The sequence below is a fragment of the Chamaea fasciata genome, unplaced genomic scaffold (assembly GCF_029207755.1).
Source record: "Chamaea fasciata isolate MVZ Bird 193981 ecotype frontalis unplaced genomic scaffold, bChaFas1.0.hap1 SCAF_1, whole genome shotgun sequence".
NCBI classification, from domain to species: domain Eukaryota; kingdom Metazoa; phylum Chordata; class Aves; order Passeriformes; family Sylviidae; genus Chamaea; species Chamaea fasciata.
This window is the reverse complement of record NW_027094086.1, coordinates 132,473,466-132,545,554: the sequence shown is the minus strand read 5'-3', so window position 1 is coordinate 132,545,554 and position 72,089 is coordinate 132,473,466. Positions and strand designations below refer to the sequence as shown.

Here is a 72,089-nt window from a genome sequence, read left to right as displayed (position 1 = left end):
GAGGACATGGAAGGACATGGATCTGCTGAAGCAGGTCCAGAGTAGGGCCACAGAAATGATCAGAGGACTGGAGCAGGTCAGCTATGATGACACACTAAGAAAGTTGGGATTATTCATCCAGGAGAAGACTCTAGAGAGACCTTGGTCTTCCAGTATCTAAAGGAGGGCTTATAAAAAAGATGGAGAAAAACATTTTAGTAAGGCCCTTGCAATTGGACGTGAGCTAATGTCCAATTACGAAGGGGGTAGATGCAGACTACATACAAAGAATAAACTTTTCACAATAAAGGCAGAGAAATGCTGGAACATGATGACCAGAGAGGTGGCAGATGCCCTATCCCTGGAAATATCCAAGGTCAGGTTGGACAGAGCTCTGAGCAAAATGATTTAGTTGGAGATGTCCCTTCACATTGAAGGGGAGGTGGACTAGATGCCTCTTAACAATCACTTCCAACCCAAACTATTCTATGATTCTATGTACAACAAACAATGAAGCAATTGCAGAGCATGATCAAAGAAGAGGAATCCAAAGCTACATAGGATGGTTCTCTGAGAAACAATGAGATCGGGAGAGAGTGAGCTCTGGTTAGGTGTTTAATATCTGCTCAGAATGCACTCACCAGAGTGTGTATTTAATACCAATTTGCAACTGACTTTCTGTTTCCTACCTTTTGATGTAAAATCAGTGAGCACGTGGGATGGCTGAAGTAGTTGCATCAATGCTCAGTTATTGCCTGGAGTGCTTAAAAACATGCCTTTTTGGTGTTTTCTCAAGTGTATATATTATGGTAAGAGCAGCAATATTTCTTCAGTCTTCTGAGAGCATCACTAAGAACAAAGAAAAATGGGAAAGCACAGCACAATTAAGATCTTCACCCTTAAAGAAGAATAGCTATACTGTGAAGCACAGAAAGAAATCACAATGATTAAATATTTTTAATATGTACCTGTATTTGGCACTCTAGTTGTGAATCTTTAAGATTTGTATTGTTTATCTTTCCTGGTTTTAGTAAACAAACTAGAGCTGGAATGAGCTGAATGAAACCACTTTGTGCAAAATGGTTTGTGGAAGACCTGAACTGCATCTGAAATAGCAAATTACCTGCTGGTGCTATAGAGACAGATGGTATCCTAAAAATAACCTAAAAAAATTTAAAACTGCAGCCTGTATTATTTTCCTGACCTGGCTTACCAGTGGGAACCCACTACTGGACCCACTGGCATAGCAGTGGGGAAGGCACATGATAGAGCAAACAGCTTGAAGTGAACAGTGGAGACAAAGAAGCTGATAGTGCTACTGAAAGAACATACATTAAATATGTCACAGTAAAATAAATCTTGTGTAAGCTTTATGTCTTTTCAGGACTGCACATTAGTGTAACTGCTCTGAACACAGCACCATCTTTTCCTCATACTTCATTGGAGAGGACCCACAGGAATACGCTGTGCGTGTGCTTGGTGACCATCAGTTGTGGTCTAAGAAATAAAACCTTGCATGAAGTTACAAAGAATGGCCATAAATATCTGTCCTGGGTTGAAGTATATTCTATCACCATCTTCATGAACTGTTGAAACCAGGTGAGGCAGTGCTCCCTGCCTCCCCCACTCTGGATTATCTTCTGTTAATGGGTCCATCAGCACCTTTGCTACACAGCTCACAGATAACTCCCTCCTGGACTATCTCCTGTTAATGGGTCCATCAGGCCTTATCACATGATTCACCATCCCATTGTGAGAAGCTCCGCCCAGAGGGAGGAACCAAGCATTCCAGCCTGGATATAAGCGGAGACTCTGAACACCAGAGCAGTGGTTACTTACTGGACTCCCAGAGGACAAGAGCTACTGCTGGATGTTCAGACCCATTATTTCTACACGATCACTGCTTCAACAGAACCACTCTGCTTGGACTGCTACCACCGTAGGGTGTCAGGTTGGGTTCTGTGTCAGTGTTCTTGTACTACTGCATTTATTTATTTCTTTTAATTTTTTCCCTATAAAATTATAATTCTGAGTTACGATCTTTGATTTCAAACTAGTACAATATCTGAAAGATATAAAGAACAGTTTTCCAGGATGAACAAGAACAAAGCTGTTTAAAGTCTGAAAAAATATGGAACCAATACAAGAAATCTATTGGTGATCTTAAGGATTTGAAATAGACACAGAAAGGCAGTAATGGTTTTGAAGACATGGAGTTCCTTTAGAATGAGACCAGAGCACTGGAGAATAACAGTGATGAAACAAGACCTCCAATTTCTATTATTTGGGCATTCTCTTTCACTACCTGATCGCCTTCTATATTGTCTGTAGATAAAAGAGAGACGTAAAAAGAAAAAAAAATACAGAAGGCACCATGGCTTATGTTAAAATACAGAGAAATATTAATAAATGTAAGTCTTTTTGCTTCAAGCAAAAGTTTTCTCACTTTAGTGTTTTTTGGGTCTATCACATTTACTGTATTTTGCCTTATTTTTCCACAACATAGCAATTTTCTGGTAAACTCTCTGGGACAAGGCTTGTTTCCTACAGTTATTAACAAGATGCACAGAATACCAAAACTTTTGTCCCTTTTTAGGTTTCCAAGCAGTGACACTGAAAAATAAAAACCAAAAAGGAAATGTAAAAAGGGTATTATCTTGCACATTTTAGAGCCAGAGATGACATGTATGATACTTTTGTTGCTGCTCTTTCCTTTCAGTGAAGGCAAATATTTATCTTGAGAGGTCAACTAACACATACTAGCAGCAGGTATCCCACACACACTGAAGTGCTACACCAAGAACGTCTTCAAATCCCCTCTTCCAGGTTATTTACTGTCCTTGATCTTGACTGTCCTTTGAGAATGAGAGAAAATTTGGTCTTAGCTTTGATATGCAGTAGTGAAAGCTAATCAAACTCACCTGTACTTCCATTTTCAGCATTTGTGTTGCCTTTGATAAGGGAGCTGCATACTGAGAGTTTAACCCAAACCAAAGACACTTCCCTCAGTATCTCCAGCTATCCTGATACAGTAAAGTAACTCCATGTCAACTTGTTAATCTGGCATCCTGTAGAATTTACTCTCAGCATCCTAGTTGTATTTAGACCTGGATAGCCTAGCATTTTACAATAAACGTTTGATAGTAAAGAACAGCCAAATTCCTTTAGACCAGAGGGAAATTTTCCAACAGAAAAGAGGGGTTTTATCCCATTCTACCTTCTTTCTAAAAAGAAACACTGTATAGCACTGTTTTACTTCCACAGTGACATTCTTATGAATGGACAAAAAAAAAATTCTCCTAATAGATAAGCACTTCTTTTAGTGAATCAGTTCTATAAAGGTAAAGATGGTACAGCAACAACACATTGTCTTCAATCATATAACTCGGTTGAACACATTTCACATATATGAGATCCAGATATTTAATGTATAAAAATCAGGACAGCACTCTTAAAAAGGAAACATTACAGCCACATGATCTTATCAAGAAAAAAGCTTTCAATAAAACATATTTACATCTAACTGACCAATACCCAAAAGTATTCTCATGAACATTTTGCAGTCAAGCAAGCTAAAGCTACTTTTAAAAGAAACTGTCAATAGTTTCTAAAATAAAGCATAAAAATAACTATGGTGTCCCTTTGATCCTTGTGAGTATACTTCATTTGTCCTTGAAAAAAATATATCCAATGTACCTTTCAAAATGATTTATTATGTGTTATTGTTACAGTGTTCAATATTGTTCAATACTGAACTACTGTACTGATTACCACTCTCCCAGTCTGCTTTAGTTCTATCATGTGCTTTTATTTACCACCTGAGGCAAGAACATTTTAATTGGTTTAGGGAAGCTTGAACTCTCTTTTATCAATGACACATTTCATCAAAATAGAACAAAGCCAGGAGCTGTACGTACTCTCCCAGTGTAGCAAAACAATGGGTTTGTTTGAGGGCTTAAGTTTGGAAATGGATCTCTGCAGTGTAAATTATTTAATCACTTGAATAACAACATCAGAATATCTTGATTTTTTCTTCCATTTTTTTAGTAGTAAGAAAATTTATCAACAAATTGCACTAACTTTTCATATTTTAACTTTATTCTCGACAAAAACATTCTGCAAACTGACCCTAAATCTGTACTGTACATCTACCAAAGATCTAGACTATAGCATAACGTGGCTTATAGCATTGCAAGTGACAGAACTAAATACTGTACACATCAATTTTAAAAGTTTCTGTTAAAATAATCCTTACACAAAACAGAGAGAGAATCAGAGTCAGGTTTGAAGTAAGTTTCACTGTTGGCAGTAATTAGAAAAAAAAAGATCTAATTTTTCCAGATCAATACTGTCCCGTTAAGAAAGCATATGTGACCTAGTTAAGGAAAATACCATACGACCTGTACAAAACAAAAGTAAGCTTTCTATTTTATTAAAAGTGCTTAGCTGAAACAGACACAATCCCATTATCAGCACTGTATTTTTAAAAACTTTTTTTAAAACAAAAATATATGTATAATACAATATATTAGTTAAAATTAATTTAAAAGCAAGGAATAAATTTATTAGTCTGTTTCTATCAATATTTTCAACTGTGAACATAAATATTTTGCTTTGAAATATAGCAAGAATTATACTAAATAATTATTTTTTCATGAACAATGGAGCTAATAAACCCTTTTCTCCTAACAGGTTACAGACTACATCCTTCACAGAGGTTGCTGCCACAGCTCCTGCTTTTATCCCAGCTTTCTGTCTGGGCAAAAGGTGAAATAGCTGGCTGGTATCACACACATGGTGACTGACCAGCTGTTTCAGCACATGAACTTTCTCCACATGTACTGACTCATATCAGCTGTTTTGTCTTTTTCTCAATGACATAGATACTAGCTATCCAAACACCAATTTTCACAAAATTTCTCAAAATTCATTATGTCTAAAATCTCAGGTCCACCCTGTCCATATTATTTGAAATTAGTTTTAGGATTCAAAAGTTTTGAGGGACAGCTGGAAGGAAAAACGTACAGAGAGGCCAAAAGAATAATTATATATGCTTTGCTTCTTTAGGAGTTCAAGTTTTAAAAAGGCAATATAAATACACTATGATGAAGATACCTTTTGGCTTTCCACAGCAGTACCTTACTGCATGTCAGAGAGCCTTCAGTGTGACTGGAAAAGACTTCTGCTTCCCCCAGCATTTGTGGTGCTTGATTTCTGCCTGTTTGCTGCAGAGGGAACAGTCTGCAGACTTCAGGCACTACAGAGGATGTGCCGGGCCTCCATGGCACTTTGTTAAGATGCCCAATGGCCTCGCTTCTTTACAGGCTGGGATGAGGAATGCCTTATCAACCCTAAATCACATGAGACAGGTTGAGAAAAAAACAAAACAAAACAAAACATAATCTCCAGAACAAATCATGCATTTTAAAACATTTACAGAATATATTGACATAACAATTTGTATTGGGTTTGTGTGACAAGGTTTTGATAGTGTGGGAGTTACAGGGACAGCATTAACACCTCTGGGATAACAGAATTACAAGGGGGAAAGAACTGCTGCAAAACAACAGCAGCCAGAAGAGAGGAGTGAAAACATGTGGAACAACAACTCTGCAGACACGAAGGTCAGTGAGTGGCAGGAGGAAGTGCTCCAGGTGCTGGAGCAGAGATTCCCCTGCAGCCCATGCTGCAGACCACGGTGCGGCAGCTGAAGCAGAGATCCACCTGCAGCCCACACTGGACCTCACAGCAGAGCAAGTGGATGCCTGGAGGAGTCTGTCACCCTTTGGGAAGACCACACTGGAGCAGGCTCTGACAGGACCTGTGGCCCTGTGAATGCAGGAGCCCACAGTGGAGCAGGTTTGCTGGCAGGACTTGTGACCCCATGGGGGACCAACACAAGTGCAGCCTGTTCCTGAAGAACTGCACCCTGTGGAAGAGACCCACACTGGAGCAGATCTTCTGGGAACAACTCACAGTTTAATATAGATTTTTCCATTTCACAGCTACATAACTGCTTCTCTCACACCTAGTAAGGAACTTGGAAAAATGAGATTTAATGAGCATTGTATTTTACAGTAGACCTTATACTCTTTATCCATTTTTGCATTGCAAATGTACATGATACAAATACATCAGGAAGATAATGCAGTGTAGCTTATTGTTTTCTCCAGCTGGAAAACAGATATTGGCATTTATTAACCACTTTAGGGTGATTATGTTTTTTGGGTCACTGATATTTGAGCTTTTACTTTTAGGCCTACCATAACAATATGGCTTAGAGAAGTTTTTAAACATGCTAATTGGAGCTGAATGTATCAATTATTTTGATGAAGCTTCTCAGCTTTAAAAGCGAAATGAAACAGATCTCTTGCCCATTTTTCTACTGTTCATGATTCTGAAAAAGCATTTATATTCAAAACTTCGATAGATGAAGACAGCATTCAATACTGGGAATCCATACTGAGATACGGAGAATGGGATTTATATTTCAAAAGACCAAATAGACTTTCTATTACCTTCAGTGTTCCAGGTGAACGGCTGGAAGACCATCTGGCAAATCTCTGCCAGACTCCTAAGTTGACACAAGGTTGAAGGTCTGGCACCAGCATTTGGGCAAAGTTTCATACTAACAGAAATTTGGCCAGGTAGTAAAGATGACTTTTATGATTCACTTGGCAATCAACATCAAAATACTTCCAACATCATCCTGACCAAGATTTTTATATCATTTATTCTGAAAAAGGAAAGAGACTGTCATCTAGGGAACTACTACCAGTATTTGTGAGATTGCTACATAAACTGGATATATAGGACCTAATTTTAAATAGCTCCCCTTATTCTGTTTTGCTTGGTTCTGGAAAAATGCTTTATAACACAGCTTTGTTGACAAGTCATAGGTAAGCACCTATGGCAACCCTTCCAAATCATTTGTTGAAAATCCATCCAAATTTGGAGCTCCTCGGACTTAAGATTCTGACCACATAAGTTGGCATTACTGTATTTCTTTACCATGTACAGTTATACATAAGAGGATGCTCAGAATTATATATAAGAGGATGATATATTTGTCATGCTTACAAAAGCCTCACTGGCAAAAGTGTTAGTAAGGTGTTTATTGAAAATACTTTTAAAAATTATTTTCAGTTTTACATTGAAAAGGCTTCTAAAGCATACTGCAGGAGACACCTGACCTAATTTCCAACAAGTCAATAACAAATTTTTGCACTGAATCCTAATTCTGTTCAGTAATCTAATATATTAATTCTGACATACTAAAACTTAGGAGTCAAGAAGAGAAACCAAATACTGCAGACCATGCCTATTAAGAAGCTCAAAGAGGGCAAAAGACCCATCTCTAGCAGGATCTCTATCAGGCAAACAGCAAGGTTGCTACAACATTTGGTAACATGGGAAACATTTGGTACATTATTATTTCACAATCTTTACATACACAAACCCAGTTCAAGGGAGTGCACTGTAAAACTATGCTCTACATTTTCCTATAAGGCCTAGTTGATATTACATAAAACAAACTGTCTGGAAACTAAACTACCTCCTATGATTTACAATGTTCTTTCCATGTTATTTATTACACTGAATTAGTTTATATATAAACCATATATACTTAATATTAATCTCTGGATTGTTTTGAGTTGGCACATTATTCCTTAAATTCTATTCCCTTTCTTTCCTTTTGTTTATGGGCTGTAATAAATTCTTATTGTTTCTCTTTCTTCATTTTACAAGGTAAAAACTGTTCTTAATGCCTCATCTTATGGGTATAAAAATGGAAGTTGATGGAGTACACTGTTATGATTTATACAACTTCACCCTGAACTGCCTGTATATTTAATCCCATAGTGAGACTATAATGTCTGTATAACTACCATTTATTTCTGAATAAAATTGTTTGATACCCAAAATATATAACTTTGGTGGGGGAAGCATTACAAGAGAGAAAACCAAAAAAGGCTAGAAACAGATTCATTATCAACGCACAGTAGCCAAGCTATCTGAAGTCAGACTTCAGATCTGAGCATACATTGCACACTGTTTTGTCTTGGTGCTTTTCCTCTTCGGAGTATCAGCCTGAGAGAATAAAATGATCCTGTAACTAATTACTAGCTTGCAAACAAACATTTCTCTTTTAAACTTTCAAATACTGGACAGTCAGTGGGGAAAATCTCAAAGCCTGTCAATTTTCTAGCTAGTAACATAGTGTGAAAGCATCAAGATACATCAATTCAAGTAGGAAACTGCTAAGCTGTCAATCAAAGCACTTGGTATACAATTGATACTATCTCTGTATGTTGCTACAATAAAATGACTTCACCTCTCCATTGAAGATGAGACTTCAAAATTACTAATCAACTTCTCTCAGCAGAAGGAATACACATCATCATCATCATCATCATCATCATCATCATTAGCCTGGGAATCAGAAATTACAGGAAAAAAGAAAACACACCAAGAAAATCAAAAAGTCTAGGTTACAGCTGGATCAGCACTGGTGTAAACAAACAGTTACATGATGTGATTATCGGCAACATGAAAGTGAATGCAATTACTATGAAGTTCTTATGAGAGAAGTTATCAAGTGAAATATCAAGATGACATAGAGGAACTGAAATTCATATAATACTGTTCATACACTTCTAAGACTCTAGCAACATACTATACAAATGAAAATTCACAACTGATTTCTTCTTCTTTCATTTTAGTTGTTTCATTTTTATATTGTTTCCTGCAAAACAAAACTCCATTGACCTGTACCTGTCACTTCAAAAATATGAATGAAGAGAGAGAAATCTCTCTTACTGGCATCAGTCCATATGCATTCAATGACTACCTAAGACAGAATCAGGTCAGTTGGAAGGAACCACTGGAAAACACATCAACACCCTACTCATTGTAAGTCCATTCAGATCCAAATGCTGAAGGCAGTGGCTAATCGAGAGTGGCTAATCTCCTTGGGTGGAGGTTCCACAACCTGTACAGGCAATCTGTTGCAGCATTTGACCACTCAGGGCAAAGGTTTCCCCCTTGCACCGGGATGGGTTTCCAATGTTCCAGTGTTCTAAATTCTGGTCACAGGTTCTTGTCCTCCCACTGTCTTCCTCTGAGAAGAGTCTCGCACTGTCTTCTCAACACTCTCCTGTTGAGGGAGGCATATAGAGCATTAGCCTTCTCTACTTAGGACAGTAAAAACACATCTCTCCTTTTACATCAGGTGCTATAGCCCCCTAAACATCAAAATGGCTCTCTGATGCACCTGCTTCACTACGTCAATATCTCTTCTGTGTTGGGGAGCCCAAAACTAGACACAGCACTAGAGATGTGGTCCTACAGGTGCTAAACAGAGGGAAAGAACCACCATTTCTCTTCAGCTGCTGGCTACCTTCCTCCTAGCACAGCCCACAATGCAGCTGCCCTTCTCTGCCAGAAGTGCAGCTCACTGGTGACTGAGTGCAACTCACTACCCACAAGAATCTTGGGTCTTTTTCTACAAGGCTGCTTCCCAGCCAGCCAGCGCTGTCCTGTGCTGTTCCATGGGTTTATTCCATCCTGGCACTTTGTATTCTCCTTTGGTGATTTTGTGAGGTCCCTGACAGCCCACTTCTGGAGCCTGACAAAGTTCCTCTGAAGAGCAGCCCTGCACTCCAATATACTGAATGCCCTTCCCAATTCATGTATCTGAAAACCAGCAAAGGATGCACTTAATCCACTCATCCAAGCTGTTACTGAGAAGAAGCATGGTTGGCATCAATCCCTGAGGCAAGCAACTCATACCTCGCTGCCAGGTGAGCTTTGTACCAGTGATCACTATCTTAAGAGTGCAATGGTTGAGCTAATTTTCTACCCATCATACATTCAACTCACCAGTCTGGCTGTAGGAGCACTATGTACATTTTTAAAGGCCTGGCAATGCAACATCCATTACTCTTAATGGCTTAGCTGGTAGTCTCATCACAGAACAGAAGGCAGATGACCCCTGCAAACCACATCGCACAGAGGATATATAGGTAAAGAAAGTTTATCAGAGATTAGAGGTGGCCAGAGTACATAGGAAGTAGATACACGGCAACTGTTTCTGACTGGTGCAAAACAGAAAATAAAAATCTAGAAATCTGGGAAGCCAGAACCGGTTAGTTGCCCGCTGGCCTTGCATTCTTCTTCTGAAATTTCGTTGGGAAACTTCTCTTTCCCCAAAGCTTCTGCTCATTGTAAACATTATGCCCTCTAAAATTTAAAAAAAAGGAGTCAGGATTGTCATTTTCTCTGTCAGCTGTAGCAAGTTTTTATGCAAATACACTGGAAGCTCAGAAGTGCAAGATTTAGAGTATATGTCCTTCATACTCGTCGCCTGAAATGAGCAGATTTCTTCACTAAAATACACAAAGCTTGTTAAAAATTTCGCCATGCTAAGCCACACATTGATTTTTCTTTTCAATGTCATATGAAAAATGTTCCAAGCCCAAAACATTTCTCTGTTGTCATACATCATCATAGCACTGACTTACATTCACGTCTCCCAATCAGCTCCTGAGTTGTGCTTTCAGTTGCACTGCTACGGAGTGAAGCTATCATAAAAAGAGAGGAAAGCTGAACATAGGTGATGCTGCTGAAAAGATACTAATCCTGACTGCTTATGAAGATCTTTAAAGAAAAAAAAATTAGTGAGGCAATAGGAGAGGTGAATGGATTTTGAAACTCACCCATGTGCACTTCATGTAATGCTAAGTTTTGTAAAACATCATGCAAGGATGTGCCATATGTCAAACTGCAGAACAGGCTCTGACACTACCAGTTTCATACAATTTAATAACAAGCATTTAAACTTCAACCATTTCTAGTGACTCAAGTGACAAGATGCTTGAATATCAGACTGTCTCCTCTGTTTTCCACAGCCAGCCATCTTAAGATGAGAATTGCCATAATATTTTAAATTTATCTGCTGATAATTTTTCTTAAAGCAGTGCTAGCAGCAGCAGTCCCACTTTTGTGCTGAATGAGCAGTTTTCTTTTTAGCCTTAATTTTCAGGTTTCTAAGAGCATGTTATACCCAAAGCTACTTAGTATATTTCAAAGACGGAGGAGGGAAGCAAGAAGAGAAGAAAAACCACCTCGTAATTGGCTCAGGACTTTCTGAAATCGTTAGTTTCACAAAACCCAAAGAAAACTGAATTTGTACAAAACAAGGAAACTTGTTTACTTCCATCTAATGGCAAAATTTAAAAACAAAAAACTCGAAACATTTTTAATACTTGCAGTTATGGTCTGTAGGGACTATGAATCATTCCAAGTATTTTATTTCAGGAATAGAAGGTTTTAAGTAACAAACAAATGTAGTGTTGAGGAAATGCTCCTATTCATCTACACAGTTTTTAACTGAAAGAGTAATGTGGTATTATGCACATGTTCCTAATTAATCTAGACAGTTCTAGATCACAATCTTCTCTTGAAGCTTTGATGTCTATCAATTGCTTCTTAGAATGACAGGAGAGAGGCTATTAGATTTTACTAGTATTTATTCTTCTGGGTTTTTAAAAAATAAAAGAATTGGAAGAAAACAAAAATATCAGCATAATATTGTTTGGGGAGAAATTTAAAAGAAAAAAAAAAAAAACAACAACCCAAAGTTTAACACGGTTTATACATTCATGAATAAAAGTTATCAGTAAAAACGCCAACAGTATATAAAACAGAGACAAGTCATGGTTGTTGTGGGAAACTGTAAATTGAATCCTTTACTTTGTGTATTCCAAAGCAGATGTTCAGCTGTTATAAATCAGCAAAACTCCCTGACCCTTAATTTCTTAACCACACAAACATGCTGAGGATTTTTTTTTTTCACCAAATTTAGTTAAGCTACGTAGTGATACTCTAGCTATTCTAAGAGCTACAACGCCCTCTATCGGGCAAAGAATTTTCATTCAAATACAGAAAACCAGTTAATTTCCATGATCCAAAGCAACTATTTGTTACAGTCTTCCAAAGGTCGGGCCTGAGTCCATGATGCTAGTCCAAACACACATCTTCTGCTGGAAAACAGTCCTCTTAGAAGACTGGAACTTTCCTGTTTAATTTTGACTAAATAACGCTTATTTAATTCTTTTAACATTTCACTGCAATTAATATATTTCCATTAAGCTTTTTTGAAATAAAAAATTCAGTCCCTTGTCTTAAATAACTTCTTGGTTTGAGATGCAGTTCACATTACTAAATTTGATGAATATAAATACCTTTTATCTTTCCTTTTGTGCAGTGTCACTGCTAAGTAAACTCTGCAATTAACCAGAGAATAATGACTGCACAGCAAGTTATTAGCCCACTGCATAATTGGGCTTTAAGCTTGCCTGAGCCACTTCTAACTAATAATGCCAGAAATATAGTATTAGTATCACTGTGTTGGAACTTGACATCTTTAATTAAATTATACTACCAATAGTCTTAATAATTACAGACTTTTTTCCATGCCAACTACAATGTCTTTTTTTTTCTTTTTCTCCCAAAAAATTGAAATCCATAATCCAAAGCATTTGCTGCGAGCTACACACTGAGTGATCAAGTAAGGATAATGGATGTTTAAATTTACCTGTCTCTGTAAAATTTTATCTGAAAATAATAGAGAACCTCAGGAAGCTTTGGGAGGGAAAGGTGACTTTTGTCTTTAAACAACATGAAAATGCCATGGTAACTTGCAAAAAATGAATAAATGACTGTTTCTGAAATAGTCCATTTTCTTCTTCCATACACTTATGAATCCTAAATGAAATGCAACAGTGAGTAGAATGGTTAACTTCTGATGTAGACAGTACTAGGAGTACAAGGATATTCACTCATTGGTGTTTCTGCAAATGATGGAGTTTTAGCTCCAGCAGTTTTAAACAGCTTACCTAAAACTAATCTATTGTCTATAGCATTAGGACACCATATATATGTATGGTATATACACAAGAAATCACTCTTTTTTACCTTGCTATCAAAGAAAGTTGTGATTCTCCAGAAAATCCTTCCCATTTCACAAAGATGTCAATCCCAAGCATTCACATGCACCGGAAAATCACTGGCTTTAGTCTCAACAGATTTTGAGGGCAAATACCTACTATGAAATTGCCCTTTTGCTCTCTTCTATAATTTCAGTAGGAGCCAGTAAATTAAGAAATTTTTCCATCTAACACTAATTCATCATTTTAAAAGAGAAAATAAGAAACACAAGAGCTTTCTCTTTCTTAGACTTGAACTCTTTCTTCTCAGAGAATCTGGTCCTGATACACAGATCAAAATAAAAGTTTTACTCACTTCTCAAAACAAGGAGGCCTAAGGAGAGACAAAAGGGACCATGAAAGTGTCAGGGCTGTAGCATGTCCCTTGACACCTGAAGAATTAAAATTTTGGGTCCCAATTTTCCTCCCAGTCTTTCTCCTGGCAGAAAGCACCTTACTCTGCTCTAGACTGGAGGACCTTTTCCTTTGCCAGACAAAACCCCCTGACAGGCCACCCCAGTTCAGGATGGGTACACTGGGCAAATAAGCATGACCATGTTCTTGTCTCTTCCATATAGTGTCCCACTATCTGACCTCAGCACAAAACAGGGATCATCACCCCTCCCCACCACCACTTTGCTGTCACTGCTACTATAATTACCTTTACCTCTTCACTGAGAACTAGTTGGAAGAATCAGTGTCAGACACAGTCCAAAATTTGCCTCTGCTACAAGGAACAGAGTAATCAGCATTTTGTAAGCTGGTGACATTCATCATTTCTCGGACACAAAAGTGCACACGATGGAATTTTGAGCACGGCTTCTGATATTAAAATTTCTTCACAGAGATCAACCTGAGAGCAAAGAGTTATATAGTACTTCATGTTGTACTATAAACAAAGTTCAGATATATTCACACCAGTGGGAAGTAGGCATCCAACACCAACAGGCAGACAACTAAACATTTTTGTGATTTGGTTCAGAAGTATTTTCTAGCCTACCACAATGTTTCAACTTCTCAATAACTATTTTTTTTATACAGATCAGATTGATTGATTTTTGTTTTGTTGAGTTGAGAGGGCTGAAGGACAGGGTGAGGTAATTAAAAGATGGGAGTAAACAGAAAAGGGAACTGTAGAAAACTTTCATACTCATTTCTAATATAGTAATACAACGCCATTGCAATTCCCTTTGGATTTCTATGGAGTAAGTAGCCTGCCATTAATTAGTCTATTTGTTTTTCATACCAGTCAAGCCAGTTTTTTTACAGACAAGTGAGGCAAAACTATTTCAGTCTAGAAGAACTTTACTGGCAAAAATCTACAATGTCAGTAACTTGTACCGCTGTCTGTCAACAGCTCATAGCAGTAAACCCATAAATTCTCAATTAATCCAAAAAAATTCATGAAGAGATTTAATTCTTAAAAAATATATTATGTAAACTAAATGGGACTGCACACTTAGAGACCATGTGCTTATGTTCTTTACCTACTCCTTCTGTCTAATGGAGAACCATTCTAAGATGTAACATACTGCAAACAACAGAATCAAGCTAATCTAAGTGAGTTTGGATTAGAGATCCAACTTGATCTAGAGATTAGAAGGGAGAGAACAGTATCTGCTATGGTTTCCAAGAACCCCCAACACCAATCTGCAGAGAAAATTAGCTGCATTGTACAGCTAAAAAAAAAAAAGAAGTAGTGCAACTGAAGTCACCAAATCAACCACATGATGGCAGTCCAACATTAAAAAAAAAGGAAAACCCCTGCATTTCTGAGAAACTATTTGAAAAAAAAAATTTAAAATCTATGCATATTGTTCATAAGATAACCAAACAATGCTGCAGAGTAATTTTCAATCCGTCTCTGTTTGCACACCTCTAAATACTTTAAGGACTTAACGACCTAAAATGCACATAAATTTGCTGTTTATCTTCCATGAAGCCCTGCTTTCATAGCACAGTTTTTACATACCAGAGTCCACAGAAAAAGTATTTAAATAACAGTTTCGTAATTTTAGAAAATAATATTTTGATGTAGTAGTATGCAGATTTGCACTGTCTTTGTTCAGAGTTCTGACTTCACTTTAATTTATTTCTGAAATCCAGCACAGCTGTCAATGTGCCAATGTATAACTACCTACATAAATTCACACACAATACCTCCTGTCCAAATCTTTGTTAGGCATATGCAACATATAATTATCTTATGAACGCCCAAGACTTAAAAGAAACTGATGACATCCATAGTCTCATTTGCTTGGATTCAGTGTTGTTTGCTACAGCTGATATATAGTTTGATTTTTACCATTTGCATTAGTGAGGCTAATGATTTCAGTGATATTTCATGCTATTTCCAAAATAATTTCTCAATGCTTTTCCTAACCAGCACATGACAGATTGTTCCAGTTGGCACATATCCCCAGAATTGCTCCCTTGTTCCTAGACGAATTAATTTTTATTTGTCTATATTGAATTCTGTGTGCTTTATGCCAACCAAACCAAGATGGGTCAAGTCATGTAACATCTTGTGTGTCTCATTACTGCCTTTGCTTTTGCCAGGACTGTGAGTAACTCTGAAAACGTGTTTTCTCATATAAAATTATACGGATCAAATTAGCAATATCAGAGTTCACATCAGTTGCTAGTGAGAGCATTTTTACACAACACAAAGCATTAGCTGCAAACCAGTCACTGCTACACAAAAATACTGCTACTGCACGAAAATGTGACAATGTGTTGTTCCACCTCAGGTTAGAAATAAAGATTTAATTTTACATTGTGATGTTGCAGGAGAGATGAGTTGCTAGGTCACCTGCAGGTCTGCAATCACAGACTTGAAGGTAAGCATTCTTCCACTCTATGGTGACAGAGGAAATTTGTTGCACTTTAGAGCACATTAAACTGTGGAATCTCTTCTGGCTCACAGCTCTTCAGGTTGAGACTCAGCTTTTCCTTACATGTGGAAAAGTTTCAATGTGAATATCTGTCTGTACCTATGAAATCAGAGGACATACTCATTAACTTGCTTTCCACAATCACTGCAGAGTCATAGAATCATTTAGGCTGGAAAAGACCTTCAAGATCAAGTCCAACATTTGAACACCACATTGTCAATTAGACCATGGTACTGAGTGACATGTCCAGCTGTTTCTTGAACACCTCTAGTTGATGGTGACTCCACCACCTCCCTGGGCAGTTCACTCCAATGCTTGATGACCCTCTCCATAAAAAATTCTTCCTGATGTCGAACTTGAACCTACCCTGGTGCAGCTTGAGACTATGTCTTCCCATCCTGTCACTGCTTGCCTGGGAAAAGAGCCCACCCCTCACCTGGCTACACCCTCCTTTCAGGTCGCTGTAGGGACTGATATGGCCCTTCTTGAGCCTCCTCTTCCTCAGGCAAAACAACCCCAGCTCCCTCAGCCACTCTTCATGACTCACTCTCTAAACCCTTTGCCAGCTTCCTTGCCCTTTCTGTGGACACACACAACCTTTTTCTTGAAGTGATGATCCAGGACACCAGAGATGGAAGCGGAGAAGGAGCTTTTCCAGCCTTTTGTTGCTCCTGGGTGGTGCCATACAACTCCTCTGCCATACAGCAGTGCCCATCACCTCACTGCAGGTTCAGGATCCTTGTTTTACAGTGCCTTCTTCCCTCTCTCTACTGAATTGTTTTTCAGATTGCACCCTGAGCATCCATGATAATATAAATTCTCTTCCTTACAAAAAGCCCAGGAACTTGAAGAGCTGGCCTAAAACTTGCACTTCTTTCCTCTGACTTGTAAAGCCTTCCTTTTAGTGGATACAGACTGAAATTTGTTGAGCTGACTTAGACTTCCACCATGGCACCATTTTGATAATTACTTTTCTGAAATACTTCACATGCACATACAATACACTTGAAAAGAAATGTACTTTGGCATTTTTCTCCTGCTCATTGGATGTTTACAATTTCAAGTGTAGTATACCTTGTATTAAACTCAAAGTACTAAAATAAAATTTGCTTTTTACTGCATTATCAATTTGAAAGACACAAAACCTAGCAACATGATGGCCTTTGTTATAGTATGTACAGAACTTGATTTTCTTGTCATGATGCCTTTAACTCTAATTAAACTCCTTTCCATTGTTTGAAATGCTTTCTTTATGCTAAAAATCAAAAAGTGTCCATTATAATTGCATTATTTTTTTCTCTGAGTGCATTCTGTGAATCAATATTGAAGGAAATTGATAACTTGTCAGTAATTATTTGGAAAATGCTAAACTGTGCATAACTTGAAAACGTTTAAGGATCAGAAGTACAACCACCCCATCTTCTGATCAATTCGTGGTATGACATGTTCGAAAACTCAGAAACACGCTTGATATTGGCTATTTTCATATTGAATTCAGAATGATTGCACATGTAACAGCCTCAATATGTGCTCAATCTTTATAAAAGCACTAAGCGTATGATGGAAGACAAGGAACTACTGGAGAGGGTCTAGTGGTAGGCCACAGAAATGATTAATGGACTGGAACACCTCTTGTACAAGGAGGGACTGCTGGAACTGGGCCTATTCAGTCTGGAGAAGACTGAAAGGGAATTTCACCAATGCATATAAATACCTCAAAGGTGGGTGCCAAAAGGGTGCCGCCAGGCTCTCTTCAGTGGGGCCCAGCGACAAGATGAGGAGCGATGGCCATAAACTGAAACAACACAAAAAGTTCCACCTCAACACGAAGTAGAATTTTTTACATTGAGGGTGGCAAAGCACAGGCACAAGCTGTCCAGGGCAGTCATGAAGTCTTTCTCTGAAGACGTTCAAAACCCACCTGGACACTTTCATGTGTCACAGGCTTCAGGTGACTCTGCCTCAGAAAGGGCTCGGACAAGTTGATCTGGAGATTATCAAAGGGAAGGGACAGATGATATTATCAGAAAAATCTTTTCCACCGTTACGGTGGCCAGGCATTGGAACAAGTTGCCCAGGAAGGTGGTGGAGTCACCATGCCCGAAGTGTTGAAGAGGTGTCTGGATCTGGCGCTTAGTGATGAGGTTTAGGGCTTACAGTGGCAGTGCTGAGCGATGGTTGGACATGATGCTCGTAAAGGTCTCTTCTAACGCCGATAATTCTATGATTATATAATTCTAACTCCAGCGCTCCCTTCCAACGCTACCGATACAGTAATTGTTTAAGCAAGTGGGCACAACACCGCAGCTCCACTTCGGCTGCACGCCACAGGAAGAATTCCCAGTGCGAATACACAACAGCTTGATCTGGGGAACTTCGAGGCGGAAACGCTCCTCCCAACAGGAACAAACCCGCCCCGAATCTGTGACAGTAACGACCCTCCCTCACCCGCCCCGCCGCCGCCCGCGGGCCCGCGGAAGCACCAGGGCCTGCTGGGGAAGCGGAAGGGCCGCCCCGCCCCGCCCGGCCCCGCCCCCCCGCGCGGCCCCGCCCCCCTCTCCTGCGCAGGGGCCGCCGGAGCCGTCGGAGCCGCCGCGCCCGCCCGGCGCCGGGGCCGCCGCTGCCCCGCCATGTCCGAGGCGGGCCAGGAGCTCGTCCACCTGGTGTGGGGCAAGAAGGCCGGGCCCCGCGGGCTGGCCGACACCATCTTCTGCCGCTGGGCGCAAGGTACCTGCGTGCGCCGTGCCCCGCTCCTCGCCGGCCCTTCCCGCGCCGCTGTCCCGGCCCGCCCGGCGGGGCACAGCCGCGGCTGCCCCCGCCGCCCCCCGCGCTGCGGGCCGTGTACCTGAGGGGCGCTGTGCCCTGGGCACTGCCTGTGTGCCTGTGTCAGCAGCACCTCGGCGCTGGCCCACGCGGGAAAATGATGCGGCAGCTTCCATTGCTAAATAATTATTTTACGTTTTTGCAGCATGGTCGTCTTTAGCTACACATCTCCTCAGGAACTTAAAACTGTGTAGGAAAGGATCTGAATTTATTAAATAGAAAAGCAGCGTCTCATGTCGTGATTTTACATAGCTTGTGGAAATGAAATATGTTGTGCTTTGGCTTTGGTTTTTTTGTGAAGAATAGGTGAGACTTGGCAAAAGCGGGGCCAGGCTTGGGACAGAGATCCACAGATTTGTTTTTTAAACTGGTTATTTGGCCATGGAAGCAGGTGCATGCCAGAATTAGGACATGTCAAGAGATAAAAGCAGCAGTAACGCTGGAACCTGCGGTATTTGTAAGGTGTGTTTTCTGTATTTAAGTTATACAGCCAATGCATAGTTTCTTCTTGATGGAGGTTTGCTTGTGATCCTTAAAAGTGCAATTGCAATGCTTACCTATAAAAATTATATGCAAGGAATTAGTCTGTGTATCTGTCCTGGCTGAAAGAAGGTAATAATAACCTTCTCTATAACTTACTTTAGGCATTGAGGAATTCTAATAGTGATTCATGTTCATGATCAAACTACTGATTCCTGGAGAAAATAAGTGATAGTGGAATTTATAGATTTTTTTAAAAAAAATCATCCAGATCTCAGGTTAAAGTTGCTTGAAACAGAAGTTTCCCAGTGTTCTACGTTGATTGCCCTTTTGTTTGTTTGTTTTGGTTTGGTTTGTTTGTTTGTTTTTTTAACAAGGGTCATCTGCATAGTATCAGTAGATTTGGGAGCTGCGTAGCTGCTCCCCATTTCTGGACACAGTGCATTACCGGAGTCATGTCTTTTTCCCTAGGTTTATCTGTCTTCAGATAATTCAGGGATAAATATTTAAGGGAAAAAGCCAAATTCTTTCTAAGATCTAGAGTTTAAGTGGCACAGCAAAGCCATTGTTCTTCCTAACAAAATCGGTTATTGAAATATAATTGCTTTCTGTAATATCTCTTTAAGCTTTGGTAATGTTGCGGTTTCAGTACAAGATGTGTGAAAAGTCAGAAAAGAAGAATCGGTGTTAAAAAGCTTAATTATTCAGCTGGTAATGTTCGATTGCCACAGTTGAAGTTTTAAAAATAGTTTGTATGAAACATTTTAGCAGTTTCAGAATTTAATGAAATGTGTGTTATAATGTGCTGTAGTTGTGATCGAGTGAAGGTTTAATGGAAAAGGTCTCTGGAGTTCTTGGTGGCTTCTGCAATGGAGCTGCTGTTTCCAGTCTTTCTTTAGGGAAAGTCCTGTGACTAGAATGTGTAGTGCATCTGTTCCCTTCTCTATATGCTTCTCGGTGTAGTCAATTCTGTGTAGCAAAACCCCATGACATTAAGTTAGACTGTTCTTGTGCTGAGGGTCAAAACAGTCAATTTCAGTCACTTACCTTCAGTAGTTGCATAATACTTTCACCCAGCTTTCAGTTTCTATTTTGTTGAAAAAGTTCTGCAGCATTTACTTGCTGCAAAGGAGGCCCGTGAACACTGACTCATCAAGATTTAAAAGAAAAAAAAGCAAACAACTATATCAAGCTTTATTATTTCCAAAGACTTATAAGTTTAAAAGATAGACCCTGTTCCACTTAAAAATGCTGAAAGCATCAAACAACTAATTTGGTATTGGATTTTTTTGTGTTTGTTTTTATTTCTTTTGATTGTAGTTCTGTCTCTGACATTTATTTTGGATACTTGCTGAACATCATCTGTTCCTTTCTCAAACCCTTTGGAAGTTGGGAGGTATGGTTTTTCTTTGAAAAGAAAAGTAGGCAGTGGGGAGGTGTTGAGGAACTTAAGACTGATAGCTGTCAGTTTCTCAGTGAAGACAGCACATTCCAGGGATCCTGTTACGCTCTCATGAACCATCATACTCGTTTGAAGATGGGCTGATTTCCAAGCAGTTGAGAGAACTGACCCAGCTCTCATGGACCTGTTGTGGGAATTTGGTGGCAGTAATTCCCTCAGGTTTCTGCATTGGCTACTTTAAATATATTGGTTTTATTCCGGATTTAATAAAGTCATGGCTATAAAGTTGTGAGGGTTTTCGTGTGGAGTTCTTAACAGAATTTTCTTTCTTTATGTTTGCAGCAGAATTTGTAGTTTGAACTTTGTGGATTCCGTTTCCCAGAATCCTCAAAGCAGACACAGGAATGTAGTGCAGTTTCAGTCTGCTCTTCGGTGTTTCCTGTCAGATATGAGGACTTGGGAAGGAGCTGAGAAGATGACTGAACCCTAAGTGAATATATCTGTGTTAGGAGTATATTTCTTCATTGATCCAAGGGACAAATTTCGTGCATAAAACTGCTCTTCATGTCATGCCCAAGGCATGAGGCATCATGTCTGTCCAATATAAACATCTGGCAGACTTTTGCACTGCATCCTTTCAGAATAACAAAAGCTGTGTTCTCACTGGTCTTTGGAAAGAAAGAAAGAAATGGAATGGTCTTCTCCAACAAGCATTTAACTGCAAGAGCATAATGGGAAGTACAGTTTGTGTGTATATGGGTAACATAGAGTGTAAAAAGGTCCATTTTGTCTGGATTCTCTTCCAACTTCCAGTTGCCCAATTTAGTGGTAGCCTCCCAGGTAGTTTGTACACATTCCTCAGTCGCTTACAGGAGTTTCTGTCTCTATCCACAACCCATTCAGTGGAGTTTTGTTGTGATATTGCTGTAGTAAATGCTCCTTCTTTTATGTAGGCAGGAAAATGTTTTTTGTTTGTTGGGGGTTTTTCTCCCCACAGAAAATTTCTGAAGTTTCATGTTACTGTAAAGAAATGCTTGGAAAACCCAAAGCCACAAGCAAAATGTGTATGATTCTATTCCCAGTGCTAGAGAAAGAACAAAACATTAAGATGTGTTGTAAACCCCATGCTTAGGTAATGATGTGTTATTCTAGTGTTTCCATCAGGTATTTCTTGTATCCCAAAAGAGAAAAAGAAATGCACGTCCATAGTGGGAGGTGACTGAAGTCAGTTGGTTTGCTCAGCGTGGTGGAGGCTGAGGGGAGGCCTCATTGCAATCTTCAACATCCACATGAGGGGAATTGAAGCGGCAGGTACTGATCTCTTCGCTCTTGTGACCAGTGGCACGACTTGAGAAAACAGCATGAAGCTGAGTCAGAGGAGGTTTGGGTTGGGTATCAGGAAAAGGTTTGAAAAACCAGATGGTTGAGTGCTGGAACAGCTCCCTAGGTAAGTGGTCACAGCGCCAAGCTTGACAGAGTTAAGGAGCCTTTGGACAGCACCCTCAGGCACATGGTGTGACTCTTGGGGTGTCATGTGCAGGAACAGGAGTTGGACTTGATGATCCTTGTGGGTCCCTTCCAGCTCAACATATTCTGTGATTCCAGGGCAAAAGGTGAATAGCTCAGCATCTTCATTGCTAGATAGGATCAGCAAGGGTTTTTCTGACCTGGTTAGTATTCCCTTGTCTCTTTCAGTCGGGTAGAATTGGGTTTTGTGCAGACTGAAAATATTGAAGAGACACAGCACCCTTTGTGAAATGACAGTTATGTCTATGGTGTCTTGGATGGAAAAAATATTTTTTAGAAATAGGCTAGTAATAAAAAGATGCAGGAGAGTGGTGGAGTAGTCATAATTCAAGAATGAATGGGTTTTGTAGTACTTTGGACTGTGATGTGGCATATTAGATGAAGGACAACAGTGGGTAACGACGTCATATGCTAATTTTGGCAAACTGTACATAGAAGAGCTAAGAATTAGACACAAGTAAGAAACATGGGCCTTCATAAATGCCAAATGGGGAAATAAGAAGAGTAAAACTTTGTGCTGTGTGATTGTAGTCAGCAAAGGATATAAAGACAGATTTCTCAGTGTCATTACTCAAAATATTGGGCAATGCACTGGCTACCTGCAGGAATCAAGATCCACTTCATCTCCCTGCCACACTGCCCCAAAAGGTTAAAGCAGCGGAGTAGTAGTGATGTTGAAAAAATTGGGTCAATGTAGTGTTTAGTAGTGTTATAAATGACATGGAAGATGTGTGATAATGACATTATTTTATGTTTCTGGCAGGGAAATGATGCTAATTATACTCATGGATAAAAGGCAAATTAATTAAAAAATATTATTTTGGCTGCGTTACATCTTCTTTCTTTTTGAAATTTTGTCTTGAGTGAAAAGAGCTGTATGATAGATAGGAATGGTTAAGAGTAAGCGGAAGTTACTCTGGATCAGAGATGCCTGTCTTGGTAGCTTAAAAGGTAGCCAGGGCACTCTTAGAAATCATAAGGAAGTATGTGGGGTTGATGAGTGTTTACAGAGATGGCCCTAAAGGTGACTTTTGTGGAGGGTTAAAAAGATATATAGGTGTGGTTTCAGGCCGAGGTAGACTTGAAGCTAGCTGGAGTTCGGAATGCTGATTTGTGAAATTTTACCTGAGCTGACTTCCAATTCTCAGTACTTTTTCAAAAGAGCAAGACCGTACTGTCTGAAGCCAAATTTTTTTGCTTAACAGCTTTTAGAATCTTAATATTTATTAAGCATTAAGCAATATTTAAGTAATAAGAAGTCTTTCCTCAGGTATTTTATATGTGTTTTGCCTGTGCCTGTGTTCTGTGAAATTTTGTGTGATATTGACTTAACGTTGTCTGTCTCAAATTTGTATTCATTCTGGTGGATCACTCGATGTTCTTTGTTTTTAGGAAGCAATTTTGAAAAACAGGGCAGGGTTAAGCTGAGACATTTCATGCCTTCTATAAGAAGCCTGAAGGATGTGAAGCAAATTCAAGATTTCTTAAATGTGCTTTAATGGTACCACACCCAAGTATGTTGTTTTTCTGCAGAAACAAATCATTAAAACAACTAAAAAAAAGCTGTCTTGTTGAAGTGTGCTTAGATGGCATGCAGTAACGCTTCAAAGCAGAGGAGGACTTACTTTTTAATATTCTAAGCCTGCACAAACCAATTCAGATAGTTGAAAGGACTGATGATATTTCTCAGTAGGGCACGTTAACAGGGCACTGAAATGGCATCACTGCAAACTTTGGTTCAAGTATGAATTAATAGAGCTTCATTGCTACATCAGGTGATGCTAGATCTAAGTATGTAGGCTTGACATAGCCCCCTATGTTTTGGATATAAAACACATCTTTGTAATGCACATTTGCACATGTGGTTGAAAATAAACCTGGAGCCTTTGGTGAGATACAGCGGAAGCCCCATGGCTACCCTGATCCTTTTTAAAGCAAAAAATTCACATTGTTGTGGTATAACTACTATTCTGTGATGAAGTGTGGCATACAAAACATGCAGTTGTCCTATCTCTTGCTGCTTGGGATGATGTACTTGCCACGCTGTCGTGAGGGTGGGGGATGCATTTCCTCAGTTCAGATTCACATCCAGGGTTTAGAGATGCTTTTGTTATGGCAGCTTGTAATCCTACAGAGTTGGGAAGCGGAGAAATTGTGGGAAAGTGGCATTGACCTTTCTTTCTGCTGAGACTGACACTGTCAGTCCATGACAAAATGCATGTGTATCCCCTTTCTGCCTGCCTCCACTTGCTTGTGTTTGCTGGTTACTTGCTGACTACAGTTGCATGGTTTCTAGATTACAGTGAACTAGAATGACTTCAGCACAATCTTATCATTACTTAAAAGGATAATGCAAAACACCACTTGCTCTAAGTTGCTGTGTGTCAGCTTCATCAAGGTAATTGCATGTGCATTTATTCATGAGAAATGAAAGCTATGAATTGCCTTGTCTTAAAGACAAGTTTAAGGGCAAAGTGATAATGAAACAATTTTGCAGTAATTGCTCCAGTATATGCTTTATTATGTGACTATAAGATAATTCTGATATACAAATTCATTAAAGCTGGAGGGGGAAAATAGGTGATGTTGCATCTCAGTAAATGTAGCGTATCTTCTGTGAAAGAACACCATTAGGAGGTTTCATTCAGGGGTTGCAAGTGAATATTTAAGCTACTCAGCCTATTTCAGTCTTAATAGGATGCACTGATAGGTCAAAAATGGGATCACTGGAAGGCATATTGTGCCATTCATCAGGAATGTAAGTGTATTTCACATGTTCAGTGCAGGTTCCAAGATGTATTTTTGTTATGTATGTAGACAAAATAATACACAGATTTTAATGTATTGATAAGAAATAAACTATCATAAAATAAAACCCATGGTTTAAGTTAGAAATTCTTTTGTTGAAAACCCTAGCTGTTGGATCTTTGTGGTCATGATTTAATTGCAGATATAAATAATTAATTTCTGTCCTTTCATCTGTACTCAAGACTTTTTTGCTTCAGATAGTTTAACCATATGCAGTTGCATTATCAAGGAAACAAAACTCTGATTTTTAAAGGTGAATCAAATTGTGTCATTTCTGTTAGGGAACAGAGTATGCATACTTGTTTACATATTTCATTAAATAAAATCCTTTTTCATTTGACAGGATTTGTCTTTAGTGACTCTGAATCAACTGCATTAGAACAATTTGAAGGTGGCCCTTGTGCAGTGATAGCACCTGTGCAGGTAAGATGCCTTTATTATAGGAATGGTTTAAAATCAGTGAGCCAGAAATTTGTTCGTTATATATTTGGAGTTAAAATAAATATGAAAAGAAATTGCAGATCAGTTGTATTTTGATTTCATAATTCAAGTGTGGAGGAGGCAAAATCTCTGTAAAAAGGCAGGGATGGGCACGGGCTGATTTTGAACTATAATTTTGCAGAAGGACATTTGTTTGAAGAAATGCAGCAGGCTGATCCAAGCAGATGCATTATAAAGCGGAGGAGGAAAAGATCAGATACAAATTCAATCTGAATCCTTTCACATCTTTTGAATTCCCTGCCCTTAAGGGTAATATCTGTGACACAGTGTCTGCTTTTTCTTGTAATTTTGTATTAGAAATATTTGAAGTAGTTGATTTTCACTTCTGACAAGATTTGCTGTGTAAAAGGGGAAAAACTATACTTTTAAAGTCCTGATTAGCAGAACAGTTGAATTTTATTCCTGGTAACATGCTTAGAATTTCATTTGTGTTGCAGATATACTAAACCAACTGTGGTTGTAAATTTTTTTTTTTTTTGATCTTCTTACTCAGTTGTACCATTCAGGCTGTGCATGCTCTTTGCAATGCTGTTTCAGGGCAGTTCAGACTGCTGGGTGGGCATAGGACCTGTAGGCTGGATCTGCTCTGCTGGAGCACTTTGTTTAACTCTGACTGCTCCTCAGTCTCATAGGAGCACCTTGTAGTGACAGGCAGGCTGTGAGTCATGGACCAGGTTACCTTCTCCAGTAACCTGCTGGTGACTCCTCTTAAACACAGATCAGATTCTGCAGATGTGTCCCAGTCTGATTGCAGGCCATGTCCACTGATATGGGCCATGCTTTAATCGTGTAGCAGAGTGAATCTGATGGTGAGCTGGAAGGTAACTGGGTCAGTCATCTGACACTGTGGAATTGTTTGCATCTCTGGTGTGTAAAAAATGTCATAAAACCTCTGCCACTCTTACCGCTGGTCTCACCAAAAGACTCGTACCGCAGGAAGAAGCACCATTTGTTTATGTGGCAAATAATCAATAAAAACCTCTTTTACTATGAATTGTATTGTATAATGTGGCGCTCTATAGCTCTGTGATCTTAAAACCAGATGCAGAGTGTCTAGTCTTTGATGTTAGAATTACAAGTCTTCTATTTGGAGGATTAGAGAGAGTAAAGAATAGGACCAGCCAGCTCTTTAAAGGCAGTGCCAAGTCTTTAACATATAAAATGTTCATGTAGATAAATATTTTTTTTAGGTGATGTAGTTAAACTTCCTTGAAATTAGGTAATTAAAGCATATTTAAAAGTGATTCGAGTTCCAGCTAGGGAAGGAGGAAGGGGTCAAACAGATCTTGCAGTGCCTGCTGCTGCTGTGCATTGGTAGAATGGTGTGCAAAAAATATGTAACAAGAGAACAGGGTGAGCATGTCAGGAAAGCAGTGAAAGTTGAATCAGCTGTTTCTGAGGTGCTGAAAATACCTGAAATTGCATCTTACAAAGCAATTAGAGAACCCAAGACTCTGCTTCATGAAGTTTCTTCTTTCATTGCTCGTTCTCTTTAACTTAGAGTTGTTTTTTTTTTTAATTGCAGCATTAGTGTTGATGATAAAGCATAGGATTTCTTTAACCTCATCTGCAGGTTATTGTTTGCAATGGTTAAAAGAGGCGGGCTTGTTAACTACTAAAGGAGTTTGTGTTAGTGGCTAGTGATGTCTTGTACTGCTGATCAATTATACTGAAAAATACTTGTGCCTTCTTTACTGCAGTCCTGTGAGTCTGGAGGTGCATGTGCCAATACACACTATGTCTATTTGAAGTGTACTTGAGGTTCAAACTCAATGGTATTGAAGGTAGTTATGAGGCCACCTTTGTAGCTGGTTTGATGGGGAAAAGTCAGTTAACAGGGCAGGCTCAGAGTCTTGTTCTGAATGGTAAGCAGCTTGAAACTCTTCTGAAAACATGCAAAAATGCTTTGGTGTAGAGCTTGTGACGTAATGTAAAAGGGGGTGTTGTCTTGTATTTTAATAATATTTTATTCTTTGATAACAAAGGCATTCCTTTTGAAGAGGCTTTTTACCAGTGAAAAGTCTACTTGGAGAGACTGTCCAGGTACCTCTTTTGTCCCCTAATTCTTCTTCTATTTTATTTATTTGTAAAGCATGTTTTAGTTCAAAAAATTTAAAATATTTCAGACTGTTTTGTTTGTGTGCATTCATATCATGTGTATACCACGTGCCTGAGAACTCATATTTGTGAGGTCTGTGCTGGTCCTTAATAATTGATTTTTTATAAATGCTTAATTGAAATCTATTATTAAGAAAGGGAATGGATTACAAATCCTACGAAACTACATTTTCCTAAAGACAGCTTTATAATCTTTGTTCCAGTGTAGTCAAAGAGCTATTAACATTAGTAATTAATGAGATAATATTAATAATTATTTAGATAGCATTAATGTATAAAAAAGATACTAGTAGCTTATATGAAAGTGGTTCTCAGCGGTCAGACTCATGTAGGTTTCTGATCTTTCAGAAGAGGAGCAGAAGAACCTTCTCTGCCATACACTATGTGATATTTTGGAAATGGCTTGTTCTGATAATTCTGAGTCATACTGTCTGGCAACGTGGATAAGAGGAAAAACAACCGAAGAAACTGCTAGTATTTCTGAAAGTCCTGCAGAATCTAGTCACCAAGAGGAACAACCTTGTAAGACGTATTTCCATGCTAAATTACCCATCGCTTAGTGAAGTATTACATGGTTTTTGAGGGACCACTGCTTTTTTATTAATTCACATATGGGGTTTTGCCTTTGTGATTCCATTTGCAAAAGACAGATTTTTGTCTGTTGTAATTAGAGGCATTGATCCTTTTTGTTGAAAGCAATGTGCTGTCTATCACTGGAGTTCTAACATACATGTTTCTTTAGAATTTCAGCAGTTTCTGTAATCTTCAATTTTATTTTGTAATTTACTGGGTCCTGATACATCTTTAATTTTGAAACATCTACCTCCTTCTTAATACTGGAAGAATGCTTGTCACTTGATACATTAGAAGATTAGTAGAAAATTTTCCAGTGCTTTGTTTATTCTAAATTATTCTGGATCCACTGTTGTGGAGAAGTAGCCTTTTTCCATTTGTCTGTCTGTGCAGTACCAAACAGTTTAAATCACCTTCTAGTAAATCAGCATCATTTTTTGTGGGTTAGAATTTTTCAGTTAACTGCTTTTTGCAAATGTCTTCATTCCTTCATTAGTTACTGACATTGAGGATCCAGGAGACATCATCTGTTATGCTAAGATGAGGCTTCCAGTCATACCTAACTACTGCAGAGTCAGTGACATGTAAAGTTTATCTGTGCACATATGATCAGAGAGTTGTATTTATTCATCTTTTAACAGGAGAGATCTAATATCTTAAAAGAAAAGCTGCTTTTTCTTTTAGTTTTTGTTCACAATGTGTGCCATAAAAAGCATGAAAATCTCTTCACATGAAAACATGTTGCCTATAGAGGTGCTATCTTTTGATGGAAGGAATATGTTACTCATCAGTGTGTGGAATAACTCCAAAGTAAGACTTGTACAAATAGATTTATCTGTGTGCAGCTAGTTACAGCAATTTGTACTGCTGGAGCTCTTTGTTACGAGTCATTTTCATCTGCTTCTAGCAAGTGCTCCCTGTGCTTTGGAAGGCTCAAAGAGTAATAATTAAATTATATTTAATTGAAAAAACATATGGGCAATGCATGAGAGTTCCAAGGTGAGCATTTTTTAAAGTGAGAAAAAGTATTACACAGAAAGTTTTATCTGCAGCTTTTCTGTAAAAAAAAAATCTTCCTTTGCAAGATAAGGCAATTGTCACTCTGAAGTGCCTAATTTTTTCCTTTTTTTTTTTTCACTTGTCTCTGAAGTTCTTGCCAGTGATAGGAAGTTTGTTTTCTAGACAAAGTGAAGCAGAGACTAGTTATCTCTAGGATCTTACTGTCCTGTTTTTTAATGTATTGCGTGATTTCAAAGGACTTTTAACTCTAGAAAAACGTTCAACAGTCTTTTTAAACACACACTCAGTAATTACTCTCAACATTGACACTTATGAACTAATCTATTCTATTACATAACTACATTTTTCATGTTTCTGTACAAGTCTTCACATTCTGCCTGACTTGTGCTTAATAACATGGAATATGCTCAAGAAAGACCAGGATCCATTTACCATGTACAGCCTGCTTATGTCATGGGCAGTGTTGATCTCTTTCACTGTTTCTATTCTACATTTCCTGATAGGCACTGAATGCACCTCTTGTATGTACAGTATTTTGCCTTCTATGTGTAATGCAATACATTTACTGATTTAAGATATGTTAGTTAGGTTTGGACTTTTTTCCCTTCCTCTGTCCTGCTATTTACCTGTAAACTGTCTTCTTAACCTGATTAGGGGTGGGACAAAGGTGTTGAGGAGAAGATACTGTGAGTAATGCAGAGTTGTGTAACTGCTAGTGCAAGGGAATACATTTATTTCTTGCTTGGCTGCTGTACTCAATAAGAATAGAAATTGGCATTGTCATAGTTGATAGGACTTAAGAGATGAGTTGGGTGAGCAGGGAGTGTTACAGATACAGTTCCATATGGCAAGCTATTTGAGAATTAAATATGGGGATGTGTTTATAATAAAGCCATGAAATATGCTTAGACACAGCATGGTAGAGTATCATTTTAAAGAGTTTCTAAACAATTGTATTTCTCATGCATCTCGTGTTCTCTTACTGTTCATTCTTTTTCGTTCCACTAAGCACTGTCTTTATTTAGCATTGTTTGGGTTATGTATAGCTCTACTTCACTTTAGAATTTCTACTTATTTCCCTTTATTTCAAATACTAATTCTCTTAGCATTTCACTCTGTTCTTTAGTAACAGAATGAAACTGTCTGTCATCCTGCTGTGTGAACAAAAGGTGGATTCGAGCACACTTACTGAATGCAATAGCATTTTTCATCTGCTTTTGTGGTGTATAGCAGTCACTTGTTGGCCATGTGTTGGCTTTAGTAGTGCAAGTTCCCAGGTTCAAAGATTGCTTTATATGAGTTAGCCCCTCTAACCTTCTGCTTACAAAAACATGTGTTCTTCAAGCAAGGTTAGTTTTTGCAGCATTTTCTGCAATTTAGATTCATTGTTTTGTATTTTATAAAAATATCTTAAAAATACATTATTTTAAGTCCAGTTTTACTCTTGGTAATCCAGGCAATTCCTTCTAGTTTTTCAAATGACAAAATCTAAAATTCTTCAGACTGCTGCTGCTGTATTTCTTAAGTAGAAAATTAAACTATTCTGTTGTGATTCAGTTGTATTTTCATGTAGGGCAAATTAAGTGCATCTTCAAAATACAATCAGAATGGGCATAAAATGCCTTTTTGGGAATTCTGGTGAGAAGAATTGATCAGTAGTACCAGCCCTGATGGCTTCAGATCTTAACTGAATTGTATGCAGCCACATTCCATAGCTCGGTCATCAGACGTTGTTTAAATATTCAGCATCAAGTGGTATCTGTCAGAAAGCAGATCTGTCTGTTCTGTGTATTGTTCTACTAGCAAAAAGATAAAGAAAAGAAAAAGGTATAAAGCCTGTGTTGAACTTGGGAAAACACTAATGCTGTATTTTTTTATGTCCTGGATGCAACACTAATTTGAAAGGCTGTTTATCCATTATTGAAAGAAAGCAATGAGAACTTACTTAAAAACAGAATGTATAACACTGTGTAGAATAATTCTGCTTTTTTGTTCGTAATAAATAAGCATTAAAGGGAAAAAAATGAACTAAATTTCAGTAATAGAAGTGTATATTCAAAGAAAAAAATACAGCTTACCTACACTGATAAAATGACGCAAATAATCATGCTTGCTTTTCTAGGAAATAGTACTTCTTGTTGACCTGCAAAATTATATCTATAATATGCATATGCTTGGTGACTTTGTGACAGCTACATTTTGTACAAAATCAACAGCTCAGTATATGACAAATATTTCCAAGACTACACACTCCAGTGGCTTTGTGCTTTTAATAAATTGATTAGTCCAAATAGAAATGTTCTCACTAATTTGTATGGTGGAATCTTAATGTTGCAGTAAATTAGTTTATACTAATCAGTTAAATTTAAATGTCAGGAGAGGATTAAAAATATAATTAGAGCTTGAAAGTATTCTAGCTTGCTGTGTGTATCTTGTGTCATTTTTTTGCCATGTGTAGTGCTGAAAAGTGTCTCTTGTGTATAGCTGCCTTGGCTGTCGAAGAGCTTGGCTTTGAGCGATTTCATGCATTAATTCAGTAAGTAATATGTTGGAACATTTAAAATACAATATTTTGAAGTTACACTAATATTCACAGGCCTGAAAGTGGTATGCTGAAGAACTTTTTGTGTGTTACTCCTCAGGTTAAACTTGGATTTCAAGTTTTGGTTTGGGGGGCTTAGTGTTTTTTCTTTGCATTTTAGCCATTTAAAATGGAATATTATATTGAGCATAAGTATTAGGCTTTAAAATAAAACTGGAGCAATGTAATGTGATAAATTGGCCAGATAGTTTATGGATTTCAAGTTTATGAACACAGAGTTCTGTGAATCTTATCAAGATTCATATTTAAGTTAAAGATGTTAATCCTCAATATTTATATAATGTCATCAGTACTTTTTCCTGTTTCAGATATCATAAGAAACATTTATTAAAATGGTTCATATACATTTTTGTTTCATACTTCAAACACTGTTCTTTTTTGGCAGTCTAAACACAGAACTCACAGTTCTAGTGAGTTTATAATTAAGAGTAACAGCCTTTTATTTTCACAGTGAACAGTCGGGTAAATATTACACAAATCAATCCTCAAAGAGTAAATAAAGAGCATCAGCATTCCAAAAAGTACCTGAGATGGAAAATGTTGCTAATTAAAACTGAAATAACCACAGCTCATTTTATCAGTTGTAGTTACAGTTCATTTTTTAAACCCGTTGTCATATTAGGAGATAAGAAAGAGGAGAAAAAAATTTATAACCTTAGCTTATCAAAAGACTAATTTCCTGCCTTGCCTCCTCCCCTCCTGCTCACCCCTTCAATCTTTCATTTTTTCTGTCATTCTCACTGGGAATGAATGCTCTGGCATTTGCCTTTAGACAACAGATGGATTTTAGAACTGGCTTTGCCTTGCATACCTTGTATGCCATGTGTACTCTACTGATGAAGAAAGGATGTTTAGAAATCATGTATTAGCCAGAGTAAACCCATCTATGGATATATTTTTGCAGATGTTTGTTTCTTTTTTAAACAAAGCTTACTAAAAGTGTGCAAGAAATCAGAAATAAAACAATATACCTATTTGTGTAAGATAAGCAAAGACTATGATCTAGTTTGAATTACTCAAACTCATGTTTGTGTTCTGAAATGTAGTATTTAGCTCTAACTACCCAAGGAATTGAAAGTGTATTGCTTCCCTGGGATATTGGTGAATTTCTTCCTTTTCTCAGTTTTTATTTCAGTTTTTTTCCTTTTTTAACATGTGATCACATGGTGTTACCTTATCATCCAGGCAGTCACCATATTATGCAATAAGATAGTATCCCAAATGTTAATGTACCACTGTTCAATGTTTGAACAATTTGGTTTTTCCAGAGCTAGTGTCTAACAAAGTCAAATTCTTATGGGAAATACAATAATTTCTTCAAAAGCCTGGAAGATAGTCTTACCTGGTTAAGTAGAAGGTTTATTTCTCCACTGGTAATGGGCTGAATGTCTTCCAGAACACTGTATAATGCAAATGTTATTTTGGTGACATACAGTCTATTTGCAATTTCAGTAACAGTGTTTTACAGAATTACAGCAGTGGTGCAAGCCACTCAGCTCTGTCACACATGTAATTTTATGATTAGTGCTTGCGTATAAAAATTGTTCATTTTTGCATTTTGCTCCAGAATTATTTATCATCTTCAGATGGCAGTTACCGTAACTCCAGAAGAGCTTCTGTGTCATTCTGTATATAACACCAGATCTGTTCCACTTTTACTTTGACATTTTCATGTTAGGTGTTAGTAATTCTTGGCTGTGCTTTGTGACACTATTCTAATGCTTCGTCTAAATACACACTTCTTTTTTGTTGTTTGTTTTTTATTGTTTTTTGTCTTCAGCAAACGAGAATTCAAAAGCTTCCCTGAACTGAAGGATGCAGTTTGGGATCAATATTCAGCATGGACAAACAGATTTGGAGTATTGCTCTTTCTGTATTCTGTAATACTGACAAAGGTTTGTGGGTTGCTTGGTGTATTTTTTGGGTGGGTTTCATTTCTTTGTTAAGAGAAAGATGGATCATGCAACCCTTTTTCTGTGAAAGTAGAACAATAAACTGATGAACCAAGTCAAGTCCAGATAAATGGATGAAATGGTATTTTCATCTGTGTTGCAGTACAGTAAAACATCTATGTTGCAGTAAAAATTTGAAAGACTCAGTAATTTGGTTTTTTGGGTTTTGGTTTGTTTATTTCTCTTTTGATCTGGAAGACTTACACATTTTGAAAACATCCTTCTTTGCAAGATATTTGAAAACATCTTCCTTTGAAGAGAAAGCAGCCTGTTGAGTTACCAGTTCATGAAAAAATATCAGCCTCCTAATGTTTTACTGTTGCATTCTGTTCTTGTATAAATGTTGCAACTCATTCCTTAAGATAGCAAAAATGTTTATAATTTTTCTGCAGGGTATCGAAAACATAAAAAATGAAATTGAAGATGCAACTGAGCCATTGATAGATCCTGTTTATGGTCATGGAAGGTAAGCTGCAAAATAGGTTTGCTACCACGTGAAATAGATTTGTGGGCTAGTTTTTATCTTATGTAACTGATAATTCTTTTAGGAAATTAGTGACAATAAAAGACAGACTTAATTATAACTTTAAAATAACTAAAAGTAACACTGAAAAAAGTGTGTCTTTTTCACTGCTGACTCCTTCTAGTACATCAGTTCTGAGGAAATGCTTCTGTTCTTGTTGAATTTTCAGATAGATAATTCTCAAATTGAGGGCTACCTTCTATATCAAGTTTTGGTTTGAAAGAGTGAAGATGATAATTAGTGTTCCTGAATTAAAATATGCACTAGTTAATGGAAAATAGTTACAAAATGTCATTTTGGGTAATCCAATAATTTTTTAATTTGTTTCAGATAATCATGTTTTTTGAAATAAATTGCATGTCCCTTTTAATTTTTTACGTCTTACATAATTTCTTTTTGTTGTGCAGCCAAAGTTTGATTAATCTGCTGTTGACGGGACATGCTGTTTCTAACGTGTGGGATGGAGACAGAGAATGTTCAGGAATGAGTAAGTTGAATTTAATTTATGGTTGTTTGTATTTTTAAATTCTCTGAGATGCTGACCTATAGATTTGGAATATATTCTGTTTCTGTTTTGTTAATCTCCTTGTTTACTGCCCTTGGATTTAAGTAGGCCTGAAATGGAAATAAAACATACTTGTACAAAAATGCTGCTGTTAGTGTCAGTGAATACAGGATTGTCAGCTACAAGTTGAACATAGAGGTTACGTCATGGCCTGGCTAATGGAAGGGGGTGCAGTCTCTGCAATTTGGGAACTTTGAAGACAGGGCCACTATTCAAAACAGCCACATCAAACTAGAGAAATGGACTGATGGTAATGTCCTGAGATGCACCCAAGTCCTACACCCAGGATGGAATAAACCCATGGGACAGCACAGGGTAGCGCTGGCTGGCTGGGAAGCAGCTTTGTAGAAAAGGACCTGAGGCCCTTGTGGGCAGTGAGTTGTACTCAGTCACTGGTGTGTTCTTCTGGCAAAGAAGGGTGGCTGTGGGCTGTGCAGGAGGGTAGGCAGCAGCTGAAGAGAAATGCTGGTTCTTTCCCTCTATCTGGCGCTTGTGGAACAACCTCTGGAGTGATGTGTCCAGTTTTGGGCTCCCCACTGCAGGAAAGACATTGACATAGTGGAGTGATTCAGTGGAGGCTCATGATAAGAGGGCTTTTGTGTTTTTTGCATTTCATTTTACAAATAGAGATTATATGAAAACAGGAACAGTGAATTATGGAAATGTTCTCCTCCACTGCTATATCTTCTCTTTCACTACTAAAAGTCCATCTCAGGTTCATCAGCATGTTTCTTAAAATGATTTTTCCATCATCTAAGTCAGCACTGAAAATACTTAGTTGAAATGAGGTTCAGGACAGGTTCATGCAGGACCTGAATCGAAATGCACTGATTTGATGATGAACGAGTAATATAATCTCCTTTGAGACATCTTAGACTTGCACTTGGTTATGATTTCATGCAGCCTGTGCTTTCAGACTTTTAGAATGTCATTTGGATATTCTATCTAACTTTCCTCTATTTGACATTGTTGTCATTCATCCCACCTATTTCTAATTGAAATTTGTTTCAATTAGCCTTCTGGGTTTTATCTGTATGTTCTCTTCAGTATTTTTAATTTTCTCTTTTTGATTATGATTTATCAGTCGGAATTTTTAGATTATGATCAATCTGAATTGCTCTAGGAGCCTTCCTTTACATTAGGCTAAGTTGCTCTTCTGCAGTCCAATGTATTGGTTTTGAAAACTGTGAGTTCATTCCCTCATTTGCCTTTCAGATTATCTTTCTGGTAGGCTTTATTTCTTAGTTATCCAAGTTGTATTTTTTTTTTTTCTTTTCTGAGAATGCTGAACTTGCTTTGGACACAGTAATAGTCCACATTTAGGTTCTTAGTCAGTTCTGCCCTAAAAGCCTAGAACCAGAACTCCCATAGAGTCTGTCTCTTGTGGAGAGTGGAAGAACACAAAATGATCTTTAGTACTTAACAATCTGGTATTATGTGTCCTGTTAGTTCATCTGATCAGTCAAAGAATTGGGCTTTACTACTGGGAGCCCTCCATTTTTTTTTAAACCCTTGGATAATTACAGTCAGAACCTGCTTCTTCACTGTCTTAAGTCTATAATCATACCTGTTACCAAGTGATTCGTTGTAGTCTATCAAAAAGAAAGATAAAGAGCAGCTGGTACTGTTCACAACTTCTTAGGCAAGACTGAATTTTGGATACATTGTCACATTTCCTTTGTATAGAAATCCTTTTGTCATCTTTCCTTCTTTGAGCATTTGTCTTGGATTTTGTTTCTCTTTGTGTCTAAAACCTTCAGCTTCTTTCATGTTGATGCTTATGAGTATTTCATCCAGAAGGGTTGCAGGTGTCAGAATAACAAGGACTTAATACTGTTTTATTCAGAATTTATCTAAAGTCACTTTACCTCTTGCTCAACTATTTAGATAAGCATTTTTAAATTAATAAATAATTAAAATTATTTATAAGCCATTTTAAAGGTACTACCAGTAATTTTAGCAGTGATGAAAGAACAGACTGAATTGCAAAACTGAGGAATTACCATGTGTTTGCAGCTTGTACTCAGAGCACTGACTCTCACAGTTACTGCATATTTTCTAAATAGGGTAGGAGTTACTAACTGGAATTGTTCTTCACCACTGGTGGCAAAAATGCCAGTGAAATGATACCTCTTCTTTTACTCTCTACATGCTCTCCTTTAAACCTTGTCATTCTGATTTCTTCTGTTGCCACAACTATCCACAGTGGGAGGGTATGGGGAGGTAGTTGGGGTTTCTTACTGCTTTTTTGGGGCTGTTGTTCCTCCATGCCCGGTAGCAGTTCCCTATGAATGCAGTCGGTACTGGAGCTGCTTTTCCGGGCGGTGCCAGGGATTTGTGGGGTTGGTGTGGCCGCTGGGTGGCACTGTGCTGATTCGGATGGTAACAGAAATGTGTTCCGGTGATTGAGTCCTTTGCAAAACTGGTTTTCCAAGGAAGAGAAACAAACTTTGTGACAAGAAACATAAGTAATTCATTTTCTTAGTTGATTTTTGGTGTTATCAGATGTCTTCCAGTTATCTTCTCTCTTTGTGGGGTGAGGATATTCACAGAATAAACTTTGATTTAGTGCAGCTAGTCTCCTTTTGTTTCTTTGTAAATCATCTGAAAGTAGTTTTTGTTTTTGTGTCTCTCCTCTCTTTTGGAAGGAAGCATGGGTAGACCAGGGACTACAAGCTGAAGTTAACCTAGGAGCTTCCAGATACAGTCTGTGTAGCTTGACTACTAACCATATTCACAGTGTGGCTACTGTTGTAGCCAGAATCTCAGCACTCTCTAGTTACCAGTGAGAGTTCTCATCTAGTTATCTGTCAGGGGGATAAAGTACTATATCATAGAATTATTTTGAATAATTTTCTGAATAATAAATATTATTGACATGTGACTTTGTTGTTCTTTGCCCAGCTATTGGCTCCTACATCTGAAGCCCTTGTTTAGCAGACTGAACTTTACATTGATTCTTGTTATTGGTTTTTAAGATATATATATATATATATATGATGCATAAAATTACTTCTCTAATGTACTGTTGCTTACTTCTGCCACGTGTTTCCTTCATTACACACATCAATGTGCTATTTCTGTGCTTTAGCTCTTCTCTAGTTCATAAGATTCTTCACTAGTTTTTTTTTTTTTTTTAATTGGGCTGTAGCTCGCTTCCCCCCAGCTCAAAGAAAGGATGAATTGTCTCAGTGTATGGCAATTTATAGCCACTCAGCTGTAGGCCACGAGATAATGGAGTTTTGCAAAGGAAAATCTATGCAGTCCTGAATATTTTAATTCCAAGCAAGTTTGAAGGTAATTTGTTAAAGCACAGCTTTCAGATCAAAGAATTCTACACTGCAAAGAGCTTTTTAATATATATAACACACACTCTAAGGAAGGAGTTGTATTTCCAGACACAAAGGTAGTGAATAAGCTCATGTTTGTAAATTTTTTAGGTTTTGATTTTCAGAATTGGATGTATGGGGACCTCTGCTTAAGAGTTGAGGGAAAAATTAAACCATTACTATAAGAACTGTTCTTCACTGTTGCAAAATTCAGTGAGGTAGAGTTGAAGCTGGTGAATGGAGGATGGCATGCCTGGTGCTGCAGAGTTCACTTCTGCAAATCCAGGAATCTTTTAGATTTAGAAGGGTTTCTTTCACTTGCTATGGTCCTGAGGCTTTAGCCCATGGATAAAGATGTCAGTTTTATGTTGTTACACACAAATGATTGGTAAAAATTACACATGAGACTTGGTGTTTTAGAAGAAACTTTCAAACGTGAAAGTCAGTGTTCGACGAGAAAAGGAAATCCAGATATTCTTAAGTTGATCATAGTGTATATTTCCAGTATGTGCTGCTCTCGTTAGACAGTGTTTGGGTATCTAGCAGAGCTGTTCTGAGCAGGCGGTACTTGGAACTCCTTAGATGATGTATTTGAAAGCCCAGAGCTTCTTTCAAATCTGTGTAATTAGGTTTGAAGCTTGAATTTTGAAGTACTTTCTCTTTCTTTATATTAGAAGACCTCAAGTAAGGCTCTGTAAGTGCTCTTCCAATCAGTAGTACATAAATATTTCAGCTGTTCCTGGCAGCTGTGTGTGTTTGAGAGCTTTAAGTGGAAGAGAATATTGAAAATCAAATTAGTTTTTCTGCTAACAAAACTATTATTTCCAAAATTGTATTTTATTATTCAGAATCTGAAATGGTTAAGATAAATATGGCCAAGGACCTCTAAGAAAAAAGAGGGAGAGAGGAAGAAACATTCATTTATGCATATATATGGGATTTTCTCTTCAAGACAGCTGTTTTTCTTAGATTTTTCCAAGAATAACTGCGATGTAAGTTGCAAATACTTCCTCTCTTACGAAGTCCAACAGGTTTTCAAAACAGACTGTCAACAGGAAGCTCTTAAAACCGTGACTCTGGATCTTATTTTATAGAGAGATCTTATTTTATAAAGAGGCATATAGAGAGATCTTATTTATAGAGATCTTGTTTTATACAGAGAGAAATGATAATTTCTGATGATATATTGATGATTCGCTGTTTTTACTAAAACTGCTTAACTTAAAATTGTTAATAAATGACCAATTTTGAAAGTAAGAAAAAATGGCTTAAAATAGGATTTGCAGACTTTTCTTGAATAAATTTTGTGTTTTCTTTTGAACAGAACTTCTTGGCATACACAAACAGGCAACAGTAGGCTTCTTGACGTTGATGGAATCTCTGAGATATTGTAAGGTAATGTAATGTTTTCTATATCATTTAAAAACTTTCATTAAAGTGTTGTGGGCTTTTTTAGCAGTGTTACTGAAAGCTTTACTGTGTACTGTTGGAAATGTTAAAGAACTTTCAATGTCCAAATTCAATCTGAGACTAATATATTAAGACAAATATATGATAAAATTGTTAAATGCATCTTACTGAGTAAGTGTTGTTTGACGCCATTTAAATTAGAGCTTTATTGCACCAATTGATTATTGCTAGTTAGAAGCTTATGTTTTTATTAAAATAACTCTCGTGAAAGTTATGTAGATGGTTTTAAAGCTCTGAAGTCCTAAAATGGCTTGCTGTTGTGTTGCAGTTTTATTGATCTCTTTTTATGCTGTCACTGTCTTCCATTTAAAATAAATATACATAAGTAAAAATCATAAAACTATTATTAAGCAACCGTATTCTAAATATAATCTATTCAAAATTTAAAAGGTATTTTATGTATTTATCTCTGAACTTTTGAAAGTTGCTGATATGCACCTTAGTCCATATTTTTTCTTTCTGTTGTGACAGAATGACTTGATTTCTGTTTTTTGTTTGAGAAATTCTGTGCTTTACTGATGTGGTTTAACCCCAGACAGCAACTAAGTCCTACAGACCAGCTCACTCACTTCCCCCCCTAGCAACAGGATCAGCAAGAGAATTAGAAGGGTTCATGCTGAAAAAAACTCATGGGTCATGATAAAGGCAGTTTAATAGGGAAAACAAAAGCCACGCACACAAGCAAAGCAAGACAAGAAATTAATTACGGCCTCCTTAGCCATGTCCAGGAGAGCACAGCCCCATCAAGTGTAACACTTACTTGGGAAGACAAATGCCATCACTCCAAATGTCCCACATTCCTCCTTCTTCCCTCCCACTTCATATCCTTTGGTCACTTGGGGTCACATGTCCCAGCTGTGTCTCCTCCCAGCCTCCCTTGCACCCCATCTGCCTTGCCAGTGTGGCTGTAAAAAAAGCCAAGAATAGGCCTTGTCTCTGTGTAAGCTCTGCTCAGCCACAACAAAAACATCTCTATATTATCAACCCTGTGTCCTGCACAAATGCACAACACAGCCCTGTATCAGCCACTGTGAAGAAAATTAACTCTATTCCATTCCAAAGCAACACATTCCACTCCTTATTCCATACCATTTTTGTCACGTCCAGGTCCCCCACTATTCAATACAACCTCATTAACCACCACCCTCCTTCCTACCCTTTGATATAAAATGTGTATCATTCCCTTCGTCTGGCCACCCCTGCTGAATGTCTGTACAGTGTCCACAAAACATCCTTTGAGTTCATTTAGTCCCTGGCTTTGGGCTCTATCTGTTCTGGTGGTCACTCAGGACAGGAGATGTGGTGCTGCCTGGAGTCATTGGGCACCAAAGTCACCTCAGGTCGGGTCACTGCTGTGCTGCATCTGCTTCTTGTAAGGCTTCTCCTCCATTGGCTCAGGTGGTTCCTGTTACAGTAGTTCCTGTAACAGCAACTCAAATCATGGCTTGCATCAAATTAAAGACATCCATTACAGCCTTCACCCATGGTCCTTTTTGGCCAGGTTATTTGGTTTAATGCTGCGATGAACTCTCTTGCTTGTTCCTAGCCTGACTGCAGCAGGGGACTCCTGCCATAGTGCACCGTTAGTACAGTCCATGTGCTGGTCCTCCATGGGCTGCAAGGGAACAGGCTGTTTCACCACAGGCTGCAAGGGAATGTTCCAGTGTGGGCTCCCACCCGTGGGAGACAGTCCTCCCTGAATTTATCCAGCATCCTCTATGGGGTCACAGGTCCTGGCTGTTCTACAAAGACTACTTTTGAAACAGCATTAGTACTCTTTAATTCCTGAACCTTTTTGGTTGTTCTTTGCTTTCTTTTGAGTCTGTACTAAATTCCTTTAGCTTATCTCAGAGTTAAAGAGAATAATGTAGTTGGCAGAATGTTGGTGTATTGACTACAACTGGCTGTCCCTTCATTTATTAAATAAATACCAATTCTAAATTAATCAAAAACCAGCTAATAAATCAAGTGGACTTCTACCTTTCATTACCATATGATTATAGTATTCTTAAGCATAGTACTTGTCTGCAAGCTAAATGCATATATCATTTTATTGAACATTTTATATCAGTGGCGTCCCAACTGTCCTGAAAACTAACTAAATTTTCATTAGGTTGGTCACTAACTAGATGACCTTTCTGGGTTTGCTTTGTATTTCTGATTTTGTTGTACCTTTTTAGGTTGGCTCCTATTTGAAATCTCCAAAATTTCCCATTTGGATACTTGGCAGTGAAACGCACCTCACAGTCTTCTTTGCCAAGGTATGTTAGATGTGGTTTTGGTAACCTAAGGCAGATAAACACCACATAAATTCAAAGTGCAGATCTTGCTACAGTGTGAGTTTTATGTGGGTTTAATGTGAAAACATAGTCACTAAAACTTCTAATTAAGCCTTTCATTGAAGGCAGAGTTGTTCCCATGCTTCAGCAATATCTCATCTCTTGCAGTGTGAAGTCTTTCAGTTTTAGTTTAATTTATTTGGCTGGGTGTAGTTTATGCTTTGGAATGCTATGCTTGGGATAAATACTGTCTTAAATTTCTATAGTGCAGGAGAGGTTGATGTGGTCATTTCATCTCCCTGACTTTTTTTTCAAAATTTTTAATCTGTAGTTGGTTGTTCTAGATGAAAAATTGATATCAGGACTGTTGGAAGAATTCTTTATATATATTCTGTCGGATATCTACTGTAGCCTGTGAAACATAAAATGCTTTTGGGAGGACTCTCAGTTTAAAATCTTAGACCAAATTTTCCATGGAGACAATTTCTGTTTCTTTAGTTGAAGATTGCAAGTTGTTTTCCTTAAATTTTTTTTTTATAGAAAGCTTGTTTCTGATGAAAAATTTTATTGAAACTTTGAATGGTACCTACTAGTATATTTATTGGTACTTATTAGAACTTAGCTTCCCTGTACCTAATATCTGAAAAAGTTAATTAAAACTTTAATTATAAATCTTGAAAGTAAGTACTAGAACATAGGACAAAGATAAAGCTGTAAATTCTCAAACTGCTGAATTTCCTTAAGTAGAATTTTTGCCTAATCTTTAGAAAGATGACACAAATGCCTAGATTTTTCTTACTGAGAAACAAACCTTCACAATATATTGAAAATTTATGTGTGATAGTATTTTTTAATCTTTAAGTTTAAAATGAAAAAATTCCCTGAAATAAATTTTCCAGTTTTACACATTGAAGTTTTTTGCAAAATTTTAATCCCTAATGTCAGCTAAATAGTCTTTCTTCTCTACTCCATGAAATAGAAATTTCCTTATTCACCTTTGGATATTTGTTTTTTTTTGCTTTACTCTCTCCTCAGAGTTTCCTAGTAAAGTTTGTCTATTTCAATTTTGAAATTTTATCCCAGGTTTTTCTGAATGATACCATCGAAGTCACTACCTTGTTGTATAGACAGTAGTGTAATGCAAATAGGTATAGTCGCTCCATTATGCTAGTCCAGCATTCCTGTCCCAGTGTTATCACAGCTAATATTTAGTGTCTACAGAGACCATTTCCAGGCAGAAAGCCGCTTCTAATGCTCTTTCTTTTAGGATGCTAAAGGCTGTTTCCTGGGTTTAGTGTAACTGGGTATCAATATCAATTGGTGTCTCCAATTGGTTCTCCTTTCTTCACTGAACTCCACTCAGGCTGTGTAAAACTTCAGCTTGTGATTATTAAAAAGCAGAATAAAGAATTGACATGGTCTTGGCAAAGAATTTTCGGGGGGGTTTTCTTGTTGTTATTATTTTTGCTTTTGCGCCAGCAAAGTGGGAACTGAAGGTGTGTAAAAGCTCACAGTTTTTGAATTTGCATGTCTAACCCCACCCTTTCTAAAGTAGCAGTTGTTGAGCGTTTCAGGTGGAGCAGAGGTGTCAGCTACAGTGGAAGTACAAGTTGTGTTGACAGACCATTATTGTATCAATGTCAAAAACTACAGGAAGAAACTTGAATTCATTGCAGATGGTTAATCAGCAAGTTCTTAAAGTGGCGTGTGTAGTTGGTGTTTGGTATTGAGCATGTAGCTTCTAGTTTGATGCTGAGTTTCATTACATGAGAAAAAAATGTTCAGAATGGAAAGAGGAAAATGAACTGTGGAGCCAAACTCTGTGCAGATTAAATTTAAAAAAACCCCAAGTTTCAATTCTTTCAAGCTGCATATATTTTACAAGAGCATAAAGCCTTTTTTAAAAATAGAATAATGTTAGGCAAGTGTTAAGCAGAACAGTAGTCAGTTTTGTCATTAGCTGAGTAATTAAGTCTAGAAATCTAGAAGCTATGATCTTCCTAGGCTACTGTTGCTATAGACAACTGACACTGGAAAATTACGGAACAGAACAGAATCTTTATTTCCTTGAGCATGGAGATTTAACAAGCAAAAGGTTTTACTCAAATTCTGCGTACTGCTCTACTTTAAGAAAGCTGGCTGCTGTTCTTTATTACTTAGATATTTGACTCAGATTTTTTACATTAGATGAGCGATAAACATTTTTCTCCTATCAGTGGAATGAACGATAAACCACCATGCTCTTCTATCTCAGAACATTTTGATTTAAATGTTGAAGACTTCTGTTTCTGTCTGCCAGAATACATTTGCACTACTATGAATGTGGAATGTTCTGTTGTAGCTGTGACTGTGAGAAATGTTTTATTTTGTAAAGTAAATAAATCTCTGCATAGCTGCCGTTCTAAAACTGTATATTTTCAGTGGATTTTAATGAGAAAAATGCAGAACAGTATCTGTAGCTGAAGTTCACACTTATAAGTGAAAATTAATTTATTAAATTGTGTAATTGGCTTAAGTTCTCTTGCAACTGCTGCTGCATGAAATAGCTTTAAACTGAGACAGTTGAGCAATTCCTGGTTTTAAGACAAGTCTACAGTGGGTCAGCAGTTTCTCCTGTTAAAAGGGTAAGTTTTCTTCTACCTGCATAGTCTTCATCTCCACATCTTGACTGTCACAGCATTTCTGTACATACCCAGTGAGTTATTTGGCTCATTTTAGTACAGAGATTTGGAGGTAGAGAGAAATAACAAATAATTTCTTCATTGAAACAGCAGTTCGGATTGAAGCACATTTTACTGAAGACAGTATCAGTAGATTTGTTGTCTGGGACTTAACCAACATGTCATCAGCCAAATAATTATTTGTAGTTAGATCTTTTGGAAAGAAAATAGAAAATAGAATCTGGAAATACCTGAAATGAAACCTCACATCTGCCTTAAATTCATGTCTAGAGTCGACTGTCTTGAGCAAAAGTACTACAGCTTGTATTTTTGGGGTAAAAATGGGTAAATGTTGAAGTCAGAAAGCACATGTGAACATCTGTATTACCTAAAGAGTTCTTTAAAACTCTGATAGTTGTGTGTCATAGTAGAGTTGGAAAGACTTTGTGAATCATTGTGGGGAGGGTCCCTAGGAAAATACCGTAAGTAGTACCATCATATTATTTTTCTTTTCTTCACAACTGTTGTGTGTATTAAGTCAGAAAGCTGCTTAATGCTCAGTAGTCAAAATTTAACGTTTTCTGAAAAAATAAGTGTGGCAATTACTCTTAGTGGTCATGGGCCGTGCATTTGCAACAAGGTAGATGTTGCCTGAAATAGTGAATATGTAGATTATTCATAGGCTACTAAATCTAATCAGTCATCATTTCTGCCTCTCCCTGCCCACCCTTCTTTTCAGTGAATAGAAAACTTTCAAATGGCTTTAGTCCAACAAAAGCAAACAAAGAATCTTTCATCTGACACACGGAGTTTCCCTGCATACTCTGTCAAACGGTGCAAAGGCAAATATGTGGTATTGTAAATGTCCTCTAAGAATCAGCTTAGTCACTACGGTCTTTTTGTTTTGTTTTTTTTCTTTTCATTGTAGGGATAAAAGAGTCGGAAGTGGGGCAGCTGTAAATAAGGCTGTGATGTTCTGGATGAAATGTTGTACAGACGTTTCTTAATTATTTTTATGATACTCACGGGAAGTTACGAGACAATTCAGGACTTCTAGGAATGTCAGAGTGTGGTCAGACACTGTATAAAAGAGTATGAACAAGTCAGAATGTTATGCATAATGTAACAAGAAAATGTTCCAGTGCAAACAATAGGAAGAACAACAGGAGGTTAATAGGTGTTTTGTAAATACTGTCTGTGACATGCAAATCCACATTGTGTTGAAGTTTGGATTCAGACTTACTGAAAGTGAAAAGACAGCATGGAATAAATGTCTGGTGATTTCAGGTGATTGAAACTGCCTGTGGGGACACTTCAGCTGTGTAGGTCTTTAAAAAATTTCCACAGTTTGTTTCTAGGTCTTTGAGCACAGAGGCTACAACAGAATTGACTATCCATTTTCAGTTGTAGCATTGTGGCATTCCTACACTTGAAGAGTCAGATAAGCAGAGAAAACACCTGTCTGAATAATCGGAGTAAGTTACAAATTACTGCTTCAGAAGGAAAATGTCCTGTCCTGGTCTCCTGGAACCACATTGGTTTCGGATTACATTTTTTTATTTCTCTGGCTTTGATCACTGTAACCTGTTCCACACATTCTCAGGGCCTTTTTTCTGCATCCTTGATATCATTGTCTCTCAGAAGAAAGAACATTGACTTCTCTTCTAAACAATCTCTTTCATCAGAGTTCAACTGAGGGGCACCTCAGCAGACACTGACACTGCTACAGGAGAGCCTAAATGTGGGTCAGTGGTGTTTACCAGAGCTGGGCCGAGTGGGAGTGTTCGTTGGTACAGCATTTAAGCTCAGAACACCAACAGAGATTGTCAGTGGTGTGAAAAGAAACAAGATGCATGTGTAAATATTCAGTCATTATTAGTATGTGTTAACAACTGTGGTTTCTACAAAAGTAACGTATGAGTATCCTTTAATTTAAGAACTCTTCTACTTTGGAAAGGTAGTGAAAAGTATCTATGCACTTCCTTTTGTTTTTCTCTTCCATGACCAGTAAATGCAGGTAATCAAATTTTGAAAATGTGTGTTTTCATCAGAGAAGAAATTAAAATCACATTTTGAAGATTCTGCTTCAGGAAATGGTTGCAGAGCATGTGGATTTGGGGTCTTTAGTTTCAGGAGTTAGAGGATTTGGTTCTGTTCAAACAGTCTGGGCATCTAAATGGAAAGGATGTTGATGTGTAAGGCAACAGCAGAAATAATTTCTCTACTTCAGCTTTACTAAAAAAAAATTAAATACTGGAGAAGGCAAAGCCCCTCTGAGTTGTTACATTTATTGAAAAGAATTTATCCTGCAATGTTACATGTTTTGATACTATTCTGTGCTCAGGTAGATGAGAGAATGCCTTTGTAATGACTCTGGGCATCCTGTTTCCTTGCCTAGATAAAATCCTGTAAGATGGGGGATGGGGAGTAGTTCTAGCAGTTCCAATAGAAATTTTTGATCTAGAAACATTTAGATATAAAATTGAAAATAAAATACTACCACTTGTTGCATGAGATACTCTTCAAAATGAAAGGTAGAATGAGAGAATAAAGAATGGAAAACTAGTGCAATAAGAGAACCTTTTCTAGATGCTATAAATCAAAAATGGCGGAATTTCTCACAACCTGTTAAGCTCTCAATTTAGTAAATTGTAGCAGCACTGCTGAATCGGAAAACTTACAAAGAAAATATGCTTAAGTAATGACCACGAATATCACATTAAACATTTTTAGGAAGGGTCTCTCTTTAACCATTTCAAGTCTATTTTAAATACAGTTAGGAAGAAAAATGGTTCTAGAGGTAATCCATCAATTTACTTTTCCAATTTCCTAGTTCCCTTCAAAGTGTGTGCTCTGTTTACTTTGCTACTTTACTCTGCTTGCTAAGTTTGCGTTTCAGTTGGTTAAGAAACCAACTTATGTTTGATTTTTGAAAATTAGCAGTAGGTTGTGGGAACATACTTGAGACTAATTGGTAGTCATTTCCTTGAGACTAATTGGTAGTCATTTCCTTGAGACAATATTTTGGCACTAACTTGATGGATACATTGTCTCTGAACATGAGCTAGTTCTGTGTTTAGTGGAAAACGTGAAGGTGTAAAGCACCTGTTGTGAAAAATGCACTGAGCAGTATAGAAATGGTGAGTCATTTCCTGCCCATTTGTAGGATGTGCTGTCCTGAGGAGTACATTTTCCTTTTCCTCCTATTAGCATGTATGACTTTCATTTGTAAACTGAAACTGGGGGCTGGAAGGTAACAACTTGGGTCCTACCTCATAGGAAAACGTGTAGAAGGAATTGCAGCCTCCTGTCTCTGGAAGGAGGAGTCTTATGAGCAACATGTAGTTTGCATGTAGGTTAGCCTACCAAGGGAAAGACTGATTTTTAAAGAAACACATTTTAGTTGTTTCATTCTTTTTGTAGTATATGAAGAGTGGTTTGCAAGTAATAAATACATCAAAGAAATTTCTAAAAACAATTTTATAATTTGTAAGTTACTCTGTCAAATTGTGAAGATAGAGTTACTGGATAGAAACAAAGGCTGAGAACTTATATCTTCTGTATCGCTTTTAAGTGTTAAACTAGTGTTGGTTCCAGTTATATTTGATAAAACAGCAAAGACATTGGGCCTGAGTTATCACATAATGGGTAAATAATTATGGGTTTGAAATTTGGATTAATAGACATACTGGCCCATTGTTAAAATACAATTAATAGGTAGAGTTTTTAATAGTATTGAAGTATTTAAAAATCAAATTGATATTTAATGAGTTGTTGCATTAAAAAAGGGCATTTTTAATTCCAGATCAAGTGAAAAGCATAACTGTTGGCTTTTTCCTCCTTCATTTGCTTCTTCCACTAATCTGGTGCCCTAGCCTTTCCACATACAACTCCCATTTAATTCTGCCACAATTGTTTCATTTTGAGCTATATTAAATAGCAAAGTATTGTTTATGCTATTGCTCAGATAGCAGTGCAACAGGATACAGCTGTCCATTGAGAACTCACCTTAAGTTTTCTTAAACATACCTTTTGTAAAATACCAGGCTGTTGTGTATTGTGTTACTTTTTTTCCGTCCTGATCACCAAGTGTATCCACCTCACACTGACATTTACCACTGGATTCTGCATTTGGCACATGTTACGTTTGCAGCTATTGCAGGCTGCTGGTAGTGTTCTAAAATTAGGTATTGTTTATAAATATGTTTTTGCATAATTGATTCACAGACACCTTTCTTCTGTGGATCATTGCTATGGAATATTATATGGCACAGCTTGGAATCCTTTCAGTGCCTGATAAGTTCCAAGCTGTGAATGAGTTAATGATTAGTTCAGAGTAGATGTTGGCCTGAAAAGTGAAACTCTTTTTTTGTAAGCCGTTTTCTCATTTGTATATTTAAACTCTGGCTTTTTAGTGTTCAAAATTATTTTAGATTTTAACTTTCTGCAGTATTTGTATTTGTATATACTGTCCTTTTTATTTGAACCAGTTTGGATAGTGGAGCAAGTATTACACCGTAAGTAATTTGTAGTTCATCCAGTATTTGTGAGTAAATGGAGAGGAGAAGCATAAACTTCTTGATTCCCTCTAAGATCTTCTGAAGTCTTAACCCAAAAGCTTTGCTTTAATAGATTTAGTGCATTTTCAAGTCATTGTACTGTACACATACAGTTAGGAAGACTTTAGCTCTCTTAATAGTTAATTTGGCATCAAGTGAAGAATTGAAAGAAGGGTGTTAGTTAAAAGCAGTAGAACACTCCTTTCCAGAAATTCTGTAAATTCAGTGCGATGCTCCAGTGTCCACACTGTGCTTTGGCACAATGGTGTATTTATGGCAGAGATAAGGCAGAGGTAAAAGGTGCTGTTTATCATAAGATGCAACATCAGCACATGGAGAGGGGAAAGTATAGTTTCCTTTTTTTCCCCTAGACAACTGAATATATGTGTGACTTTCACAGGTTATAAAGCATAGCAGGTCAGTAAATAAACCAATTTAGAACAGCAAATAGTATATTCATAATCAGTGGTTATCTTCATGAAATCATTCCAGAAATGGAATTTTGAAAGAGAAATTTTGAGTCATTTCCACACAGATTTTTTTATAAGAGCCTTAAAAGCTAAACCACTGTCTTCCAAAATATGGAATTTAATGTGCTTATAGTAACACAGTGAAGAGAAGGCAAATAAAATTAACAGCCTCTCCACATATCCCATGTACCTTTACGTGAGGTAAGAGGTAGAAATCATAAACCTTGATAATGCCAGGCTCACACCATCCATTCTTTACCACACAAAGCACCTTCCCTTTTACTTTATCTTTTAATTCTAGCCTACTAACTGCATATTTTTAATATCAGATAATGGTACTGGGAATACTAAGACTTAGAATTGGGAATGTGGAATTTGCCACATGAGAGAATGGTAGTTTCAGCATATGAACTGATTATCTGCCTGTCGTGTGTTTTGTTTGAGAAAATTACTCTCTATGAATGGCTGTTAATCCTTGCTCCCTTGTTATAAATTCATGTTCTTGATAGAATCCAAGGAATCAGTCTTCCCCTCACAATTTTACTTCCTGAGAAAATGTCCTGAAGTCGTTAATGTATTACAGAACTTTGGAAACAGAGAGTTTTAAATATAGTTAGTGAATGCCAATTAAAGATATTTTTAAGTGAAGTGTTCTTGGGCAAAACAACAGGGAAATTATTTTGTGGCCATTTATCTCTTTGAATGTTTTTTCTCCAAAATGTCTGAAGACCAGATGTTCTTTCTGAGCAGGGCACCACGTATTCTTGGAAGTGGAGGCTTACATATTTTTTTATTCTCTGTTCAGTCTGCTTTATTCCCATGTTCCCAAACCCTACTGGGATAAATGCAAGAGCTAGAAACAGTAAATGAGACTCCCAACATGTCAACATATGCTTCAATAATAAGAATATGCTTTAAAATAGTAACTATTGTAGTTCTGTTCTGAAACTTTGTGCCAAGTTCTGCTTTTTGCAAAACTCACACACTGCCTAATAAACCTGTGACATGACAGACTGAACTTTTGTAGAGAACCTCTGTCAGGAGATTTTAGGTCATTTTATAAATGGCAGGAACCTGGTTGAAGTCAGTTTGGGTTGTAGCTGTTGTTTGATCCACAAAACCTTAACACATGTGACAGCTGTGGAATGCCCAGGAACATAGGATGAATCCATATACAGCATCAGATTTAATCCAAGTACAATCAATCACAAAGTTCTTTAGCAACCAATTTCTAACCACTTTTTTAAAAAGTGTTGAAAAATAAGTTTTTCATGCCTTTATTTACTCCTTTCATACCAACAGCAGCTTTCTTGCATACAAAATAAAAAGAACATCTTTGACCTCTTTTGATAAGGCAGCTCTACTTTCAGAATTGAAAGTCTAAATGTGGAAGGGTAGAAATACCGAGAAAAGGCGGGGACAGGGATTGTCTGTGGAGTAGGGACATTTAAACTCCTAGCAAAGATGGAGCACATTTAGTGATACTTTAGATACTGCCTTCATTTTCTATCTTCTTACATAAGAAGTTACATGTTACTAGCTCTGTGAATAACATTTTCTTTTGTTTCTAAAACTGTAGCAACCTCATTTCCATATTTAAGTACATTTTCTCCAGTGTTGGTTTGTTTTACATAAGAAGCTTATGAAATCTGTTTTCTTTGTGTGTTACAGGGAGTCCAATGCCATTTTCCTCTACCAGCTGATTGTTTAGGGTATCTTATATGTGTACTTTAACTGTTACAGAGGAGTGCCAAAGTTGTCAGAGACTATATGAAAATATTGAAGCAGGACAGGTGTATTTAGAGAAGAAATTCGGTCACTGCCTATGTGTTGTTAAGAAAGCTTATGCAGGTGTAGTGAAGTGAGATGGGCTACTGTATAATACAGCTTTAATGAAAAAAATCACGTGTTTTGTATTAATAAAAGAATAAAGCATACTGTTTTTTATAGAAGTTAATTGCTCTATTCTGCTGCTGTTAGAATTAGCTACCTGAAATAATATACTTCAAATATGAGCATAAATGTCAATACGGTTTCTATAATGTATGAAACCGTGATGTTTGTGAATATTTAGTATTTTCTCTCTACATGTAGCAACCTGTGTTATAAAGATTTCCTGAAATACTACTTACCAATACTAAATAACAGTAGATCACATGCCATTATTAATATACTTTTTTTCTTCTTTGCTTCACAGAGCTTGGACATTTTACATGAAAAGCCGTAAAATATTACTGTTAGGTTAATAAGCCAGGCTAAGAATTGTCCTTTAGAAACACTTGGCATATTTGAGTTATAAAAGAATTGATCCAGTCTATTTTCAAAAACATTTCATCATTCTGGATTGAAGCAAGCCAGGAGATTTTCATCATCCCAAGAGAGAATTATCTGGTTTAAGTGGGAAACTGAATACTGTACGCTGGTTTCCAACATTAAGTGTAGCTTTCATTATTGTGAGAACTGTATTTAGGAAGATTTAAATTTCTTCAGTACACCTTCACTGGTTTTAAACTTTGCTATCAAATGTTCCTGACATACATATTCATCTCCCGTCTCCTTATTGTAATTCCGAAATAGAATTAGTATGTTAATACTCGCCTCTGCATTGTATAGCAATCAGCTCATGTCAATAGGCTGAAATAGTATTAGATGTAGAAATAGTACGTAATACTAGGGAGTAATTTTGTTACATAGAAAAAGGGTAGCATAATAATAGGAGCTAAAGTACATCTTGAGTGAATTACATTGTGGTGTTTTTGGAAGTCATAAAGCGTGGAATTTGTCCACTTCCAGCTTGATTCCTCCTAGGAACAAAGTTTTAATGCTTGTACAGCATTGCATTCTGTCTTCCAAAAAAAAACGTCTATGTGAATATAATTTGAAAAGCTACCCTTTCAGATTAAGCATGTGACTGGAGAGTAGTATGTAATTTAGTTATTAGATAAGAATTCCAGTAAACTCAGATTTGCTGACTCTTGGTCTATAATTCCAGTACTATATTTTTACTTTCAAAGCAAAGACCTTGCTTTGTGTTGATGAGCAAAACAAGCTAGTAACTGATTTAGAAAAATGCTATATACCTAATCATTATTGGTTTACAGTAATCTCTTGTAATCTGTCCGTGAAAGCAAGGAACATGTTGAAGAAGCTCCTATTTTTTAATGAGTCACCAAGTGAATTGTTGCCTTCTTGTGATGTTTTAAACTAAACCACCCACATCTGTTGCAGTGTAACTGTTAAACAGGTGTTCACTGTGCTTTTGAGTTTCTCTTATTTTTAAAAACTGCATCACTATGGCTTTTTTTGTTGACTCTCTTGTTAAACCAACCAAATATACCCTCTCCCAAAGGAATGAAGGATATATTGTGGTCTCTGTAACTTACTTGAGTGTATGTTAAAACCTCTGCTTTCCAGATGAATAGACTGACAGGGTCCTCAGATTTCTGTTACTAATTCTTCTTTGGTTTGTGTTCACTTTTCTTCCACAGCCTCACCCCACCCTTGGATCAAGTAGGCTTTCTTTTCTGTCTGGTAGTATGGGTGAAGGTGGAAAAGAATTCGAAGTAGTCCATATGTAGCTTTTCATTCCTCCCTATTGAGAACTTTCTTCTGAGCTCAGCAAGGTACTGCAGGTACTGTAGAGTAAATGCACTCATTTCACTTTCGGAAGGCATTGTACAGCTAGACCCAGTTTGCTTCCTTTTAACCACCTTGTTGAAACAAATTGCTTGTCATGAATGTTCCTCCACTACCACCACCACCACTATCCCTTGTTCAACACTTACAATAAACTGTTGTCTTTTCCTGGTCTAAGCGACAAGGCCTGTATTTTGTTTTCTGACCCCTCATAAGAGCTCTGCTACTTTGGAGGTGGCATTCTTCCTTTTGTGTCTTTTTCCTCTCTTTGTATTCAAGAAAAGGTTTGGGGTTCTTTTTGCATTTTCTGGACACACTACCTCCCTGAACACAAATGGGAGTCTTGAACTAGTCTTCATTGGCCATCCCTCTGTTCAGAGCCAGAGTCATAGTCTTTTAAACTAAATTTATGTCAAATAACATCAAATGGTTTAGGACTGACTTCACAGATAAGTGCTCTAGGATTTGACTTGCATTGTTGCCACGGCATAATTCTCTAACTGTCCCTTCCCAGACAGACCCTTCACAGTAGTCTGCCTAGATTGACAGTAGATGCTATATTGGTATTTTTAGAACAGTAACTTCATACCTCAGCAGTGGTGCCTAAGAGGAAAAAAGATCTATGACCTTTCCATAACCATTCAGTTCTTTGTATGATGGTAATAATGACCTCCCGTTTTAGATCCTAAGGGCTCTTTTCCTTGGTTTGATAAAAAGCTCCGAGGAAAACCTACAAAAACAGTTGTTATTTAATTTCAAGCAATACCTAAGTTCTATTGAGCCTTCTTCATCTTAATGAGACTCAGCAAGTGGATTTTTATATCACTCTAAGACTTTGAACCTATTTTTGCTGCTGTAGTGATGATAGCTTTCCTGCTTTTTAACTGATACCAGTCTGTTAAATTTTACTTTTTGGTTCTCTTCCTAGCCAGTCCCTACAAGTAAAGCTCTCTGATACCTTTAGGGCACATAAACTCATTTGTATGTGTGGTGATACATATGGCACTTCTGCTCCTTACCCCCAAGTAAAGCTGCATTCAAGTCATTCTATTCTCTCTTAGTTAAGTGAGTTACATCTCACGCTGTCAAGAGCATTTCAATTCTGGCTTTGGTAGCAGGATCCCTTCACCTTTTGAAGAAGAACATCATCTGTGTCCTTCAGGGTACATATAGTAGATGTGGAGACTCATTGCAAATGAATGATTACAGCCACAGGAGGATCTGAAGTTGCACATTCTGATTTCAGAGCTCTCTCCAGTTTGAAATCCGTTAGAGTCGTGTGTGGAAGACCGGTTTGTCCAAATTATAATGATACAGTTAGATAGTACATTGGTAGGATTGTGTGAAGTGTCTTTTCTGTTTCAAAAGATAATCTCTAGAGGACACTTGCTGACACATAAAATTAAATTTCTTTTTGAACCATCTCCTCACTGAGATGCTCTGCCTGGCATCCAGTTTCAGCTATCAGTTGTGAGACTCCTGTTTCCTCTGTAAAATTGAAATTGGGCAATGGATTCAGAAGTTGGCTAGAGAGATGGGAACCAGTTTCAGAGATCCCATCAACCTTGTTTTCTTAGGAAGCCATTTTGGAAAAGTTGATGCCTTGAAAGCCACTGATTATAGCATTGAAAAATACACACTTTACTCTGTAATACAAGACTGGATTAAATAAACTTCAGTTCTCCAGATGCGATTAAGTTACAGCAAGTTAAAAAGTTGATAAAAAAATCAGTGTTTCTATATTGTTTCTAGGTAAATTTTTAGGAAGAAAGTTAGTATTACAATATGTAATTCTTCCACATATCACTCAATAGGGATAGTGTAGAACCATAAAGCAGTTCATATGTAAGCAGATTTTGTTTTTCAGGGCAAGGGGTCTTCCAGGGTGTGACTTCGTAAAAATTCATAGCCAGGATTTCAGTGTGGCTTAGCCATTATGTTCTGCTTTGGATTTGTAGAATGAAAAGGTTGGGAATGTTTTTAATAAAGCTTATGAAGAATAATTTTTGCCTCTCAGGCTAAACATGGGATCTTAAAATAACTGGTACTACTGATGAGAATAACTTTTCAAAGTAATATAAAATGACTTGTTTGTGTATCACAAGAGCCAATGAGTGAAATATGATTTTTGGGACATGTTGTACTTAGTATTGGAAATAATTATTGTAATTAACTGTTTATGAGATTCCCTTATATGGAACTTTCACTGTATGGGTTACATCAAAATACAATTCATAAGGCTGGGGTGGGGAGTCTGTTTTGGCACATAGGGTGAAATATCAGCTTGGGCAGCTGAAATATGTTTTTGTTAGATGTTTATCACATTTTCAGCTTTATTGCATGAAGGAGCTATGGTATTTTTTTTCCCCCAGATACAAATATATGGACTAAATGAACTTATAAAATTATCTGCATACTGGGAATGAATGACATGATAAGTTAAGAGGTTGTATGAGATTTGTATGTAAAGGATCTTCCATTTTAAAGTTTTAATAGGACAACAATCTCAGTGAAAAGTTATAATTATTTTACAGGTAAGAGAGGTTGGAGTTTTGGTCATCTCACTAAGGTAGACTTTTCTAAGTTCCTTCTGAAGTTACTTGCTTAGAGCAACAGTAAATCACATTTAGTGAATAAAAAATGTTAATATGTAACAATATGGCTTTACCGTATTTTAAAGTTCCTTTGAAAGAGAGAATTTTCAGTATGACTAAAGCATTTAGTGACTTCATCTCTAAGTTCTTTCCATATATACATACATACATGAACTGAAAAACTAAGGACCTGGAAAATTAAAATGCTAACAGAAATACACACTGTTTGCAATTGGACTATCAAAAAAAAATTATTGGCAGTTGCAGAAGACTTGTTTTAAAGAATCTGTTTTGCATCACATGAAACTGGAAAGTACTACATTAACAAGATAATTTGTGGGTAGGGAGGACAATGGAAATGATAGTCTTTATTCTTGGATTACATTAAGATTGTGTGGAAGGAACTGCATACTCGTAAACCAAAGTAGAGCCATGCCGTTTACATTTGAAATTATATGTCTGTGCCATTGGAAGTTACTTTGGGTTATATCCTTCCATACCATTCAAGATTCTGAGAGTTCTCCCTTGTTATGTAGGCTTTGCAAGCTGCTGTTTTGTTTAAAAGAAACTACCACTAAAATATCCCTTCTTCAGAGTTAAAAATCCTGAATATTGAAATCACTAATCATGTTGTTGGTAAAAAGCTCTATATGCTATGGCATCATTAATTTTACACTGAGAAATATTTGCATTAGTTTATTGTAATATGCTGTGATAATGAAATCCGTCCCTGCTTAGTATGTTTTGTATTACAAATAATTTAAGAGTTGGTCACATATTACAAAATGTCTTAGTGTATGTATGTACCTTATATAATATAAGTGTTACCCATTATGACAGGGTATGTGCTCAACAGCTGCACAACTTCATACGTTATTCGGCATCATGAAACTGTGTTGAGCTAATATAGTCTTTTTATCTGGAAGTACTTTGAAGAATTTTAGAGCATATGTAAACATGAAGATACACTGCTAAAATACTAGTTTTCTGTAAATGTTCTAGTTATTAATTTATAAAATCAGTGAAAAATTTTCCATTAAACAGTGGATTTGTTTCTAATTAAGTCATATTTGTGGATCCTTAAAATTACATTATTGTGATACTGAATTAATATAAAAATTTAGCATTTATATTTCCAGTGTGTAAAGCAAGCAATTTTCAAGTTGTTCTCATCAGGAGAGATTAGCAGGACAAAAGGACTCCTCCCAAATTAGTTTCTTATGTGTGCTTTCCCACTTGGAGCTCTTGAGTACAAATGATTGGAATTGTAGTTTCCAATTAGCTTTTGTGCCACAGCATCGACATGAAGAGGCTTGCATAAAATTCATCTAGAAGTTTGTGAAGTAGTCTTTAGCATATTTCTTGGTTGTTAGCAAAATTGCCTAATTACTTTAACTATTCTTCTGTTGTTATGAAATTTTCATTATTTTAGGTTCCAACTGGGTGTAGTATGGCTAAATATTTTCTTAGTAATCTGTATCTGAAGTGAGAATATTCTCTAAGTTTTCTTTGTGGGTTTTTTTTTTTCACCCCCATAGGACATGGCCCTTGTTGCTCCTGAAGCACCTTCAGAACAAGCAAGAAGAGTTTTCCAGACATATGACCCTGAGGGTAAGGGTTGTATTTTGTGCTGAAATAAGGGGTTTTTTAATAGAAATGTACTCATTAAGTGAGGAATGAAATGCCTAGTCCTTAAGAAATGCTCAGTACAGGAGTCAATCTGCAAGTGACATTGAGTACCCTGGTCTACTGGAACGTCTCCCTGCCCACAGCAGGCAGGTTGGAACTAGGTGATCTTTAATGTCCCTTCTAACTCAAACCATTCCATAATTCTATGAAGAAATTATCTGAGAATTCTGCAGTAAGGGAAGTTGTGCAATAGTAAGTAGAATTTTTTAAGAGATTTTTTTAACCTTGTTTTGTTCTTTGTAATTAACATAAAGTTTAAATAAAATTTATTTCTCCTATATTAAATTTTCATAAAACAACTGGTCTGATATGATTCATTCTTCGTGAGGTTTTGTTCTTGAACGTATGCAGCATACAAAGAAAATTTTCTAATGTTTTGGAAAACAGAGGATGTCTAGTATTCAGGTACTATTTTAACTAATGAAAAGGGAAGAACAGTACAGTCATTATCCCAAGGTAGCTAGTGGAGAATTCTATACAAAGATTGAATTCTTAGCAAGTATTAAGCGTCTAAGTGTATGAGTGACAAATCCAGTTTCTATATTGTACTCCTCTTTTTTTTTTTTAATGAAGCATGAGAGAAGTGTTTGAAAACTCCTTTCCTTCTAGAACCCCACCATTTGCTTGCAAATTTTACAGATAAAGATATGTTGTATTGGTATTTTTGAGTGAAATTTGTCCTCCTGCAAAGCATTTTGTTTCTTTTTGCTAATTCTTCAGATAATGGGTTTATACCTGACACACTGCTAGAAGATGTAATGAAGGCTCTGGACCTTGTTTCAGATCCTGAATAGTAAGTATAATAAAATTTAAATAGTGCAGAAGTATCAATTAATGACATTAATTATCATTTAAGGCTTCTTTCTTGATCCAGTTTACCACATATCTATTAAAAATTCGGATTGGTTTTAGTTTGCGTTTTTTTCCTCGTTTGGAATTTTTTTTTTCCTAGTTTACATTCTGGGCACAGAATGTTACGTTGAAATGTTAAGCTTTAAATTAAAAGGGAGGAATTAAAATTAAGCTGTCTCTAACTTTGGTAGTGATAATTAGAAGCAAAAAAACCCCTCAAACCTACTGCATTACTATATATTGAGGAGATAGTTGGATTTATATTTCTGTAAATTAACGTGGGTGAAAGATTGTGACAGAAGAGCTATTCAGGGACAAATTTGGATTACCACTGGATCTTTCAGCAGCATTGGAAGCTGAAACTACTTCAGTTACAGTTTTTTTTCCACCAGCACTCAGGACCTAGTAGTGTTTATAATTGCCATGTATTTTCAGAAATAACATATTGATTCCCAGGGTTAGAGTTAAAACTCAAATGTTTTAGCTGTAATATGGACAGACAAGACTAATATTAAGTGACAGCAGTTAACCTTCAGTGTCAAAACTTACCATGTTTTGTGACTAAATGCTTGACCCAGAAAGGAGAGCTGAATACTTGCACATTTTTACTGCTCCAAAAGTTGCTTCTGCTCTCTTGTAAACATTTGATCTAGTTTAGTTAGGTCAAAACAGGAATGACTGTGGAGAGTGCGAGTTTACTTACCACATCCATCTGTAAAGTGATTGAGTCCATTTTATCTCCTTTCAAATGTTTATAGTGTAATGAAGTTTACTGAATTGTTCTCTGGAGGATAGGAGTAAAAATTGAAATAAAGAGATACCCAAACCAAAACAAAGTACAGGACAAAAGGCTCACATTCATATTATGACATATTATGAATAAGTGGTGAAATCTGCAAAAGAAATTTTTTTAAAGGAGGGGAAAGAAAAAAAGCCATTGTTTAATAGGTCTGAGAGGATTTGTTTCGCCTTTGTGTTCCGCTCTCTCAATATATCTGCAGAAATCTTCTTTCTTCATTCAGCAGTTTTTCCATTTTTCTATTTGTCTTTTAGGGCATTTGTGGCATAACCCTGTCCTATCTTATTGTGCAGAGTACATAAAATATAAACTGACGTACAAAGAGCCAGTCAAAAGACCTGCTGTATTAAAAAGCCATGATCAAACCATGGAGTCTTAAATCATCTCTTAAAAAAATATATTGCCTAATACTATTATCTTAACAACCTAGTCTGTTTGGGTTCTAGATGTTCTTTTTTGTGTGGAACACAAGTATAAATAAAGTATTTCAAACTCCATACAGGCTTTTTTGCTTATTTTTTGTTTGTTTGTTCTTAAGGAAAATCAAAGGCCTTGCCTCCAAATGTACCGTTTACATTTGTGATTATCTAATCCACGGCTTTTAAGTTTCTTAGAATCTCAGAAAGTATAAAGATCAGACCTGAGATTAGAATTCTAGAACTGTAGAGGGAAAAATACAGTAGAGCAGACATGAATTAGCAAGGTGATTTAGCCAGTACTGAAAGTCATTGCATGTTTTTAGTAGTTTTCTAGTCTTTTAGTAAATGTATCTGAGAATCTACTTCTCATTTGTTTTGCCTGTTCCTAAAAACCATTTGATGCCCTTAGGGAACCAATTTGAGCTCATCGGTCAATGTAGGTTTAGCTTGCTTAAAGCATTTTATGCTCTCTGTCTGTTTGACCAGTAGTGGAGACTTCTGTCCACACACTTCTCAGCCTTAACAGTACCAAAGCCATCACCCCAACACTTGTGACCTCTTCAGTTCAGGTGCCAGGCTTTGCACTGAGGAGACTGAAACACAAGCACACGTGTTCAGTAGCTCTGCTGTGGTACCAATAACATTGAAAGGTGTTAATGATTTTCTGAAGGTTAAAACCTCAGCTGAAACATAGCACAATCCGAGTTTATTAGATTTACCCTCCTGCTTAACTGCCTGAATTTTGTACACTGGCCATATTTAAAAACTTACATGGTGCTGTATTTTTAAACAGTTCTTATATTTCTTTAGTGAGTTTAGTCCTTGCTTTAATTTTATTACATAATTTTAAGTGCATTTTAAAAAATATCTGTTATGGTTCTGTTTGCAAACACAATGTTTCTACAACTCCATTGCAGCGGTTCAAGAATTTGGAGAGGTTTTAGTCACTGAAATAGCCAAAATTTTTTACTTTGAGTAAAGTGGGAATGAGGAATAGAAGGATTGAAGTCCAGTATCTTGCAAATCCTCAGTTGTGGTTTCACTTGAGTAGTGAAATTTTTTTTTATAATAAATTAGCATAGTTTATAGGATACCTCATTCAGTATTCAGAGTATTTACAGAGTGTATTAACAGAGCCACTCTCTTAAGATTTGCATAATACATCCTCTGTGTGTTGAGAAAGAAACAAAAAGAATCCAAATAATATACTATTAGTTCTATGCCTGGACCAAGAAAGGAAGTTATTTAAAGATGAAGAAACTTAAGTAGTAGCCAAAATGACAAAATGCTTCTGTGCAACAATCAGAAAGACCTTGGAAACTACACTTTCTCCCCACAGCCCCCAACAAAAGAGACCTGGGGAGTGGTTAAAGGCCGAAGTAATAAAAGAGGCATCTGTGAGAATCCAAAGTGTGTCTTCTGAAAGGAAAACATAGTGCTAATATTAAAAAAAAGGGGAAGAATCTGGATTTATGGTATGTTAAATGTAAATACAATATATAGCAGAGTTAAAATCTGTAGACTAATAAGCGAAGTTATGAAACAAAAACTAATAGTATTCTTCTGAGCCCATCAGTGCCAAGAGGCTTACAAGATGTTTGTAGTTCTGACAGATGATTTCCAATGTCTTATAAGTATTCAAAGTCAATTAGAAAAGTGCAGTGAGTTCTTCATATTCACCCAAGAAGGTGGTAGAGAGCAGTTCTCCTCATCACTGGAGAAGATTACGGAGTGGTTCCGCACTTAAGCCTTTTGATGGGTGGTCGGAGTAATTAAGATTCTGAAATGTCAGAATAAGTAAAAAAATCCCAAATACTGAAGAAGCATCAGAATGACATTGCTGAACTGTTTTAGATTACCTACCACTGTGAAACAGTATAGGAATGAGAAAGGTGACAAACGAACAATAGGACTTAAAAAAGAATTTGAAGGCCAGTCTAGGGAATATTCACAAATAAATATTTCATGTCTAGACATGGAATGGGAAGGAATACTTTTTGTAGATTAAGAATTCATCAAAGCATAAAAATGTCACTCTTTTCCTTTAATGGAGGGAGATAATTAGAGGAATTTTGCAGGAATTTGTACTAAGTCTGTGATTTTTTTCCTTTACCAGCAAGGATTTGACAGTAGGGATTTGTATGATTGTTGCTGATACAAATGTGTTTGAGGTATTAAAAAAAAAGTGTGTAAGAGCAGCAGAAGATACTGTAACAGAGAAGTGTCAGTAAAGTAAATATAGATTGGTTGCTCAGGGGATAAAACAGTGCTGATCTCACATACGCATTGTTGGTCTGTGAACTAGATTTGCTGGTCAGGAAACAGATCCTTAGATTTAAACGCATAGTTGATAGACATGTGGAGTGGGATTCATAGGAGTTACGTCATTATATAAATGCCTGATTTTTCACTCCATCTTGGAAAAAGAATATTGTAGAAAGGTATCATGAAGGCAGCAAGGCTAATTAAAGATACAGAATGCCATTAGTGCAAGGAAAAGCTAGGTTAGGACTGTTTGCCCTGGAAAAGATAGACAACCATTGACACAGTAAATAGGGAATAACTGTTAATTGCTTCACACAATACAAAAATGAGGTGTCATCAAACTGAATCAGGTGACAGGTTCAAAACAGAGAAGACACCTATTCCCAGAATCCATAATTTAATTCGAATTTTTTGACTGGAGTTTATTAGGAGCCAGAATTATAGATGGGTTCAAAGTCAATTAGGCACATGCATGGAAAGAAAAATATATATCTTTGTGTTTTAGATACTGCCTGTCACTGAAGATGTCTTTGAGCAGCAGACTGCTGGAAATGGGGAGGGTAAACTAAGGATGTGTGTTTGCCCTGTTGGTTTGATCCAGTGAGGACATTCTTGTGTACGGTACAACTTGGAACTCAAGCAGAGGGCTAGGTAGATGCAAATAGATACAATCTGCTGCCTGTAGAAATATATTGCTTAAATAGATATATAGTCTTATAATTGACCTTGGTTTGCAGTGACCCAAAATTAGACCGTAGTCATGCAGTAAGGCTTCCAGATTAGTATTGTTAGTATTTCCACTGTTTGTTGGTTCTGGCTTCTTTGATACCAAGTACGTGATGTAAACAAGAAACGTATCTGTTAAATTTAATTTTATTTCAGCGTACTTAGAAAATGTTGGAAAGTTTTCAAATCTCTGTTTAAAAACAGGTTGTTTGGCATTAACAGAGCTATATTTGAAAGATGACTGGTTTTTGTATCTTTAAAGAATGCTTCCAAGACAGCAAAATGCCTTTTGGGCTGTAAACCTGGTTTTAGATTATATGGGTTTCAAATTATTTTACCAAATATGGTGGTCCTTCAGAATAATCACAATTTAATTTAAAATAACAGATTACTTTTACTTAAAAATAACCATGTTTTGGCAACTTGCATGCCATTCTGGTGGATTTGTCACTTAGGATTAAAAATAGAATAGTATTGCTATACTTGGCAGTCAATACTGTGGTAGTACAGCATAACTTAGTCACGCAAGAATAAAAGTGTCTAACTCATACTTTTATATTCGATGTTTTTAATCTTAGTGTAAACCTCATGAAGACCAAATTAGACCCAGAAGGACTGGGCATCATACTACTGGGTCCCTTTCTACAAGAATTTTTCCCTGAGCAGGTAATCAGTATAGCTTTATTGCTGCAGAGCATTGTTTATTCTGTTTGGCTTTGAGATTCATTAAAAACCTTCATGAATATCACGAAAGTAATTTTTAATAAGTATTGTGTTCATTCAACTTAGCTGATCTGTAGATAACTATTGTATTCCACCACAAATGGTATACTTCATGTTTTCTGTAACAGGTCCATGATTTTGTCAGCTTTACACTGGAAGGAAACTCCATTGTTCTAAATTTAACTTCAGGAAATATATAATCATTTTGTGTATGACATTGAATTGTTTCCTTACTCAGAAAGTTCATCTGAGTTTGGTTTTTCTGAGAATAAATTTCCATATTGGTTTTATCAATATTAAGAAAGTTGCTTGTAGATGGGAAAAGGTTGCAAACAGAAAAAGGTTGCAAACATATTTAAAACTATTTTTATGTACATTTCTTGATAATATAAAATCTATGATTGTTTAACAAAATGTCATGATAGACTTAGGTTTAACGTATGTGGATGTTAGGGTATTGAAAAATTATTTTCAAACTCTCAGTATGTTCCATATACTCTTTAAGAATGTAAGTGCTAGGTGTTAACCTAGCACTGCCATCCTCTTTTCCCTTTGCCTCCCTTCACATTTTCCTGTTCACCCACTGCCTCCCTGCCACCAGGAGCCTCTTTAAACAGATCTGTGGTAAACCAGAACAGGGAGCTGATCTGGATAAGAGCTGTCTTTGCAGATGTGTGGGGCTTGTTCCATGGCCATGCACATGTTTTTTATTGGCAAAAGAGAGCAGGTTTGCCTGGGGATAGAAAGATAGGCTGGTGGAAGCAGGAGAAGAGCTGAGACTACCTCTTTAAAGGCTTTTTAGCTTAATGTGTCACTGAAACTGTGTGTCTTCATTCTTACAATCAAGGAAATGTGAAACTGATGGGTTTAAGTGCCTTCAGCAAGATTCTTTTTGTTAGGATTGTGCAGCACTGGGTATAGGATTGTGTGCTATGAAACATGGTCAGTCAGAAGACACTAGAATTGCACTGCCAAAGATGGTAGGGACTAAATGTATCATTCAGAGGCTTTCATCATCTGGAGGAAAGAGAATGATGAGTTAGTGTTAATTTTCTCTGGCCTTTTAAAATTTTATCTGCCTTGTATTTTTGCCAGCTGTTTCTTCTTCCTTTCATTTGTTTATACGGAGGCAGAAATGTATGTACAGTTGAATATAATTTCTTTCTTACAATTATATAACATTTGCAAATCTGCAAGACTCCACTGCTTCATTTTAGAATGCTTAGGATGAAGTTCAGAATGCCAAAGAACATCATCCATGATTGGCTGTGCCTAAACTGTCCAGTACCATGGACCTTAGGGAGGTGGAGGAGAAAAGAGTCATTGTATGGGGCTGCTCCCTCTCTAGCCTGTCATAAGGGCATCATTGACTGAAGAAGGGAAGCTGAAGAACAAATCATAGTGCAGTCATGGGCAGAACCCTGCCTTGGTCACCTCGGTGGAGGAACTCTGCCTCCTGTAAAGCTGGAGCCCCTGAGTCAGTGCCTGTCTGTCAAGTGCTAATTCCCTGCTACATGTGATTCCCCACCACTCAGTTTTGCCTGTCCTATTAAACCTTCACTGGCTCCAGTAAAAAACATGGGAATTGTTACTTCCTTATGGGTGCTATTTGAGCAATCAGCATGTTTTTGACTGGAACCTGGCAGTATCTATTTTTTCAATCTGTCTGTACTCTGTGGATCAGGCAGCAGTAGCCCTTACCCATACTGACACCTTGCTCAGAATTCTTTCTGCGAGTGAAATTCTGCAGAAATTAAGATTAATGTCTTTCTTTCAAATACTGTGAGGAAATAACAGATACCAGTAATGGTTGGAATTGTTGATGTTAATATTTGAACATATAGCTAGGGCTCAGGAGATCCAGGTTCGATTCCTTGGCTGAGAATATTCAAACCCCTATTCTTACTCTCCTAGAAAGTACTCAGCTCCACCTCAAAATCAGGAAGGTATCTCAGCTCTCCTTCTGAAAGCTGTTGGCTTAGAAAAACTTATTCAAAGCCATTCAGCCTGACTCCTTACTACTTAGGGCAGTCACCTGGAGAAGGGGATTCCTGAATTCTCTGCTAGCCCTTTTTACCTTATACCTTCCTTTTCACCACCCTCCCTCCACCAAATAGCCTGGATGCCTGTGAGAGACCATAGAGAGACAGAGTTTGTGAATCATTCAAGAGTAGAAAAATGAATGAGGGTTTTTGTAATCTGATGGATGTACTGTAACCTGAGCAGATTTATTCTTGTTCCAGCCTTTACTTCCATGTGCTCAAAAAAAAGGAATAAGCTTTTGTTTGGAGCCTGGTCCGGTAGGCATAAAAGTGCTGATACTACACCTGGTTTGTGTTTCCTGGTTCAGTGAAATCCAAAGCTTTCAGTCCTCTTAGGACTGCAGCATTTAAACACCTGGAATGTAAAAATCACCAAGAGCCAATACCTTTGCTGTTGGACCTGGAGTCCAAGAACTGGTGTCTTCAAAATTGGTTTACTTAGACCCACATAGGAGTATATTAACCTTTTAGCTCTCAGATGGAAGGCCAGAGATTGGATCTGGTCTTTAGTAAAACACTTTGTGACATCCAAACCATCATAAATAAATGTGACTACTGCTGTAGTGGTTTGAAAGCAAAACAAATGAGAGGCTCCAAGTCAGAGATAGAATTTAATAGAAAAAAAAAAAAAGAAAAGAAAGTAAAATAGATGCAGTAATACAAAAGACCACTGACAGAGTCAGAATACAACCTGAGCGTATTGATGGAACCGTCCAAATGAGGTGGTCTTCCTTAAGCAGTGATCCTGTAGAAAGGTCTGGTAGCTCAGATCCTCTGGGAATCCAGTGGGTAAGCGCCCCTCTGGTGTTCAGAGTCTCAGTTTATATCCAGGCTGGAATGCTTGGTTCCTCCCTCTGGGCGGAGCATCTCACAATGGGATGGTGAGTCATGTGATAAGGCCTGATGGGCCCATTAACAGGAGGTAGTCCAGGAGGGGGTTATCTGTGAGCTGTGTAGCAAAGGTGCTGATGGGCCCATTAACAGAAGATAAGCCAGAGTGGAGGAGGCAGGGAGTCCTGCCTCACCTGGTTTCAACAGTTCATGAAGATGGTGAGAGAATATACTTCAACCCAGGACAACTGCATAAGGTGTCTGACATTAAAGATAAGGATGGCTTCTCCATGCTGAAGTTGTAGTTCAAATTGACCAGGTGAACACAGAAAATCATGACTTGCTCTTGGGGGCATTACTCATTAATTTACTGACATTTGGTTTTTTATTTCTGGTAAGAACGGTAAAATGAAGATTTGTCACCTAAAATAAATGGTACTTTTTAACAGTTTTCTTGAGTCTTCCTGATTGAATGCATCTGTCAAGTTGTAAAGAGAAGAGAATCAAGGCACAATGAAATTGTGCCTAATTAATTAACAGTTAATTAATGAAATTAACTGTTTTCTTTCTATTAGGACTCCAGGGTTTCAGAGTCATTCACTGTTTACCATTACAATGGACTGAAGCAATCTAATTATAATGAAAAGGTAAGATTTACAATTAAGCCCTAATAACAGTCACTAAGCAAAACTGAATATAGTTACAGGCAAAATACTCTAACTTGAAACAGACTTTTTACAGAGCTATTATTTTGATAATTTTCTTCCAAAATTATATATTTGGGATTGGAAACTATTTTGTGCTCCTAACTGTATTTGAGCTACCATACTGGATTGCTTGGCCCGACCACATCTCTGAAACTCTGCATTTTTAAAAGAGCACTTCTCACATCTACTTATCATAAGGGGGGGTCTGATCTGTAAGGGACAGTGGAGATGTAACATACAAAAAGTGCAACTTCTAGAAGTAACTCTACATCTAAGTTAGCTTATTTAAAATTTTTTGTGAATATTTTTAGTAGTCTAGGCTTGTATCAAAAAATGAGGGTTTATTTTGGAGCTATTTACTGAGGAAACAAAGATGACCTGTTTCGTTTTTAGTGTTCTTGAAACAAGGGGTATATCAGACACAATATGATTGCTTCTAAGTTCCTGAAGGAGAATTTAGAGTAAAAGATTGTAAGGCATTAAGAGACGTAAGGAACAAGAATGACTTAAGTAAGACTTCTTCCAGAAAATATGCCTACTCAGTCTTTGGAATAGCTTGTTTTTAAGTCCTTAAAATCACCCCTGTGAAATCTCCACCAGTTCCATACTTCAAAATGTAAGCAGAATCATTCAAAGATTACGGTTTGTTGATTTCATACTTCCATTTCATTAAAAAAGTAGGATGTAAAACTTCACAGATTTGATGTCTATCATAACAGATCCTATCCTGACCTGGTGAAAATAATCATCTCATCTTTCAGTTTTTGAACAGGCTGACAGAGTTGGGTTTACTTTGACAGGTCATGTATGTAGAAGGCACAGCAGTTGTCATGGGCTTTGAAGAACCAATGCTGCAGACGGACGACACTCCTGTGAAACGCTGCTTGCAGACCAAATGGCCGTACATAGAACTGCTCTGGACCACAGACCGATCTCCTTCCCTAAACTGATGTGTTGTCCATGAACAACATCCAGCCGTTGGATCCTCCGGTGGGGATACGGAATTGGAATTCGCTTGGGGAGGGGTATACTTTGACTGTGTGAAGTTATACACTGGTATCATTGAGGAATTGTAAATAATGATTACAAACACTTTTTCAGTGTTAATTGGAATATTTAATTTTTTAATCAGATTGATTTCTATTATAATAGTTTGTCTTTTTTGGCCACTGTAGTACTGTTAATGTGAGTTATTCTAAAAAAAAAAGCCTACTTATAAAGTCTTATCATTATTTTGCCATCTCATGAAGATTTGAAAAATTCTGATACTGCAGAATCTGCATATTAGATGTCAGATCTTTAAAACATGAAACATATTCAGCTTTCTCAGTCATATAGGCATGTTTTATTATTTAAATTATATTAGCTTACATTACAGTACCATAATGTGTGGACTAGACTGGCCTTTGCACTGGGTATGTTTTAATGAGTTTAAATTTTCTGCAGTTTTTCCTAAAATCTAATTTTACCTAAAGAGCTTGCACAATGTGACATAAATAAGATACATTTTTAGGAATAAGTATAATTCTTAAATACTCTTTCTTGGCAGTTGTATATTACTGTGGCTTAGTTATTGGGCATGTAAAAGTGAACAGAAAATCTGAGGAAAAATAGATATATTAATATTTATTTGAATTTGTATAAAAGAAATGTAAAAACAGCAGAAAGAATTTCTTGTTCTATAATCTTTAAACTATTCAAAACTTACAATATTGCCAAATACCTCTTAATTTGTCCAAACAGCAGTGTAAGCCAGCATTACTGGATGTGTTAAGTGCATGAGAACATCTGCTATTACATTATTATATTCCTTTATTTATTATCAACTTCTTAGCCCTAAAATAAAATCTTTTCCTTGAATCATATATTATTTAAAGTTTGGTTTACTTGCTGCTTCTCTGAGATGAGGAGAAGTGACCACAGGTTTAGAAATGGCAGCTTTCAAGTTGAACACATCTTGGGGGGGAGAAAAAGCCCACACCAAAAGGTAGATTCCTAACTTCCACAATTATCATGACCATTCCTTCTTGCAGACTGACAGCAGAGTATCTTAGTATTAAGAGAGTATTTTTGTTAGATTTCTTTTTCTGAAAAAAATAGCTCTTTTGCAGATAACAATGATTTGAAAAAAATCCTTAGTTTGTCCTAGGACTCACTGTACTCAGAACACAAGTATTCTGCCTTGCCGTGTGGGCTTGACATTAAAAACTTGTGCAACAGTGGTATTACTGCTGAAAAATACAGATAAATTAAGAGAATCTGCTTGTCAAGGTGGAAGTTGACTTCTCAAAAAATATTCAAGCTTGATAGGTATTTGTTTTAGCTGGTTTTGCACATTTAAGATAAATGTCTTTAGACTTCCACTGGCACCTTGGAAGGGGAAAATTCACTTTTCTTGCTCTTTCTCTTGAATTCTGGTCTCTGTCCTTGGCTTGTATTAGAGTATCTCACACCAGATTTTGCACTGAATCATAGCTTGAATTTGTTAGAATATGCATCTTTTTTTCTAGCCCACTGTCATAAAATTGATTTCTGTCTCACAGGAAAAAAAAAAAATTAGAAGCCAAGCTGATGTGAGGTCTGCCTTTAGTCTGATTAACTTCAGCTGTACTCTGGAGACATTTAGCTGATGATGGTGTCATACAAGACTCATTCCTGTATCCTTTTTCCTTCATACTGTCTCATTGTTAGAGGCCTGGATTCTGGTTTACTTCACTTATTTTTGGATTACAGAGGCTAATTAACAGTGCTTTATGACATTTAGGCAGCTCATCTGAGAGCCTCAGCCAACTGAACCTTTCAAGTCTTTCTTCTGTGATGAGCAAGATGGGAGAGATTCTGCCTTTATGGAAATTCACATTCTGTCCCCTAAAAGAATGCAGTTATTTAGATGGAAGACTTAAAACATGCAGGACATTATTGTTTGCTACATTTGATTTGCTTTCATAGAAAAATTGTCTAGAGACCTGTATACAGGTTGTTCTGCTCTAAGTGCTGCCTATGCGTGTAGGTATATATTGCAGTTTGCAAATTGAGTCCTAGTCAATAAAATCAGAGCACTCTATGGGATTAAATACATGCTGTAAGTAACCAGAGCAAATTGATAATGCTAACTGTAAGAAAGCGTGTGAGCTAAATATTGAATTAAATGACATTTTGATTAATAAACTGGGGGGGTTTATGTATTGCAGAGTGGTTCAATTTTAATTGCCAAGGAAAGGTAGTATCTTCTGGAAGACAACTCTTGTCCTAGCTGACAACATGGTGCAGTTAGCAGGATGTTGGACAGTTGTCTGGAAAACTGGCTTTTCCCTCCCATGTCTCAAAACCCTTTGAGACAGAAAGTTGTTCAGATACATGTTGTTGTCTTTTTGCTCTAAATTCACTTTCATAAAGGGGGGGGGGGGGGGGGAAGGGAGGGTCCTGGGGTCAACTGCTGTGTAAATGGTAAAAGAAATTATTCCCATTTCATTATATACTAAGGTTTACAGTCAGACAGCTCCAAATAAGTTATCTAAGTGAATAATCGAAAGACTACTTCTGGTGCTTCATATTAGCCCAGATGAGTTATATTTGAAAGGCTGATGGCTAACAAATACATATTTGCTTTGTTGAAGTCTGAACTTTAAGGTAAGCAGGCAGTACAAACCCAAATGTAAATATCTTTGTTAGTATCCACACAAAGGGCCCTTTAAAACAGTCAGTCACTTAAGTGCAGGCTGAGCATTTTGAGTTTTGGATACTTCTGTTGACATTTTGTTCCTCCAGACAGTTACTATTTATCTGGTTCATCTGTTCATCTGGTTCATGCTTTCTTTTATCTCTTCAATTCTTGTGTGGATGAGTTCAGGTCAAAGAAGCCCAAGATGGGCCTTGATGGAGCAGGCATGTGTGGGAGTCAAAATTCGTTGGGGGAGAAGAATGACTCTGTCAGTTCCCAAGCAGAAACAAGAACCTCCCTTAGTGCAATACACTAATTTGCTGTCCAACTAGATGAGTGTCTGCAGTCAGGCTGTGGACTGCTACTCTGGATGCTCCTGCTTGCAAGCAAGGCTGCTCAGCACAAAACATCTGGCATGTTCTGGAGAGCACCTTCAGCTTCATGCAGCTGTGCCAGCCTTGTGCTGCAGCTCTGCTGCTGGTGATAGCCAGAGAAGCAGTGGGAACACTGCATCCACAGCTTCCTCTGCAACATCTCGTCTTTTGGGGTCTCACACACAAAATCTCTGCTTTCACCAGCATGGTAGATTGGCTCATTAGACCCCATTTTACATTGATTTTGTGTGATTAAACTAGTTAATAGCTACAACTAATGAAAAATAAGCATTTCCAGGAGATGTCTTGAAAAGCAACTGATTTTTCTGCAGACTATATGCTTTCATTGATAGATGATTTAATCTGCTCAGTCTAAAATGAGCTTTAATGCTTTTCATGTAGGAATGACTTCTGCTAAGATTTTTATCTTGGACAATGTTCACAAAGGTGAGGTTCAAAGAGGAATGCTGAACATCTTTTGTTGGCATGTCATCCTGGATTCAGATCTCACAAACTCACTCTTCTTTGTAATGCATGGTCACATCCTCATTTCATCCACTTGCGACACGATAATCAATACGAAATACTGTCTATGTAGTTGCTCCAACTACAGTTCAGGGGAAGGCTTCTGGCCTATAGAAACAAAGCTAGGAAACAATTGAAAGGTAGGTTTTCCTGTGAGAATTGGACATTTCAGCTTCTGTACTGCCATATTTTGAAAAGATTCAATAGAAATATTGTCACGAATTTTGATAAGATTTATGTTAAAAGCCGATATGATTCTTTGAAATACTTGTTCCTCTGCTAGCATGTTCATTACTAAATAATAGCATAGATAACATTAAAGCTCTGATAATGGAGCTTCCTACAAAATGCTAATATTCAGGTTTCACCTCAGCAAAACTTTCCATAGAAGATTGGACTAACTATTTTTAAGACTGGAAGCACCATAATTACATACTAACATCACCAACTGCACATAATATTAGCTGTAGAAATTCACACCATGAATCTTGCATTTTTCTTTATAAATTACTTAATCCCACATCTGGCCTTCCATTTATTCTGTAATGTAGATAATGATTTTTTGACTCTTGGCTAAATGTTCTTATAAAAGCTCTGTGTCCTGGCTCCAGGTGTAGCTCTAGAGCCTATTAAGACTTTTCAGTTAGATACTCAAAGGAGTTAATGTATCAGACCGCAGGTATGCCAAAGTGCAAGCTTCAGTCTACCAGCAACTGGGGGAGT

At 37.1% G+C, this 72,089-nt stretch overlaps 1 protein-coding gene across 1 annotated transcript; it reads left to right on the top strand.

Moving 5' to 3' along the window:
- Positions 1 to 18,433: 18,433 nt before the first annotated feature.
- MINDY3 (MINDY lysine 48 deubiquitinase 3) lies at positions 18,434 to 69,991 on the top strand. Its single transcript, XM_066198330.1, has 15 exons — positions 18,434 to 18,589; positions 25,246 to 25,325; positions 27,389 to 27,446; positions 27,870 to 28,043; positions 31,599 to 31,650; positions 33,497 to 33,611; positions 34,061 to 34,134; positions 34,599 to 34,678; positions 39,410 to 39,480; positions 41,736 to 41,816; positions 57,292 to 57,364; positions 58,163 to 58,235; positions 63,082 to 63,169; positions 66,675 to 66,746; positions 67,607 to 69,991. The coding sequence occupies exons 1-15, from the start codon at positions 18,493 to 18,495 to the stop codon at positions 67,754 to 67,756; spliced, it is 1,338 nt and encodes a 445-aa protein (XP_066054427.1). The 5' UTR covers positions 18,434 to 18,492; the 3' UTR covers positions 67,757 to 69,991.
- The last annotated feature ends 2,098 nt before the right edge of the window (positions 69,992 to 72,089 follow it).

What these genes read in the sequence shown, in the direction of transcription:
- MINDY3 (XM_066198330.1), top strand. Translation starts at nt 18,493, where the DNA reads ATGTCCGAGGCGGGCCAGGAGCTCGTCCACCTGGTGTGGGGCAAGAAG. An exon ending in CAGTGATAGCACCTGTGCAG is followed by an intron (nt 25,326 to 27,388) that starts GTAAGATGCCTT and finishes TTGATAACAAAG; the next exon opens with GCATTCCTTTTGAAGAGGCT. An exon ending in TACTTGGAGAGACTGTCCAG is followed by an intron (nt 27,447 to 27,869) that starts GTACCTCTTTTG and finishes CTGATCTTTCAG; the next exon opens with AAGAGGAGCAGAAGAACCTT.